Below are 56,364 nucleotides of genomic sequence, written 5' to 3'. Positions count from 1 at the left end.
CATAATAAGGCTGAAAATGTTCATTTTATAGTGGTTTACAATAACCACAGGGACTGAATTAGCTTTAAACTGAGCCTGAGGCCATTTGTGATTAAAGAAATTATGCTTTGGATGAAATCAGCTTCCAACAGGAATATACTCGCCTGTATAATTCTTTAAATGTTGCCTATATAAACAAATAAAGAGGTGGTTGCATCATGTTTTTACCAGTTATGTTTGCTTTTTATCACATATAAATAATTACATTAAACAAATTAGGAGAAATTCTTATCAGTGAACTGCTTTTGAACTGAATCACTCGAGTACAATTAAAAGTGGAATTTATACACAATCCTGTGGTTGAAAATAGCCTGTAATTAACCTTTGCAGCAGCATATACTTTGTCATTTATATCGGTCTCTTCTTTCCTGTGTCCCCTTAAAGGTCCAGTGTGTAGAATTTAGGGGGCTATATTGGCAGAAATGGAATATAATATGTATGTTTTCTTCAGTGTGTAATCACCTGAAAATAAGAATCGAATGAATGAGCTGTTTCTATTTACATGGGGAGCAAGTCATTGTCTGTGTTTTTACAGTAGCCCAGAATGGACAAACCAAAGACTGGCTCTAGTAGGGCAATTTGTGTTTGTTAGGCTTTAGCATTGGCCACCATAGTTGGCAGTGCACTGGATAAGTTAACAGCGCCCCTGCTAACAACGCTGGCCCTCAAATGTCCGTCAACCTCTTCCATGGGTAAGGCCCACCAAGACACTTAGAGCTTGGGATCACTGTTTGCAAGACTACAACTGGAATACTTCAAGATTACTTCCTGCTCCCGGTGGAAAACATAACGCCAAACAAGAAATATGACACATTAACAATTCCTAACGTGTCCACAAAACACATACATTTACAAACACAAAATAAAAGGCGTCATAGCTCAACAGTATTCTTGTCGATTTGGTATCAGTACGAAGATTAAAGATTATCTGTGTTTGCGTTAAAAAAAAACCCAATATATTTTGTGGCCTCAACTCGCTACCAGCCCCCATTGGTCAGCTGTGTTGTTTAAGTGGGAGGAGACTATGGGAAAGGAAGGCAAGAGGTCATGTTCACTCCATGACTCAACCAGTTTCTCCTCCTTTTCCACAGCCCAAAAGAACCAAGACTTGTTCACGTTCTTGTGCCTACCCGGAGTCCCCTCCATGTATACCAGTGGTGTCAAATATACGGTCCAAGGACCAAAACCAGCCCACCAAAGGGTCCAATTCAGCCCACTAGATGACTTTTCACATCTAATGTTGAGGCAGTTGTGAAAGCTAAGAGGTGCAGCTTTCAGGAGGCAGTTAAATGAGTATCCTGCTTCATGTAAAATGCTGCTTCAGAGGCTTTTCCACCTTGACCAGAATACAGTTCTCTGAAAAAACAATGAATACTTATTGAGGTCATATTTAAAGATATTGACCTTTGTGCAAAATATTGTAAGCCAGCAGCTTCAATACGAAAGAATATGTATCAGACTTCTATTTTAAACACATTTGGTGGAACCCTCCAGTTACCATATGGCCAAAACTTTAGATATGTAAATGGTTTGTGAGGTGTAGTTAACATATTGCAGCAAAGTTGTGGATATGTATGGAAAAATGTAATGGCAGCGAGTAGTAGACTAAATAGATAAATGTTTTTAAAATGTACTTGTACTTACTTACTCTAAAAGAAAATGACAAATGTTAAGGTTGTGATTATTTCTAGGTTATTCTACAATGGTTTTACTGGTCCGGCCCACCCCATCACACATGGCTGAATAAGTCCCATGGGCTAAAATGAGTTTGACACCCCTCCATGTGTCCCACTTGGTTAGCTTCTTCCTGATTGGTGCTAGAGAGAGTGCAGCTATTGGTTGATGACAATGTTGGTGCTATTGAACTTCAGTATTTCCATGAACCAAGAGTAAAAAAGTCAGATAATATTAAACATGTCTGATTTTGTCAGCTCGGACTGACTTTCATGACCACCTTACACCAAATAACGGAGATTATGGGAGCACGCACCAACTGAGGTCAAACTCTTGGGATTTTATTCTGCTGTCTGCAACACTGAAATCACTTGAAAAGTCGTTTGGTGTAAAGCCAGCATAAGAAATGGTTGGAGTCATTTGGAGAAGGTGAGAAGCCATTACTGTCCACTAAGGCAATGGCAGTCATCTTTAACAGCTGCCTCTTCTAAGGATTTCCTCCTTTAGATCAGTAAACAATAAAATAAAATAAGCGAGCTGAAACAACCTGTGAAGTTATTTTATTCCTGCAATTTCCATAAAGTTTAGGTTAATCTGTCTCAGCCTGCAGGTTTGTATATATTACACATCTCCAATATATTAATTTTTGCAATATAGCACATATCTAATAAACTGCCAGCTCTATTCCCCACACAGCTGTAGCTACGTGATTATATCAACATTCAGAGGATGCTCTTCACATACTATACAACCACATCCCTATGTCATGGGCAAATGTAAGTCCACAGACCCACAAACATGCCTGGATCTGCACATTACAGGCTGCAGGGTTCATAAGCTGCTGCACATTCATCTGCACACGTCACAGTCGGTCATGCACTCATGTCCTCTGCCCTCCATGACTGTTCCAGCGGCTCGTCTCCATATGCCAACCAAGGCTGCTCGATGAATGACTGCGCCGTCAAACATCTCTTCAATGTCTGCCTGTTTGTCAGTACGCAACTTGTTTTTCCTTGAAAAAAAAAAAAAACCTCTTTGGAAAACAAATTTAAATGAAACAGCTTTGAGATATGTTTTATGTTTCCTTCCATCAAACCAATTGACATGAGTGGGCTGCCTGTCTGCCTGAGTCAGAGCCTCGTGTCTCTTGATGTAAAGCTCCATAGGGGATGAGTTGGAAAAATAAAAAAGGTAATTGGGACAGTGCCCAGGATGCTCTGCAGTGAGTAAATGCATCTTACATGCAGTAATATCACATGAAACTCGCCTAGATGTTCTGTTCAAAAGGAGCACACGCTTGAGGCTAAAACTTTGTGCCGTTTCCATTTATTGTTTCACGCTCTCTTGACTGGACTTATGAGGTAATGTAATAAAAGTGTGTATATTTTTTGCCTTGAGCAGGTGCTTCCTCTGGATCTTTATGGATTATGAGTCATTAGATGAAAGGTACAAACCCTGCAAAGATAGTTCCTTAGGTAGGACCTGATTGTGAATTCTCTGCCGTTTATTCTTCATCTTCTTACATTTTGAAGTGTTTCGGTATTAATCACCCGAATCCTGACAGGATATTGCTGACATTCTTCTCCTACATTTTTTTTATTTTTTGGTGAAAATGTCAGCAATCCACTTTGGTGAGGTTTATTAATTATTTCTGCAGTGATGGGCCCGGCAAACAAATTAAGCAAAGACTGTTTGTCCTCGCCTCTTTTTAACAGAAATTCTCCTACAGCTCTAATCTGTGTTATTTGGATTGAGTTTCCTCTCCTATCTGTCATCACAACAGCCCCAGCATTTCTCTACACAATGTTGATATCAGGCTCCTTCCTTTTCATTTCCAACATAAAGACGCAGTGCTAGCATTTCCATTTCACACATTTATGAGCCAGTGACTCATGCAATACATCAGGGCAGCTCATCTCAATGAGTGACAATACTGTTGTGAGAAGCTTGAGTCCTTTTCTTTCCGATCTGTGTGCGTTGACCTTGCAGTCACATGGCTGAGATTCAGAGGAAAATAAAGAACCTTGGAGTTCTCAGATTGTTTCACGAATTCAGTTTCAGAGTTGCTGCAGCTGCCAGGAAACACATAGCCCACTGTTGGCTGTGTTGTTAAATGATGTTGCTCTGTATAAGAACATACTGTGCTGTCTGTTAGTATTTTGTCTTACACGAATATAAGGGTTTTCTTTATTATACTTGTGGGCTATTATGTGTATGTGACATCCATATATATGAACATATTACAATTACAGATGACCCAGATCACCCACTCCACCAGTACTCTATCCCCCTTCCTTCTGATCGCTGTTAGAGGCTACGTACAAGGGCTCTTTTCCACAAGAGCTTTGTTCCCACAGCCATCTGAGCTTTAAATAAGTAACCTCCTCTTGATTTGAAATTCAGTCTGTGGTGTGTCGAATGCCAATCCACACCTCTTTCCCTTTTGTATAAATTCTGTATGTCTTGGGTGGCTGTGATATGTGTGGCTGACTTGTTTGTGCTATCTATCTATCTATCTATCTATCTATCTACCTACCTATCTATCTATCTATCTATCTACCTATCTATCTATCTATCTACCTGCCTTTCTATCATCCATCCATCCATCCATCTACCTTTCTATTTATCCATCTACCTACCTACCAACCCATCCATCTATCCATCTATCTACCTATCGACCTATCAATCTACCCATCCATCCACCCATCTATCTACCTACCTACCTACACATCCATCCATCTACCTACCTTTCTATTTATCCATCTACCTGCCTACCTACCTACCTACCTACCTACCCATCCATCTATCATCTATTTATCCATCTATCTACCTACCTATCCATCCATCAATCTACCCGTCCATCTATCCATCCATCTACCTACCTACCTACCTATCTACCTACCTACCTACCTATCCATCTATCCATCTACCTACCTACCTACCTGTCTACTTACCTACCTACTTACATATCCACCTACCTATCCATCTACCTACCTACCCACATACCTATCTGTCTACTTACCTACCTACCTACATATCCACCTACCTATCCATCTACCTACCTACCTACCTTTCTGTAATACCAGTGCCAACTGAATGTCCTATTTGCGATCAATTATTAATTATTATTTTACTAAGTTGCTGCTAACGTGCTCCATGACCTATGCCTGTTACAGTTTCTACAAATCTCTTGACTTTTAAGCTTGTTTTTAGCATGTGTGATATGACCATTTTACTAATGCTGACCTTCAAAATATGTCTACTCATATTTTATTAAGATTAATTACTGATGGTGCTCCGTACGCCGCCTCAGAAAGCCAGAGAGCCGAAACAGTCAACATGAGAAAAAGGCTCTGAGCCAAACTGTGTAACAGATGTACGAGGTGTTAATTTTATGCCTTTTTACGCTGGCTATTAATAAATGTCACAGCAAAAAACAAAAAATGAAGATACTGCTCTCTATTTTGGGACAATCTTAAAGACATGGGGAAAATGCTGTATCTACAAAAAGATGTGACAAAATGTTCTCGTTTCTTCTTCAGTTTATTTGGCAGTTTGAAATGATGAGCTAGTTTGCTAAATTAATTTTAAATTACACTTAATTGGCGTGTTAATGTGTTGTGGCCTGGAGTCTTATCAAACTTGGGAAGTGTGAGGCACATTGAACAATAATAGTTTTAACAAATTTCTGTTTCACAGCCACAGCAGTAAAACTCACAATCTAGTCAATAAACAAGGGGCAATTGATGCTACTCAGCTAAGCTGGTTAGCATTTAGGAAGACCAGCCTATCCGGCACCAATGCTACTTTTTTCCTCCATTATGACTGAATTTAGCTACTGCTTTATTTATATTTAAATTGCCAGGGTGCATAAAAAGCATCATAATAGTGCTTTATTTATCAAAAAAGTGCCAGATGAGGGTCCCCCTGGATCACCAGCAGAGGTCCAGACTAAGCCCCGGATGTCCTCAAATCCCCCCCAAAAAACCTGCGTACACCTGCACTGTGCAGGGCTTCTGCAACTGGCTGCCTGTCATTTTGCAAAAGTGGCCCTAGGCAAAGCAAGTTGAGCATCCCTGCTGTAGGCAATGTTTCTAAACCTTTAAAAACATCTTGCCAAAGGGATGCAGTTGAAAAAAAGTCTGCTGGCTAACGCTGGCGCAATTACAGAAATGTTGATTAATGCATGTTAATAAATTAGAAATAAAGATAAAACAAAGACCTAATCACATTGTTTGTTTACAATAACTCACAGATAGAAAATCCTCACGTCACCTACATAAAATGAAACAGGGCAGAGCAAATGCTGCCACAGTTGGTTAGGTTTTAGCCAACTGTAAAAAGGGCCCACCTAAAAACTTTACACCAATTCAAGAGTACTTTATATTTAGAATATTTTCTCAGCTTTACCTTGCCATCAGATGGCCCTTTCCGACGGGGAACTGAAGCCATTACCAAAAAGCCACCAGACTCCATCGACAAAAACAGGTATTTCATCATCAGGAGTTGTTGGTCTACTGCTGCCTTGATCACTTAGTGTGTAAGGAAAATATTCCAAATATAGGTTACACTGACGTGGATACTGATTTTTTTTTTAGGTAAGTCTACATCAAATATGTATATGTAGGGACCTAAACCACCATATATAAAACAAATGACACAAGTATAATAAAATGAAATCTTTATGAAATTGGCCATAATCATGTACATGTACACAGAATCTATAAACTGTCTCGTAGTGACTCCCGTTGTATAAATGGTCAGAGAAACCACTCCTGTCTGTGTGTGTCATCTGTGTGCAACGAGGGCAGACTGGTTTCGCTGATGTCATTTGTTCTTGTCAGGGCCATTGTGGACTCTGTTTTGGTCAGCTGTTTTCACTGAAGCACCAGCAGCCATCCCCGACATAATTGGTGTGGAGAGAGCACGTAACGACTATGCATTTATAATGAGGAGATTTTCAGTCCTCATAAACAGGAGGCAGGAGAGTGGAGATATGAGGAGGAGGGAGGGAGGGTGGGAGGTGGAATGAAGCCCAAAAAGATGATGTAAGGTTTTATATTATATATACGTGTATACTGTATATACTGAAGTGTGTCTTTCACAGAGTTGGCAGAGTGGTGGCTCTGCAGTGTGTGTGTGTGTTTGACTGTGAAAGCGGGTGTGGCATTAGCTGTTTGCATGAAGGAGTGGGAGTCATCGTTCTCTTGAGGCTTATGCGTTACACTGCCGTGTTAATGCATTCATGCATGTCTGTGCTATGGCATCAGTTTAATGGGACCAGAACATACGTGTGTGTGTGTGTGTGTGTGTGTGTGACAGGAGAAGAGAGAGGGAACTGGAGAGGGGTTACGAGATAAGAAAGGAGAGACATGAAGAACACCACTGAACAAAGACATCAAGCATTTTTTTGAGGATAACACCAAAAAAGCAGCAGTGAGCCTATTCAACAGCCTGTGCTGTGTGTGACAGCTTCTTGGCTCCTCCTTTTGATCGAAGGAGAGTTTCAGAGAGTGTGGACTCGAAACTGAGAGAAATAAGGACAAGTCAGATAAAAAGTGACAGAGACACGTAGAGAACACCAATTTTGTCCCTTCAATAGACGCAAGGGGGAAATAGCATGTTTCCTCTTGTCTATCACTGACTCAAGAACCATTAGCCTAATTATATGGAGGAACTGAGACTGAAGAGACCTCGGGTTTGTGTATGTGTGTGTGTGTTTCAGAGAGAAGGACAGACAGATTAAGACACAGTGTATTAGTTTGGAATTAGCATGGACAGAAAGATGGAGAGATTTAATTAGATGTCTTTTTCCCCCCGTAAAATTAATACAAAGCCTGCCATTTAATAAGAGATGCTGTCTGTGTGTTGTACTTGTATCATTCACATTAGGAGGACTCAGGAGGTGATTAGCTTAGTTTAGCATACAGACTGGAAGCAGGATGAGACAGCAAGCCTGGCTCTGTCCAAAATGGACAATTGCCCAACTGCAAGAGTAATGGATAGTTGGTGGATTATACTCAGTGCCAGCATTTTCAATCTGTACAGGGCAACAACTGCATGAATATAAGGTTATGGGAACATCACTGTTATGGCAAATAAGGTATGGTTGAGGTACAGTTAACGTTAACTTAAACACTCCGTCACGGTTTGAGCAAGACTGTGGGCACAGTTAATAAAAAGGTAAACATTGATAGCAGGTCCAATCTCCTGCACAGAAATCTGACATGCTACAACCATGTATCTTTACTTTAGCCCCCTTACCACCAGTACGGTACAGTTCAGTTCGGTACGCTTTTTTTCCATTTCCACTGTGAAAAGTTGTGGATGGTACCAATGAAACCGTTCCATACTGTCCCCATATTTGGTCACCCCTCTGTTGGGGTACCTAGCACACAGCTCTGGTACTAAAAGGTGGAGCTGTGAACACTGCAGGCTGTTGATTGGTCAATAGAGGACGGTCACTCTGCTCAGGGCTGAGTTGTGGCTGGTTTTGAGGCTCATGTAACCACTGTTGGTAGACTTTAACTATAAAATGAAAGGAGGTTTTGTTGCCTCTTGCAGCAGCTGGAGTCTGAGAAAAAAGTAACTTAATTCACTGGGCTGACTGCCGGTGACTTTTAAGGTGGAATGTTTACTTGTAATGTTACTGCATTACTGTGCATGAGCTGACGACATGAATCCATCAGCACACCTTAAATTTCACTGTGACAACTTTGACCATAGTTTTTATATGACATACACTTTTAGTAATGAGTGGATCTTCAAGCGTTTATATACAATAATTTTGACCGAGTTATGTGAACGGCATATCTTCTAATCCTCACTAGGAGGGGAAAAAAAGCGTGGCAGAAAATTGTTCCTGTGGGCTACAGCAACACTAAACCTCTGAGCTTGCCTTACAAGGACTAACCGCACAAACTTGCTATTTTTAAATATCCCATCGAGAGACTCTCACTGCAGCCTGTTTTAGTTTGTTCAGTCTTGTTCTGTGGACAATAAACGAGATGCAGTCTTCCCTCACCGGTCGCTGATGAGGAAATACAGTGAGCGCAGGACAAGGCAGTCAGTGACAACAACCCCGCCCACATTTAAGGGTACTGTTTGCAGTGGAAATGCTAGGGTCTAGGTACCATGTCTGAAGGGTTACTTTTGGTTCCAAAGGCACCATACTGAAAGTGTTTGGTGGAAACACTTTTCTATCCAACCCTGTCTCCTAGAAATTATGTTTTTTATTACTAGATTGTATTCATAATTACGTTTTGGTGACAACATCATCGTTGCCTGGAATATACTACGGGACAACATTATTTTAAGTTAATCAAACACTACATGTACGGACCACGCTGGATTTTCAGAGAGGAGATTTGTACGTATACATGCATACACCTTTTCTCACACATAAAATGGTATTTATAAAGGAAGACTGTGTGGTGAAAATGTGCAGACCTCACATAGATTTCCAGATTGTCTCCCAGTGTCACTGATTGTGTTACTATTTTTGCAGCCAAACAAGTGTGGGACACTCTGGCTCCATATGCAGTTCTTTTATTTTGATGACGACATTTTGGCCTTTCAACAATCGACAATCAGTTGTTGATTGTTGATCTCAAAAAGGGCCCAAAGGCCGGAACATCGTCATCAAAATAAGAACTGTATATGGAGCCAGAGTCTGTAACACTTGTTTTCTATAATCAAGTCTACTGCCAGTCATCAGCACTTCATAATAATTCTTGGTGTTCATTAGTTTTATATTTAATTATTTAGCAGGCTCCACCGTTATCTGTAAAATGTTAATCAAAGGTGCTTTTATACTCTAAATTTTGAATTACTTATGAGTGATGATTTTTTTTTTAAATATATACATCCACATCCCTGTGTGTTATCATTTGTTATCCTGAATTGTGAAGCACTTTGTAAAGAAAGTTTAATGTGAGCACGATGAATGAATCAATAATCATTCAGACATTTAATGACAATAATGATCAAGATTTTACCAGCGATGACAGTCTGCATAAATGCGGTGAATTAGTGGTGCTGTCTTTACTGTACTTCTCACTGACAGGTCTAATGAATGGTGGAGGGGTACAAGTCCTGATAAGCAAATGGATGGAGCCAACGGTGGGTTTGGATATGAGGCTTGTGCCCGTGCACCCAGCACCTCAATGACTGAAATTTATAAAACAGAATCAGGCGTACGCACAGCTTTATAAATCTAATGAAAATACTGTGGATGCATATTTCTGCATTTGTGCGTAGACACAGTTTTAGTCGTGAATCTACATAGAAAAGGTTATGGAAAGATCTGATTTTGGTTAAATGTTAATAATAATGGTAACAATGTTAAAGTAATGCTGTGGTAGCTACAAGTGGATACTGCATTGCAAGACTGCCTATTTGGGTGGAAAACAAATGAATTACGTTGTCAGTGAACATTTTGCTGATGTGTTCAGCATCAACATTTATGTGGACTTATGAACGTTGTATTTAAATGTTATTTGAAGGAGACAGAGCTGCTCTGCATTGCTACCTATAGGGGGCACACTACTTCCTGCAGTGACACTGAACATTGCAACAAGCATGGAGCCCACAGGGTAACTGACTGCACAATATTATCGTATTTTGTGAAAAATGAAAGAGTGATTCCAGAGAGAAGCAGACAGAGGAGTCTACAGTCTGTGTTTGAAGGATATATCCAGGATGTCAAACTGACTCAGCAGCAACAACAGGTTAAAAAGACAAAGATAGTTAGAAGCTAAAGCCGAACTATAGGCTACAGATCACAGTGTCAAAGTGAACCACCACATCACTGCTGATCGCCACAGAAGACAATGAATATAAAGGGAAACTTTGCTGATATTGAACCAGCTGTGTGGCATCACAGTGTGTGCAGATGAACAGTGTTTGGCCTGGGTGCCGCTGCCAGTGCCCAGACCTCTGCTGCCGGACAGGCAGGGATCTCCAGGGGAAGTCAAACAACTTTCATCTGTGCACAATGTGATGACACAGAGCTGGTTGAATATGAGCAGAGTTTACCTGCTTCCCTTCACTGGTTCCTGTACAGCAGGGTCGGTCTTTTTTTCACTGTTATAATCATTAAAAAGAAAAAGCAGCATGTCTGGTTTGAGCCGGCCCGATGCTTTGTTAGGATTGGTCAGTGTGCGTCTGGGAGCGGGACTTAGCGAAGGGTTTGGGTTTGTCCAATATAGACCTAATTCCAGGGAATACTGGACTGAACTGGGACTATTTCTTCATGAACATCAGTTTATTCATCCACTCAGCACCTTTTTTTTTGCAGATTTTGGTGTCAACACAAAATGGCACCTAAACTGGCAGTTATTTGTGACACAAAGAGTTCAAGAAGCAGGGCACAGTCACTCCCCCTGGCTATTATTTTCCAGGTAATAAATCTAGCTCATAACTCCCCGTAAAATTGGGGGATATGGCTGATTTATGTTTTTTTAAAATATTTCTTTCAGCAAATACGGAGGTTTAACTCTTCATGTAACCCTGGCAGAATGGTAAGAGGAGGAAAACCTGACTTGGGAGTGTTAACACATTATTTAAGGATGGTTTCCTCCATTGTTAGCATTTTAGTTACACAATTTAATAACATGATTAGCTGCTGTTATTGTTACAAATATCTGTATGTAAGAAATTTAGAAAAACGTATATCATCAGCCTCATCCCTAAAGGTTAGTTTAAGTCGTCAAGGAAAGGATGCAACGGCTGTGATGTCCTCCCAAGTGACAAAAAACAAGTGTGTGTGTGTGTGTGTGTGTGTGTGTAATGGTGGGGGGATGCAGGAGGGAGTGAGGCAAAACAGTCACATGCACAACAGACTGTCAAGTAAGAACTCCCCGCTGCCTCTGTCTCTCCTTCTCTCTCTTCCTCTTGACTCCTTCCATCCTCCTCCTCCTCTTCCTCCTCCAGCATGCCTGTCCTCTCCCACCCCCCTCCTGCTCCTCGTTTTATATCAACTTGAACTATTCATGCATTTAATTTCTAATGATACATGTAGAGCTCACTCTCTCCCTCCCTCTCTGTCTTTGTCTCCCCCCCCCCCCCCCTCCTCCTCCTCCTCCTCCTCCTCCTCTTTCCTCTCTCCAGTTCCTGCTCCTCTCTTCGCCACCTGTTAGTTAGTCTCCCTCTCCTCTCCGCGCTGGAATCCCCTCTTTTTTTATGAGGAGTTTCACACTCGCGCTATCAGTGAGGTAAGTCCACATTTTTTATTCTTTTATTTTGAAATGCAGGCTGGTTGAATCTGCTGCAAAGTGATTGTGATTTTTTTTCCAATTTTTTTATTTTTCCGCATGAAATACACCTTTATGTTTTACGCTATGAAAAAATGTTTTCTGTCCTCCTCCCTCGCCCTCCATCACTATCATTCTATCCTCACTTTACTCGTCTGTTTGGTTCGTGTCTGTTTTTTCTTCTGCATCAGAGAATAAAAGCAGATGCAGTAGAGACTAGACAGAGATGGACACATTTATTCTGCATCTTCTTCACACGGCAGACAGGTGCAACACGTGGCAGACTGTTCTTGTACCTTTTTACTTGCTCCTTTACTTTTCTTTCACACCTTCTAACGCACACTGTCACATGACACACACACACCATCACTCACACACTCGGTGAAGTTTACTCATCCCTGGCTGCCTGAAAATAACCAGGGCTCTAATTGACAAGCACCCACTGTCACTGTGGTTAGCAAAAAACGATGTGCCGACTGTCGAGCTCTAATGAGTAGCTACAGTGTGCGGCACTGTACTATACCATCTGCCTGTCAGCCAGCAGCTTGTTATTTAAAGGTGAACGGAGCCCGCTGCAGGGGCCCCATTGTATGTAGGACACAAGAGAAGAAGAAACCAGCCAAGAGAGAGCAGGCGAGAGACAGAGAGGGAGAAGAGAGATCCTAACACACCTACAGGTGGAATAATGGTGTCTGAGAAAGTGAGATAATGGCAGAGATGGAGAGGGCAGAAGAAGAAAGGAGATGGAATTTAAAGGTGGAGATGAAAAGGTAGAGAATGGGGGGTTGAGAGAGGGAGCGCCCATGCCTGTGATATGACTCTAATTTAAAGTGAAGGAGCTAAAAGAGGAGGGGGGTGGTCGCATGCTGCACAAAGATATTCCTGACTCCCAGCTTCATTCCTCCCTCTCAAAACCTATTTAACATCAGGAATATATTTGCAGCGGGGCCACGCATGAAATACCGTATGTGGTTGCATAACTGGCAGCCACGGGGCTACTGTATGTACGGCTGGCAAGTTGTGCCACGATTAAATTATAGCTTATAGGAATTATGTAAAGTAGTTAAAGCGTGTGGTCCGAGGGTAAGAGTCGTGTGTGTAAACAAGCTTTAGTGCGTCAAGAAGAAAAAAATAAAAAAAAAATCTGTGAAGTGTGAGGTAAAATCTCTACCTTGTTATTTTGAGTGTGAGCAGCAACAAGATGATGATGAAAAGAGAAGATGAGAGAGAGGTTCCAGCTGGCAGCATGAGAGCGATCAATCATGAGCTCCCCATGAGCTTCTGCTTCCCCGCGAGGGGAGAGCCACCAGGCCTCCGGGCTGTACGACTGCTGGTGGTGGTGGTGGTGGTCGGGCAGCTTCAGCTTACAGCCACATCTGCCAGGACTAGGAGGCGACTGACTGCGCACATTATATCAACAGACAGTCGCTCACAAGCCTGCAACAGCTGCATAGTGTGTGTGTGTGTGTGTGTGTGTGTGTGTGTGTGCAGAGAGAGAGGAATTAATGATCTGACGGAAGTGTATCTGCATTTATGTTTGATGGCATTCCTTTGTGAATGCATTTGTGTGTGCTTTGAGGGATTATATGCAACTCAGAAGAGCCGCTGATCATTATTATCCACTCATCCAAGTTAATTAATCTCTTAATCAATCCTGGCTGTAATCACCCTCATCACTGGGAGTTTCATTACCTTGTTTTCACCTTCTCATTCTTCTTAATGTCGGGCAATCTTCCCTTTAATTTAAGATTATTTTGCTGTTGTTTTATTGTTGTGCCAGGCTGAAATGATTCACTGTAGCTGTGATGAGCACCGGTTTGTCTCCATATTTGTAAGAACTGTGGTTGTAATGAGAATCACAGAGTCTCGTCCCAAAGTGCAGGAGCCTGACGTTATCTCCGCGCCACTTAATTGAGCAGCGATGAACTCTGACCGCTTGTTCTGCACTTCAGAAGTCATCAATTTTCTCACTGTGGTCCTCAGTGGCACCAAAATGGCTGCTGCTGATTTAAAAAAAAAAAAAGGCAGGAGGTCCATCATGTTCCGCTCCGGAGCCAGTGGTGTGTCAAAATCCCCCTCAGTCAATCGAGTGGAGGAAGTTTTCAGGCTGGCACACGCTGCGGTGCGGGTTCAGAAGTTTGTTTCATCTCCAGCCAAGGAAAAGCCGGATCGCCTGCTGTTGTGCTCACAGCAGGGAGACTGGACCGTACATGACAAATGACCCTCGCTGCCAGTAAATCTGCTGAAGGTCAACAGTCAGAGGCAACAATTTCATTGACACTCTCCGCCAGGACGTCATTGGTCATATTAACTTTATGCTGCAGGAAGTGGCGACTGAAGGGTCTGAAATTAATCTGTTTACTGGTCTTGATCCCACAAACAGAAGGAAGGGGACAAAGAGGAATAAATACAGCTCTGATGACCATTTCGACAAGCAGATGAACTACACTGAACAAAAATATTAATGACATTTGTTTTTGCTCCCGTTTGTCACAAGTTTCTCTCAAATGTTGGTCACAAAAATCTGTTAGTGAGCACTTCTTTTCCAAGATAATCCATCCACCTGAGGCATATGAAGATGCTGATTAAACAGCACGATTGCGACACAGGTGTGCCTTGGGATGCTCACAATAAAAGGCCACTCTGCAGTTTTATCACATCACAAAGCCACAGATGTCGTACATTTCAAGGGATTGTGCCGTTGGCATGCTGACTGCATGAGTGTCCACCAGAGCTGTTGCCTTTAAACTGAGAGTTTGTGTCACTACCATCCGCCATCTCCAATGTATTTTCCGAGAATTTGGCAGTATGTTCAACCAGCTTGATAACCACATGTTACAACCGGCTCTCAAGCCGCAACAAAAAGAGGGAGATGCGCACGCACTGATCAAAGTTTAACAAAAGTATTTATTAAATAAAGGCTGAAGAAGGAATGGGGTGTGACTATCAGTATCAGTAGTGTGTGTAAGGGTGTGAGTGCTATGAACAATGTATGGTGTGTGTTGTATGTGCGACAACATAAGCTAACAAAGGCAAAAAGGGGAACAAAGGTCTGCTGTGATAGAAAGTCAGAGAGAGGGACTGGCACCCGGGTAGGTGGGTCCATTTATCCTGCAGGTGCACCAGCCAGGTGCACCTGGTTGGCAATCAGGCACCAATTAGTCCTGCAACAGAGAGCACAACCAGTACACAGGAAACAGGGCCACAAGGCCACAAGGCCGTAACACCACACACCTTCACATACAGCTTCCTCACCTGCAGGACCAGCCAAATGAACATCTGATGCCACAACTGGATTACACATCTGAAGAATTTCTGCACAAACCATCAGAAACCATCTCAGGGAAACTCATCTGCATGATCTGCATCTGCAGTTCATACACTGCCTGAATACTCATCAGACATGTCACGCACTGAGCATGTTTGGGATGCTCTGGATGGGTGTGCATGACAGCGTGCTCTAATGCCTGCCAATATCCTGCAGCTTCACACAGCCATTGATGGGGACCGGACCAACATCCCGCAGGCCACAATCAACAACCTGATCAGCTCGGTGTGAAGGAGATGTGTCGCACTGCATGAGACAGATGGCGTCACACCAAGATACTGTCTGGTATCTGTAGTGCAAGTCATATTAAATCCTAATAAATTAAATTTTTCAAGATGAAACCGCACATTTTAGTGTGGCCTTATTATTATGACCATCCCATGGCACGCCACCTCGGTGATCTTCAGAAGTCAAACATGTCAGGTGGATGGATTAGAACAGCAGTCCTCACAGACACACAGTTTAACAAGATTTTAACCAAAATTTGGGAGGGAGAAGCCTTTTTGAGCATAGACAAAGCTAAGATCTTTCATTTAAAATTGTATAAATTGGGAGGAAAAAAAACAAGTGTTCCATTTAAACTTTTGTTCCATGTAACTTTTTTGAGAGGATCGATACCTCTCTTATATCTCTGCTGTAAATATGAAGCTAGAGCCAGCAGCAGGCAGTGTTACATTACTCGTTACTTTTTTGAAAATATTATAATATTAGTATATACAATAGCAGGTAGAGAACACCTAACTGAATTGGTCATTTCTTTCTCCAGAGATATCAGACTTCGCATGTGTGTCTCTGTGTGAATTTCAGGGTAATCGCCGTGAAGCATAGCCAAATCTAGACAGCTTTCAAATTATTATTTTTGTTGCCTTTGACCGATTTTTTCTCAAGGATCTGTCTGATAGAAGGAGAGTCAATCATGGACAAAGGACACATTTCATCCACACATATCCAGCCACAAGCCTCTTGAGTTTGTTCTCACTTGTCGCCTGCAGCTGTCCACAATTCAAATCCACTTTTGGTTGTTTAGCCACTGCGGGGCTACAGCCATCCTCCGCAGCGCTGAGGGCTCACCTTTGGTGGGGTGTGTTTCCAAGAGTTTCACGTTGTTGTTGTGTTGTTGTAGGAGGTGTTTCAGGAGGTTTGAGGCTGTGTTTTCACAGTGGAAAGAGTCTTAGCACCACTACCTGGAACAACAATGCTCTTGTCATCATCAAAGTAACAGGAACATTTCCAAGTAAGCTTTTTGGTCTTTCAAGCCTGCTGCTTTGTGACGTGCATGCGCGACTGTAATGAAAATGAATCCGGAGACATGATTGATTGTTGGATTTCAAATCATTAGGTGCGGTGACAACAGAAGTAAGGTCCATTCATTCATTACATCCCGGACAGGTTGCCAGACTATCACAGGGCTGACACATAGAGACAGACAACAATTCACACTCACATTCACACCTATGAGAAATTCAGAGTCACCAATTAACCTGCATGTCTGTGGACTGTGGGAGGAAGCCAAGTACCCGGAGAAAACCCATGCTGACACAGAGAGAACATGCAAACTCCCTCACCCCATGTTTTTGAAGCAGGACATTCTTGCTGTGAGGCAACAATGCTAATCAATGCCAAAAAAAGGTTGTGATAAGTATGTTTTCTTGGAGTAACTGTTACATTATTACTGAAATTTTATTGGTAATTTATTACACTACTCCTTAGCAGGTAAAGTACTATTACTGTTATGCATTACTTGTGTCGAGTCACTTGTGATGTGTTACTGCCTGACACTGGGAGCAGGTTAGTTCAGCATAAAAAATGGAAAAAAGGAAAGGCTCTGGACAAGGGAAGCAAAATCCACCTACCAATACTTCTACATTTTGCTAATTAACATGTTATGCTTCGTTGGTATAATCTTTACAGAGTGTAAATATGACATGGGACTATTTCTCAGCACAGTAACTGTTAATTAGTGGTTATTAATTAGCTGTCTGTCCCTATAGATTTTTAATTGGTATCATCACTCTCTGCAGGAGAGCGACTAAGGGAATATTGAACTGCTCCTTTAATATGGAGGCAGGTTTGAGATCATCCTTCTGTTCCCTCCGTCTGTCGGTGAGGATTATTTTACGTCACTAGCATCAAGTCAATATGACCACTATTCCTAAATATTTCTTTAAACGTTGCTCTCTGAGCCCGGGTATTTTTATCATTTTGACATTTCTAAACACAGCAGTCAAATTACAGACAACACAGCGGCAGCGCAAATACTCACAGTGCAAATATTCACTTCTCAGTTTCAATCGATTAATGCAGAGAGAGCAGAAGGTAGTCCGGGGGGGGGTTTGTTCAGTATTGAGGACAGAACGCCCCCTCAAGGCATGCTGTCTTTAGAAAACAAAAGCTGTGAGAGATTTGTAATCCACCCCCCTCTTTTTTATTTCGGGAAGAGAACAGCAGACACATCAGCCTCGTGGTCAACTCCACTCCCAGCTACCACAACTTTATATAATAATAACCGGGACTCTTCCCTCCATCCGAGCACTCTGAAGAGTGTTCCAGCCAGTAAAGACCTCATCCCGTAATTACCTGCCTGTCTGTGGAGGATTGTTAAGCACTTCAGATAACATGTGCCTCTGCGGCTCACACACTCACACACACGCGTACTGCCATTTCTTAGAGGATGATTAGGATTCGGGGGAGACCCCTATTGTCCGTTATCCTTTATTCTCGCTGATAGGCTTGAGATTATTCAGATGCATTCAATTGAAATGCAAATTTGTGCACATCCTCTGCTGTATTTTGTCATCTTATGAGTAATGTCTTTCTTTTAAAGGAGTTCTAATTATGTTGAAAGAGGTTTCAGTGCGAGAGCTGTTTGAGATAAACGCTTCCTATCACAAGTTCTCCTTGACTGTATGGAAAATGAGAAACTCCTTTTAGGTGTGATGATATCTTAGTGATGGCCAGACACAAGATCCTATTTATCACCAGCCATCTCACTTAGCTCACCTTGTTTTGCTTGGAGGTGAAATTGAGAACAACAGCTCATATCTGTGGATCAATGTCTTCACTCCGTCTTCAGCTGAATGCATTCTGAAATTCCAATTACTGTATCGCCTGTCAAGTTATGTGATTTTTCTCTCCCTCCATCGATCTCTGTCTCTTCCCCTGCAGCCCTATGACTGTCCGTAAAGGAAAACGTTTAGCCATCTCCATCCAGGAGCACATGGCCATCGACGTATGCCCGGGCCCAATCCGCCCCATCCGCCAAATCTCTGCCTACTTCCCTCGCCTGTCACCCACTTCCTCCTTCTCCGAGCCGCTCTCGCCAAATCAGGTGGCAGCTCCCACCGCGCTCAGCCCTGGCAGTGCGGGCCAAGGTGGAGGGGCCACCGGGGGAGGAGGGAGCAGCAGTCTGCTGTCACCAGGAGTGGCGGGCGGAGGGGGCTCATTGTCAGCCATGAGCAGCATGGACACCTCCATCGAGATCGACAGCTGTGACAGCGATGATAACAGTGAGTCACCTGAAAGTAACGACCTGGTTTCACTGAAGCTGCTCGAGCCCAAGAATAGAAATGAACCCAACACAGATGTGGGTTTGGGACAAAAGGCCTGGAATGATTCAAAGAAATCAAAGTTGATGGATTAACCATCGAAATTCTTTGCAATCTTTGAAACATGGGTCTTTGACTTCACACAGACGCAAAACAAAGGCAGGCTTCTCATTTATATTCTACCAGCTGATAGCCAGCTAACGTAAGATAATGCTTGTGCTAAAATTTAAAGGGATAGTTTGGATCTTTCAAAGCGAGGCTGTATGAGGTACTTATCCATAGCCAGTGTATTACATACAGTAGATGTCAGTTAGCACTCTTCCAGTATGGAGAAGCAGACATGGAGGCTAAACAATGTACTGCTGTGGACGGGAACAGCAGCAAAACATATCCTAGCTACGTTCGGTGAAGGTTCTCAGTCATCCAGGTCATGGTAATCTTAAGTGCTATATCGTAGGCAACTGGACTTACTTGAGTTTCTTGAAGACGTTTCGCCTCTCATCTCTCATCCAAGAAGCCTCTTCTTCAGAACTACAGAAGCCTCTTGGATGAGAGCCAAAATGTCTTCAAGAAACTTGCAAGTCAAATTGCAAATGATATAGCACATTAAAACATCAATATCAGTTTACATGTATGCTTTATTTAGAAAATTTAACTGCTTTACCTTGAGGTCAGAAAGCAATTTCAGACAGGGAAATGAAGCTGTTATACTGCTCTCTTCAAAACCTGACTCAATTGAGAAAAGGCTTCAGAATCTTACAGGACGCAAACACCGCTCTCTCGGGTGAAAGTCGGTGTTTGTTGGACCCAACCAAAACCCCTTCCACCCGCCCCACTCGGCTTTTCGGCGCCTTAAGTTTGGTCCATGGCCCGCTGCATTTCCCCATGGCACTGCCGAGCGGCATTAAAGTATAACGGCAACTGGCTGCGTATCTTCCCAATGTTAAAGGACGCCTTTTTCTTTGGTTTCTGACGCCGCAAGTCACTGCGTAAGCGCCAGATTTCAACGACTTCACAGTGAGACTGTGCTGTTTGATGAAAGCATAGATTGGAAACTGAAACTGGTAATAATTTCTCTGTCTGACAGAAGGAAAAAGCAGTAAAAAATACTTTTGATATAGCATACACTTAAACTGTTATAAATTCTTTTAGGTGGGACTTTTTTTTTAGGTGGCTAAAATACATTTTGCTGCTGCCGCCTCCGTCCACAGCAGTACATTGCTTGTCTTCTATGTCAGCACTCCCACCACTTCCCCAAAGTGAGGGCGTGCTGACTGACATAGACAGTAGACCTAGGTAATACACTGACAATGGATAAGTACCTCATACAACCCCACCTCAAAAAAATCTGAACTCTCTCTTTAATGAGATGGTTTAAAGACAGCTGCTTTAAAGTGTTTTCCATTTCATTTGTTTTGACAGGAGAACCCTGAAAGTGTGGTCTTAAAAGAACATTTTGGGAATTACACTTATTTGCTTCCTTGCTGAGAGTAATATGAGTGGATTGATACCCCTCTCATATCTGAGTGTCATTACGCTTCTAATCTAACTCCCAGCACGAAAGTGAATGTCATTTTCACTATGTTAAAATGTCCTTCTGAGTGTCTACAATGTGTTAGAAAGTTTTCCCCGATTGTCCTTATTTTTTTTTCCTGCCATCGTTCTCATCAGCTGAAAAGCAATTACCAAAAGAACTGAAGCATTTTTATCTACTGCCTTCCAGCCTCCTTGGGGACGTTAGAGTTTGATCTACTGTACGAGAGAGCCACCAGTTCCTTACACTGCACCGTCCTGAGAGCAAAGGTAAATACTGTCCTCTAAAAACGCCACTGGAGCCAACACAGGTAGTTTGTCTAGTCGCAGTGGGGAGTAAATATTTCATTTACCTCTGTATTGGTCATATTTGTGTGTTCAACAGGTGACACAAAAAAGCATTTTTCTATCGCTATCCTGTAAATAAAAACATGCCCGAGGGTAGAGACAAAACGGTGTACTGAAGACCCAAATGTCTGAAAGGCAAAGGCAGATGTCATATTTTTCATTTAAAGATAACACACAATGACTGGGCAGCTCACTCAGGATTTTTAACTACATTCAGAGTGCCTCGAATGCATTTTTGGACTGCCTGTATGTGCTGGTCTTTTACACCAAGTGAGCTGCGAGTTGATGTTTTTTATCTCTATGTGACTATTTGCCCATTCTTTGAAGAGCACCTCATTTTTTTTAACAACCAACTACACAGAGCCTTAAACCTGTGCAGCACTCCCTATCTTTTCTCTCATATTTTTCATTATTGGCCCTTGAAAATGTAAAGTGCAAAATGGGTCGTTTTGTGAGCAACAGGCACTTCACCAAAGTTTACACAGATGAATATTTCAGTATGTCCTGCAACAAATACAATCTTTGATTGATGTGTCAGATTTAAAGGGTTCTTACATCATCAGATATGACACATATGACAAGCCAAGGTTGCAATTTGTTGCCATCTTTAGATGCCAAAATAGAGATGTGATCTCATTTCCAGAAGGCGTCTATACGTATGTAGGCATTTTGTGTGTAGAATTACATGTTGTCTTCATGATTAAATTGAACAAGATACGAAGCTCATTATGCCCAGTTGACTACCCATGCGTATATTGAGCTCAGGAAAAAAAAAAAAAAAAAAAAAAAAAAAACTGGGACCGCTCTAGTGCATTTGATTAATAGCGTCAGCTGTGATTGATTATGGTTGCTCTGCAGGAGCAGGGTTGGAGACGCCTGATTAAGATTATGTCATTGGATGTATAAGCGGCCTCGATCAGATGATATCCGTTGGGTGCCGATTGTACATGCTCTGTCTGCCATGCAAGCTACAGCTACCACAAGGAGGAGAAGACTAACAACCCGGATAGGAAAGCCACCAGAGAAACTGAAGTGGCTTTTAAGCACTTCCTTTCTGCAGTTAATTGTGAGTTTCCAGCTGGCAACGGACATCAATATGTCGTGAGACGTGGGACTCCCAATGTCAGAAAGACATAAAATTTTGTTTGGAATGAAAATCGGGTTGATGATATTTCAAATGTCTGACGTGGATGTTGTTGTGAGGATTTTTCTTCATACCTTATGCCTAAATGTCGTTATTCTACACGAAGATAACGCTGGCATGAGACGTTTTGCAGATGTTGGATTTTGGTTACCTAACAACACAACTTCAAACCAACAAAATATCAACATCATCTGTAGTTAGTATTCTACGTCAAATTGAAGTTGGCATTAGACATCCTGACATTGAATTTTGGTCAGCTTAAGGCACAATCTAAGGGTGCTTTCAGACCTAGAGTTGTCTTGCTTTGGTCTGAATCATGGACTCATTTTGTTACAAAGTTGCATAATTGCCTAGAGTTGATTTGTGTTCTAGCGGCAACATTTACAAGCGGACCAGATCAAATGCCTTGTGTGAGAAAGCTGCTCTTGATTGGTCAGAATTTCCATGCGGGAAAAATCCAGGAAGTACACAAAACGTTGACTTGTAAGATAAATGTGACACTTTCTAATGTCACAATGGAGGGACAACTACGCAGGTTGATTTTAGCGCTGGTCATCGTGGACTATATTGCTTGCATTGTTCATTTTAGTCAAACCATACAGTTTGAAAACGAGGCGTGGCTCCAACTAGAAAACAATGTTTTGATGCATTGGATGTGCTGAATGTGCATATTAAGGCAGTACAGGAGGAGGTGCACATTAATAATCCTCCAGGACTGTAACATGCTCATGTTTAACCCAAACATCGCACCAGAGTTCGTTTGTAACCAGACCGAGACCACCTCTTCAAGAAGGTTTGGGTGCGCACCAGAGTGTAATTGCTGTGTTCACACCTGCCCAAATGAACCGTACTTAGGGGGCAAACGAACTTGAGTTCAACTGAACCGAACCAAACAGGGCAGGTGTGAAAGCACTCTAAATACAACCAAACAAACATCTACAGACGCCGTTGGCCAGCTGTGTTGTTTAAATTTCTGTATTCGTTGCTCAATACAGATCGAATAATGGGTAGTTGTTGATATAGAGTAACCCTCAAATCTTGTTAAATTAAACATGAAGACAACAAGGAAGGAACTTGTGACTACACAAGATGCCAACTTATAGACACCTTTTCACACAAGTTTTCATGGTCCTAGCAATGAGTCCATATTGCTATTTTGGCATTGACTCTGGCTTGTCATACTTGCCATATATCAGATTCTACTTATGTTAGAGCACCTGAAGTTTGGTATAACATCAATCAAATACTGTATTTTTAGCCTTAAATATAGAAATGTCCATATGCATGTATTCTGAGGGCTGTCTGGGGCCTCAAAACCACACATTTTATACTGTTTTTCTATTTTCAAGGGCCAGTAATGTAAAATATGACATCTGCTTCTGCTTTTCAATCATTTACGTTGTGCACTGTTTTGTCCGTGCCCCTAAGAAATTTTATGGCGCTAGAAGTTCTATGTCTGAAGATACTGAACCTTAAAAATTACTTCTCCCAAAGGACTTTTTCAGGGGGAAAAAATGACATAATTCCCTGTGGCAGAACACAATGCGATCCTCAAAATTCAGCCAGAATATTTCACACAGCACACAGAAAGTTTCAACACAATCTTAAATGTGAACAAAAAACCTCTCTCTGATTTGACATGGACTAACCCTAAACTAAGACTATGAACATGGCACATGGAAACATTATACCTCCTACATCCAACTGCTCCAGCTTCAGAGTCCAGATTTCTCCTTAGTCATTAGCTCAAGGTCCACACAGTTAAATATCTTCAGTGTCATACTTGCGTTTGGCCATGTCGCCGAGCTAGTTTGCTGTCTCTTTCCAAGTAGCTGTCCGTTAGTCACTCACTCTACAGCAGTAAGGGCACTTGAAAATAAAAGCTCTGTGCCAGAAATTCATTCTACTTAAAAATGAAGTGTGTTTTATACAAACTTGAATTCAGAATGGACCTGTGACCCACTAGTTGGGAACCACTGTCTACATCAACATGTTAGCATCATCATTGTAAGCATGTTAGCATTTACCTCAAGCATTTACCTCAGAGAGCTTGTAGCGTGGCTGCAAACTCTTAATCTGGGTTCCTTTTTATTTCTAACTCTAACTTAAAAGTTTTGTAACTGGGTGTAATCACTGCAAATCATAATAAAAGCCTGTTTTTCTAGATATACAATGAAACACAGCTGAACAGCTTTTTGTTTCACTAATGTAAGAGAAACAAATTAAAAAAGTTACAGACTCCAACTTTTAGATTAGGTATTTAAATTGGTAGTATATCCTCTGCACTAAATGGTTATCTGAAAGTAAAACTCCTCCTCCTCCTCCCTCTACTGCTGTGCTTTAGATTTAATTTGCAAATGAACTCCTCACCTCTCTGTCTGGTAATCGTTTAACATTTCATTACTGGTGTTGGCAGTTTGCACAATGTTCTCAATCAATTATTTTATATCTCTCTCATCACACTCTTCTGTATTAGGGTCTGAAGCCCATGGATTTCAACGGTTTGGCCGATCCTTATGTCAAGCTGCACCTGTTGCCAGGAGCCTGCAAGGTCTGATTTTATTATCAGGACATGGCTTTTTCCCCGCGTTCTTCTACAATTTAAAAGGACTTTGAGTAACCTGTTTGAGTTCACACTTTGTTCAGCTATAATATTGAGCTCCATCACCAAAGTGCATGTGCGGCTCGGTAAATCTGCCCTAAAACAAAATCACCTTGTCGCCAGTAAGAAGTTGTTTTTCCTTTGAGGTTTTTTTTGCTGTTTGCAGCTCTGAGATTGTTTCCCGCTCCTCTCTGCTGTGATGCACAGGCCAATAAACTGAAAACCAAGACCGTTCGCAACACGCTGAACCCTGTGTGGAACGAGACGCTCACCTACTGTGGGATCACCGAGGAAGACATGTACCGCAAAACACTCAGGTAAATGTTTGCTTTATGTCTGGCTATTTATGTCTCCTTCACTTCCTGCCTCTCTGCTCTGTCGAGTCCATCAGTACGCTGACTATTGCTTACAAAGGATTTCTTATCGTCTATCTCAATCACAGGCCTTTATCCTTTCTCTTCTCTCTCCTATCCTTTCTCTTCTCTCTCCTATCGCTGATCCTTTGATCCCCCTCTGTCACCTCACCTTCGTTCCTCCCCATCCTCACGTCTCTCCTGTCCACTGGGATCAGAAAAGATCTCCCCTCACTCTTTCTAAACCTTCCCTTTTTTTTGTCTTTCTTTCTGTCTGTCTCCCTGCCTTCCTCTCTTTCCAAGTCGCAGTGACAGATTGAGGTCAGACTAAGCACCACGGGGTGTTTTAATTTCATTGACCCCCTCCAGAGGTGACAAAAGCTGCGAATTGTCTCTGCCTGTGACTAAAACTTTGCCACTGCGCACGTGGGCGTGGGATTTAAATAGGATCGACGGTTGATCTCTCGGGGGAAATCAGAGAAACTGGCCCTGCAACCGGCCTTCGACACTGTTAATTCAGCAGAGGAAGTTTAACCCAATGAAACATTTAAACATGTTGACTTCACACACTGCAATGCACTGACATTTGAAAATGTCAACAATGTGACAATTTCATCACTTTTTTACATCCACGTAAATCTGGATTGTGTAATAGATGTAATAAAACTGTTAGGGTAAATTATGAAGTATTATTCCAACCCTTTACAGCCCTGACACACAAAGCCGATGGTCGGGTGTTGGTCACTGTTTGTGCCCTAGTTTTTTCGGTGCATCCTGCACTGTTGGCACTACTTGGCCCTTGTCAGCTTTATTTTGGCTGATTCAGCATGTTGAATCTGCACAGCAAAGCCCATCTGTGAATGAAATCCCCCTGACTGGCAACACAGGTTAGCGCACGGGAAGAGAAAAGGAAGTGAGGCAAGTAAACAAACAGCTTAAGTCAAGAGGACGTGAGATCGAAACAAACTTGTTGTATAAGGTACGATATTTTTTTTTAGTCACTGAACTCTTTAACAGAGACTACTGGTAACTATGTTTTTGTCCACTAGCACACAGATTGTGCTGTACTGTGCTAACTGGCTAACTAGCGTCTTGAACCCATTCTGTTGGTCTTCTTGTTTCCCTTTTTTAATGACGAATGCACACAACCGCTGCCTGCTGGTGTGAAGAGTTATTTCTCTCTTGCAGGCACAGAATGTATGTGATGGTTGGCTGCTGGCTGTCGACTTTTTGGCCAAGACACAGGCGACATTAGGCAGCGCAAAAGTTGGCCTTCGTTGCCCCTAGCTCTTGGTGTCGATTTGTTGTGTCTGGGCCTTGACAGTTAACACCCTTCACACTTTTAATAAACAGCTGTTGCAGATATCCATACATTTTAGAGTCAGTAGTTGTCTTGTAGTATGCTTTTCTAAACACACAGAAATTAACTAAATTCGCACTAGAGCTGCCCCCGACTAAGACTTTTCCTAGTCGACCAGTAGTCATCATGTATGGCCATTAGTTGACTAGTCGCCCGCATGTTTAAGATTTTAATTTAATTATTAAATGATATATTTTGGGCGGGGCAACACAATGGTTTGAGTTGAAGGTGTGAGAAAGAATAGTATCAGTAACATTGTTAACACTGTGCTACATTACAGAGAAATACAAAACCGTACTAATGAACCTTCATTAATACAGGCCTATATTTTATCTACAAGTGCACGTCACACACTGAGTGACCCGCCTGTTAATGACGCTGTCGGCAAAGCAGTAATGATTGTGGCTAATGGGCATGTAGCTACTTACAAGTTTAAATTAAATTCCCACAGGGTCCAGTCATATAGGTTTTGATTTATTTTGACAAGGCGCAGCTCCTAATAGAGTTTCACATTACTTTTTTTTTTTTGCGTCTTAGCAACCAATGAAATTTTGCCAACTAATGACCTTTCTGATCGACTAACATTTGGTTGACCATTAGGGGGCAGCCCTAATTCGCACGTCAATAATTTACTAAAACTGATGTTTTTGTCATGAGTACTTTCTCACAAATTACGCAGCAAAAAGGAATATACCTTTATTATCAGAGCAAGGTTAATTTTTCAGAGCTTTCGCACCGTGAACAGAGGCATCCACCAATCACGTCATGCCTATACTTATGAGAACTATGAAAAAGCTTCATGGACACTCCGTAGTCTGAACCAAAATGGCAAACTTCACTGTCTTCTTGACAAAGGCAGCACAGCAGATCCACTTCTTCCATTCTTCGTCGTCGTCCTCCGCTTATCCGGGTCCGGGTCGCGGGGACAGCAGCCTCAGCAAAGAAGCCCAGACAGTCCTCTCCCCTGCCACTTCTGTCAGCTCTTCCGCGGAAACCCCGAGGCCTTCCCAGGCCAGCCGGGTGATGTAGTCCCTCCAGCATGTTCTGGGGCGGCCCCGAGGTCTCCTCCCGGTTGGACATGCCCGAAACACCTCCCAAGGGAGGCGTCCGGAAGGCATCCTTACCAGATGCCCGAACCACCTCAACTGGCTCCTCTCGATGTGGAGGAGCAGAGGCTCTACTCCATTCTTATCTTTCATAATAAAAGCCCTTAACATATATACTGCATGTCTGTTCACCCAAGGGAACTCAAATTTTGCTTAAGAGAAACTTAAGAGAAGCTCACAGCAGCTTCGGCTATACGGTAACCATACAGACTGACAGACACTGCTCTGGGTCAATAGGATCCTGGTAGTTGTTGCAAATTTTGCAAATCTATGCACATTTTATTGAACAGGTGCTGCAACTCTCGCAAATTTGCATCACTGATGACATGATTAGTTTTGATGCTAAATATTCACAGGTGCGTATTTTGCATTTTTGTGTCGTTTCTTCACACAACCCTGGTGCATAAAAAGTGATTTATAGTGCCTTAAAATTCAAAAGCCAGACTCCTTCTGGTGTATCTGCAAGCTTAAACAGCAGGGTTTCCTCTCAGACCTGCAATTTTTTTCAGAGTTTCAACACTTTCAATACAGGAAGAAATCCATCACCGTAAAGGGAGGTTTTCCAATTTCTCCACTGACAGCAGCTTCATTCGACCAGAACTCAATGTAACCACGAGATATGCCACTGTTTGAAAAAGGGCAAGGCTCTTTTTTTACACCACTTTTTCTAAACTATAAAAAAGCACAGCTCTGTTAATGTTTCTGCTTCAAACTTCAAACCAGCATCTGCACCAAACTGCAGTGTGTCCACTGACAAATGGCCTCATGATGACAGGAAGTCATGATTTACCATCCTTATCATGTCTTTTATTTAAAGCTATAGTGCGTAACTTCTGTCGCCTCCTAGCGGATAATGCGTTATTACAACTAATAAGCCGGCGGCACTTCCATGTACACAGAGTAACACTTGCCTTTGTGGTAGGATCCACTTCTGAACCGTGTCTCGGCCGCTTCTCCACCATGTTGCTTTCTCTTTCTACCTGCACTCTACCTCTTGCTATGATACTCTCCGCTCTTCCTCTCCCTCCCTTCTTGTTGTGAGGAAGCATTTCCTGTGTGCCAGCGCGGGAATGTCGCTGGTCGACACGCATACTAAAAATGATATATATTGAAAAATACGCGAGAAGTTAGAGGAGCCGATCGGCTTAATCAGCATTGTGTCATCTCCTCTAGCAGTGGCTTGGGTGAAACGGACATTTACGGACCTGTAGAAGTTACGCACTATAGCTTTAATTCACAGCTGTCTGTAGGCTATTGGTCTGTCAACTTTTTCACTATATGGAACTGATTTATGGAAGTTTGGTGGGCGCAGAGCCCGGTCCAAAACTGTAGTAAAGTGCAATGTACCATACTGCAGCTAGTAAAACTTAATGTGGTTTTTGGTCATTACATCATTAATAACATAGGTCCATTTAAGCTAATTGTAATTGTCACCACAACGTAATTATAAATGTAACTTAGTGATATACAAAAATAATTTCTGCAACACCAAGGGTCAGCATGCCCGTATCCCCGCCCCGACAGGCACCCGACCCCTGTGCCAGTCCCTGCAGGTGCTGGGCCCACAGGGTGGTGGCTCCATGTTAGTCATTTGGGGTGAGCCCGACCGAGTCCCATGACCCAAGGCCCAGCCACTAGACGTTCGTTGGCGAGCTCCCCGCAGGTCTGGCTCCGGAGGGGGGCCCCAGAATCCCCATACTGGGCAAGGTACTCTGGCCCTGAACATGCCGTTTCATCACCTCCTGGGCACGTCCCACTGGCAGGAGGCCCCGGGGCAGACACAGAACACACTGGAGGGATTACATATCTCATCTGGCCTGGGAACGCCTTGGGGTGCCCCAGGAGGAACTGGAAAGTGTTGCTGGGGAGAGGGACGTCTGGGGTGCTTTGCTAGGCCTGCTGCCCCTGCGACCTAATGTCTGAAAAGCAGTTGAAAATGGATGGATGGATGGATGGATAGACAAACATGATTTCTTGGAGTAGGGGGGACAAAACTATGAGATACTAAGTCAACTTTTTGATGCATGTCTCTTAATTTTGAGTTATTAGACTAAAGTTTTACTTTATTTTCATTGCTGTCATATCTAACTTTCCACTCATTTTTTTCCCGGCAGAAATTATCTTCTGTAAGAGCGACTATATCGTCAACTGAGACATTTCAAAAAGCCTTTAAATTACACTGTGTTAAACAGTACCAGTGAACATCTTCAGTAGTTACGTCTGACATGGACATTTAAAGTTGGTGACAGCTGGTGCTGATTAGATTAATCACCCTGCTTCAACGGCATTATAAAATCTTCTTGATGTAGTCGAAAATGCGAGCAGTCACAGCGACAGTATAATGTGTATGTTACCGCCTGCTGTGTAACTGTAGAAACCGTACATCCATGTCACAGTATGACTCTACGCTTCACACTTGACTTTCTGACCTATCGTACACGCTCACCACTCTCCATCCTCAAGCCCTTTTCATCGCAGCCGTCCTTTACTCATACATCTAACAGGCCGTCTTTCACCTCTCAGCTCTGACTGATTTCATCTCTCTTTATTCTTTCTCTGCCTCTCCCCACAGCCTTTTTCTTTCTTCCATTTTCATTCTTCCCATTTTTTGCTGCCATTGGATTCTGAAGGGCTCATAAGCTACTCGGCTCGGGGGACGCTGACACATATCTGGCGTCCCCAGGCAACTGGCCCCTTGCACCTTCTTCATTTCTGCATTACCATGTTTTATTACCGGAACCTGAAGGCAGCAGGTGACTGAGATATTTTACTCCTGTGGCCGTGAATTAAGTTAGAAGACGAATAAAACTTCTCTGACAGATTGCATTCTGGGGTTTTCTTCTCGTCATCGTGTGTCTTTCATTCACATTTACATAAAGCACAGAAAGAGGCAATCATACCGGATGTCTAACCTGTAGTAGCATACTGATTTTCCACTTCTGCCTACAGTATAGTCATGCACATTTGTGCGCATTAATAAGTCCTCACACACACACTCACAGATTTAAATAAATGCTTTCGTCTTATCTCTCCTTCTCACCCACATCACTCCATCCCTCGCTGCGGCTTTTGATTTTACATACACAACCAGCCTCCATCTCCCTCACTCCTCTCTGTTGCTCCCACCCAGTTATGCATTTCGGGTGACATCATGGCGTAATGGTGTAAACGTTTGCCAGCCCCATGAATATGGATTGACTTAACCTTGCATGATGCACTTTCACACTATTTAAATTCCCACAGCAGGGAAAATGGTAATTACTTGTACAGTGTGCGAACGCAGATGCTGGATCTATACGTAGGTTTTTCTTCTATTCAGGTCAGGTCCATGTCAACAGTTTCCCTCTCTCATTATAATGTTTCCACAGCATTAGGAATAATTATGAGTCATATGCGACGTTGTTTAACTAACTTTCTCACCCTGCTCACACATTCATACGTCTATATTTTACTCTGCCTCATTAATCAGCTTCACTTACTCTTCACGTTCCTTCTCTCCCCACCTTCCTCCTTTTTGTACCCCCCCCCCCTCTGTCTCTCGCTCCCAGGGTGTCAGTGTGCGACGAAGACAAGCTGACACATAATGAGTTCATCGGGGAATCGCGGGTGGCCCTGCGTCGCGTGAAGCCTGACCAGACCAAACACTTTAACATCTGTCTGGAGCATCCACCTCCTGTGAGAAGAAGAGACGGGGGGGGCGGGGGGGCAGAAGGAATAAAAAGGCAGGATAGGAAAGACAGACTAAAAGAAAGGAAAGAGGGAAATGAGAGTTTAAGACAGATGAATTACTTGAGGGTACAGTAAAATTCAATATATTAGGGTCCCTTGTGTGACTCACAACCTCATCTTTTAACGTAGGAAGCGGGGGAAAGGTGGAAATGAGAAAAAGAGGGGAGGCAGGAAATTGTTTACAGGCTAACAAGGAGACGTTAAAATATCGATATTTAGTACAGCGATGACGACCGCACACCTGGGTCTCATACATACAAAACAACAAATGTGTCTGTACAATCTCTGTAGCATCGTTAGAGCCAAACAGATGTGTCCCAGAAGCTGCTGGACAAAACACTGACTGATATTGATATTTGAGAGTAAACAGAAAATAATAGGCAGGTTTTCCTGCGACATAAACACAGAATCATAAATATTTACAGCAAGGATCCTTGAAATGTGTTTATGAGCGTTGTCAGAGAGAAATATACCGAGGCAGGCGTTTTACAGCCAAACATTATACTTTATACTTACAAATGGCAATAACACAAAAGACAAAAGTAGAAAAAAAGTAAAAAAAAAAGTAAATTCAGAACAGCAAACTGTAGAGTTGGCTGTACCCGACTGAATTATGTCAGTCGAGTCAGATGTTGCTGTTCAATACCAATATTAGACTATTCATCCCTTTGAGTGTCATAACAAATTACTTCGTCCTCCAGAGCTCCTAACGGTGCTAACGCCACACTGACTGATAACTGCCTTTTAACTCTGTATATGGATGCACCCCTTTCAGGCTAATATTACTAGGTAATGTTAATATATGCTAACTTTAGCGACTATTTTTACCTGAAATGCCATTAATATGAAGTCTGGGTCATGGCTAAAAACACGGAGAAGTTGTAATATCACATTATATTTGACCTTTCGCTAAGCCCCGCCCCTTTGTGATGACATCTTTTTTTCACTGTTAAAATCATTAAAAAGCAAAAGCAGCATGTGTATACATTCAATAGGCTATATCTTCAGTAGCTAGCTAGCTAACCCTACACTTTTCAGGGTTTGATTTTGGTTTTGGAGCAGGGAAGAAACGTATATCTTTTTCTGACCTCTCCAGGTAACGAGTATCATTAATACACTACGTGCCCCAGACACAACATTTATCTCCAAATCTACAAAACCAGCCTGAAAATGGGGGAAATCTGAAACGATTACATTAGAGTCAATGGAGCACAGCTGCCTGCCCTCCATCTCGACAGCGCTACCAAATGATGTTATATGCAAAGAAGCTATATAGTAAATAAGCCAAGTTAGCCCTCCAAGCTATTGCGTGTTAACAACGCTAACAATGTTAGCGTTTGTTTTGTCTGAGTCTGACTGGGTAAACATTCTCTTCCTCTGGGCAGCTGCCTCCATCTCACTCAGACTCACCCTGGGTCTGAGTCCGCAGCTGTCTGTACCAAAGAGCTGCATGAAAGCGAGGAGTGCTCACTCTGCAGCTACATCTAGGGGCAATAACATCCTCAGAGGTACACTAACGTACTGAAGTAACTGACAAACAACTAAAAATGACCGCTCAAATTAGAGAATTTTAGCAAAATGAGGGGTCTAAGAATGAAGATTAGCAACATCAACTTTCAGAGGGCAGCCCCTAACAGTCCATTAAAACAAATACAACAAAAAATGTGAAAGAAATAATTCAAGGGTTTTGGAAATACACTTATGAGTCTATGTGATTACATTACATGGCCGAAAATATGTAGACACTCGAATAAAATATGCAGACACTCCATTATCACTCCAGCATAACATCCAGCTGTGGTTGTTGAACATTCATTTCACAACCACAAAACCATGAGCATTAATGTACTGTCTGCTCCTGTAGGAAGACTTTCTGCCAGATAGTAAAATCTGGCTGCTGGGATTTGCTCACATTCAGCCACAAAAGAAAGCAACAGCGAGGTCAGCCACTATTGTGGAGCTTAAGGCCTGGCTCGCAGTCACTATTCAGACTCATCTGAAAGGAGTTGGATGATATCGAGGTCAGGACTCTGTCCAGTCAAGGTCTTTCGCACTAAACTGGAAGAATAAATACCTCTGTCAAGAAGAAGGTTATGTTTTCGGTTCGTTTTGTTTGTCAGCAGGATAACAGAAAAACTACTGGCCCAGTTTTTATGAAAGTTAGTGGAAGGGTGTTGCATGGACCAAGAGGAACCTATGAAATTTGGAGCAGATGCGAATCACGGGGTGGATAGGGTAATTACTTTCACTTTCATTAATGTTGTGAGTTAGGACATTTGGCCTTGGTGGATAAATGCCACACATTTTTAAATCCAGTAGATCGTATAGTACTAAAGTTTAATAGTGACAGAACAGCCAATTGTATAAATAAAACTGCCTGATATCAGACAGAATTGTAAACTCGTTACACTCCGTTTCCATCTTCACTCTGACACTGCATCTACTCTTACCGATTTCTGTGAGGGAGGGGGAATCAATTTTCTCTAGACAATCACTAGACACCAATGTATCTGCCTGAATCTAACGTCATTTTAAGTTAACCCTGATGTGTAGCCATGCCAACATACTTCTTTTGCCAGAATTTTGAGAGCGGAGCTTAGAGAAGTAAAAGAAACTACGATTTTAGGAGATATTGAGAAGTATGTCAATGTATCAATTTAGAGAAGCCTCAATGGTATTGTCTATCTTGTCTATAGCAGTTGCCATTGTTTTTATTGCTACTCATTGGTTCCTGTGGCTAATGTAAAGTCCTCCTGTGGCACTCATTGGTTGTATTTTTATCTTAACTGAGAAACCACCGTTTCATGTCACGATGCCAGATAAATCAGTCAACTCGAACTATATGAAGTGGGAGGATTCAAAGGTCAAAACCCAGGGAAGAAATACAAGAATCCATATCACAGTGCACATTAACAGGTACCAGTAATCACGTGGGGCTGCCTACACATGTAGCCAATTAAACTTCATACAGAGAGCAGTCCTTACGGAGCACTAGTTTGACATAATCCTAATCATTCTAGAAATATATCCAGACTGGTCGAGGTTACAGATTTGCATATCATAGAAAATTGGTTTATTAGCCTTGGTGGAGGTCTGCGCTTTCCAAGTGCCCTTCTGACTTTGTTCACAGGGACGTTACCATGTTGAAAAAGGAAAGGGCCTTCCCTGAACGGTCGAAAGCACACTGCTGACTAACTGTCATTGTGATTTGTAGCATAACGATTTCCCTTCACTGAAGGAATTAAAAGACCAAACCAAGAAAAATAGAACAAAATCTACTCAAAGGACAATGCTGTCCACATACTTTTGACCATATAGTATATTTTGCTTCAAAGACAAAATATGTAAGTTTTACGCATTAAAAAATCTAAAAACGACCACAGCATTGTTATGTATTTTGCGAGGTGGTGTACTCAACATTATCTCATTTCCAACAATGTTAAACCCAGAGAAATCTGTCTTTTAGATCACAGACACAGATTGTGCCATTTGGTCACTGTTGCTTGTCAGTGGCATCATATCTCCTTTGTGCATGTAGCACGGTTGTGGTTGTCTGCCTGAGGCTGTCATAAATTTACTTTTTATCCAGTTCTAGGCCACATTTTTATGTTACACTTTTTACATCCCAGTTTTTAGCTATATTTTTTAACCACAGGATTTGAGTCATCAGACATCTGGATCTTAAGTTCTCAGAGAAACAAACTGAGCAAACATTAACAGCAGCTCATAGGAGAGAAACAGCATTGGAGAAACACAGATTTTCACTGTGAAACTACTTTGTTCAGTGTTTTTACCAGTTTAAACCACTGTGTCCATTCGTTTTTTGAGACTAGGAGGACTTTGCAGATAATTCTGCTCCCGGTAAAAAACTCCAGAACGTCTGGATCTTAAGTTATCAGAGAAAAAAGCCGGGCAAACATTAGCAGGTGCTACGCTAGCAGCCTGTCTGCCATATGCCGAACAGTGTCAGAGAAACACTGCTTTATTCTGTGTTTTTACCAGTTTTAATCTCCTGGGGTCTCATTTATAGACATGGCGTACGCACAAAACAAGGCCTGAAAGAGGCGTACGCCACTTCTCACGCAGAAGTTGTGATGTATAAAGACAGACTTGATGGGAGAAACTTTGTCCCATGCTTATGAACGTTATGGAGACAGGAAATTGGGGACGCAGATGTAAGGCGGAAGCCTGATTGTAGAAATTGTCGAATATTTTTTGGCACATGCGAACATACGTACATTTTTAGTGAGGATCCTATGCATTGTTTTATAAATGAGACCCGTGGTCAGTTTGTTTTGGGGAAGAAGAGACCTTTGCAGATAATTTGGCCTGTAGAAAATCCCTCCTGAACACTGAAGGAATCCTAATTGGGAGAAACTGACTGCAATGACAGCATTGCTTGGTGTTTTAATCGAGACTCCTAGCAGTATTACATATTGTGCGTTTAAGCCAACATCAGCTGGGCTTACTGAGAATAACAAGTATTGGGTAAACAGAGCACAGAGTATGACATCTATTCTTATAGCTCACAAACAGCTTTTTGTGCAGGCTAAATGTCAGACGGGTCACGCGTGGGAAAAGGGTACATAGAGATTGGGAGAATAAAGGCAGAGGAGAAAGAGCGAGAGGATGGAGGTGGGGGGGGGGGGGTGCAGCGTCAATAGAGAGAGCAAGTGAGAGAGATGAGAAACAAATGGATTAAAAAATAAAAGTGGTGGCGAGCAGGGGGCATGTGCGTGAGAAGAGACGGGAGGGCGCTGCGTTTTTGTTCTTCATGAGTTGGAAAGGGCTGTTGGTATTAGATTGGCCCTCTGGGGCCGGTGGCCACTCTGCGATCAAACGCTAAAGCCCTTCTGTCATCCTGCAAACCAGGCCTGTAATTTTTCAAAGTGGCTTCGCCCTCAGCTCGATGCGCCTATTGCTTTATGTTCATCCTATGCTTCTATAACCTGCTCGTACGGCGTTTCTGTCAGTCATGTTCCTTTATTATTTATCTCTGTCTCTTCTTTTTGCCTCCAGCTGCCTTCTCCGACTGCGATGAGCACAGCCCTGAGAGGAATCTCCTGCTACCTGAGAGAGGTGAACACGACTCCTCTTGTTTCAGTCAGCATGACCCTCCATCTGTCTGTCTGTCCTTACAATCCATCTTTCATCCTGTCTTACAGGAATACACTGAGTTTTGTTCACCTGCTGTTCACCCAGTATGAGACCACAAGGGTCATATGACTGCAAACAGTATCTTTAAAGTATGAGAATAAACCCGTCAGCATATCACAGTTGCTTTTAGTTTTTATTTTATGGCCTCAGAGCACAAAGTTTTACAGGCATGTCCAAACTTTTTCGAACCGGGGCCAGAATAGATAATGTGAAAACACCCAGGGGCCAGCTGCTTCATCACTTATTGAAAAAAAAAAATCACGTACAAATGACACAAGAGCAACTGTTTTATCTATAAGTGAAGAAGTATTCAACTTTCCACGGCTCCTGAAAGCGGCGTCCGTCCCCCTTGATTTTACTCGCCTTTGCTGTGGACATTTCCACTACCTCACAGGAAATATTTAGCGTTAGGTGACTGCTCCTTTGTTTGTTTGCCATTTGTCTACGAAAACACATTAGTTCCACTGGCGTAGTTCCTACTTGGTGCATGTCTACAAACTGTGCGATTGTCCTGCTGTCGTGAGGTGAATGAAAAAATGCAAAGTGATCTTGCTTGATTAACCAATATCGTGTTAATCATATAGTATATTTTGGAAGACAAGTCAAGGGCCATTTAAAGTCTGTCTGCAGGCCAAACTTTTGGACAACTTTTGCCAGGACTAGTTTATATCTAACAAGTGCTAAAAGAAGTAGTCCAGTGGGATTGTCCCACCCGGCTCGTTTACAGTCAAGATAACAGCTAAGATAACAAAAACATGGACTAATTCATCTCGTAACGCAGCAAACTTTAGTGGATCACAACATATTGGATATGAAATTAATCCTTAGATGCTCCAGTTAAAAAAAAGACTGAACTTTTCTATGGATGTCAGTTTTTGAGCCACGATGAAGACAAAAATGTGGCCTGGAAAGACTAAAAAGTTTGCTGTTTGTAGTCGAAGCAATTTCTGGAAAACTTGTGGTCCCTACAAGCTGGTTAAGAAGAGTGAGGAGTCAGCAGTCAATGATGAAAAAACAGTCAATATAATAGTTTTTTTTTTTAAAGATTATAAATCACTGCAACCACAAGAGGTCACTGAGCATAAATGTGCACACAAAATATTAGGCTGATGGGTCCGGTAGTTTGGGAGATTAGCTGCAGACAGATGGTTACACACACTCACATACACACACACAAGACCAAACGCATCATACCCTCCAGGCTTATACCTGACAGAGATAATAATAAGTAAAGATTATAAATAACAGTTTTAATAACTGATAATCAGTAAAATGGGACCGAAATACCAAACATTCACTGGTTCTAGCTTGAAGTTTTGCTGCTTAGCTCTGTTACAAACTAAACAGCAAATCACATAATCCAAACAAATACTTCGCAGGTTAACTGAAGATGAAAGTAATCACATTCACTCACCAAGACTGGCAGGTAAACATAACTGACATTAAAGTTAAGTATACACCACAAATTGTTCTACTTGACATCACAGCTACCATTTGTATGTTTCTGCTCTTCCAGACACCTATTTGTTCACATTAATCTCTGTTAAGGCATGAAAATCAATTAGCAGCCTCACTTGAGTCATGTAATCCATTAAGCCAGCATTGTTCATTGTTGTGAACTAATTAGGTGCCGTACATTTCAAATCAATATGTCGTTAGACTGAATAATTGAGTTGGATTTTTGTTTCACATGGAAAAGGATGAAAACAGTTGCTTGTTACGAAAATGGGAACACATGCAAATATCTAAAACTACAGTTTACGTTAAAGTGAGAGTACTGTGACTTCTGCTGACAAGAAGTAATAATGAAACAGTAACACAAGTAGAGATGAGTCATAAAGTTGTGAACTGACTCAGTATGTCAGCAGCATTGTCTCGTAGACAGCAGTATCCATCTAAAGTAGGGCTGGGCAAGATATTGATATTATATCAATTTTGTGATATGTGCCTAGGTATCGTCTTAGATTTTGGATATCGTAATATCTGGTTTTCAAGGCTGAATTACAGTGAAGCAGTAATTTTCTGTCCTATTATTTGCCTTTATCCACTTAGTCATTATATCTACATTACTGATGATTGTTTATCAGATATCTCATTGTGTAAATACTTCATTAAAGCACCAATAGTCAACCCTACAATGTCGTCGTAATATTGATATCAAGGTATTTGGTCAAAAACATTGTGATACTTGATTTTCTCGCCCAGCACTAACCTACAATGTGCTGGCAGTAGGCAATTTGAGAGGGGACACCATCCCCCTTGTTACAAAAATAACCAAAATGCATCCCCCTTGTTACCCTACCATCCTTCTGCATCCCCTGGGTCCAGACCCAGACACCGTCCTATGCGGCCACGGTCCTATAACCGATAAATCAGTGACAATTATTGAATTTTGATGGGCTGTTTGTGCTCTAACCAGCACAGCACTGTATCACTGGTGTAGCAACAAGGACACTCACAGACCAATACCTACATTAAATCACCTCAAGTTATGCTATTCAGTCAATCACATCTGTGCATTACGATAAGCATTGTGACTCAGGTGGATGGGGTACACACACAGGAGAGACGAGGCACGAGACATAAATGTCTTAGACATAAATGAGTCACAGGGAAGTATTTTCACATGGCGTGTTCTACAAAGAGACAAGCAGACGGCAAACACAGCTCTTAATCAGGAATGAACAGACTTGTATGTTCATGCTCATTCTTCCAGTGAGCAGTTCAAAACCAGGATGTCTCATCATATGTTCCTAGACCGTGGCGATTATTTAAAGCAGCATTGTGAGGCGTCGTTACAAGACAGAGCACAAAGCGTCTTTTCAGCAAACATACCCACTCAAATCCAAACCGAGGGTACAGAAAATAGAATATATTATACGGAAATGAATCACTGAATCATAGTGCAAGTCGGACATTAGATGGAGGGTGGGAGTCTGTCCCTTTTGTTAAAAATAACAAATCACCTGCTGAGTGAAAGAATGCATTTTGGCTGGAGGGTGACGAGGGCAATTGACCGGCTGTCAAATATATTGAATTTCCTTAACATTAGCCACTGTAGGCTACTGGTCATACCAGGGGGAATACGACTGTGGCAGCAAAACCCAGAGTACCCTGAACTGAGTGAAGGCTGGCTTTTATTGCCTGTTAATTCAACCTTTAATTTGTAAAAAGGAGGAATGCTGTATTTTTCTTTCACGTTACAAAAATGATTCCTATTAAAGGAAGGGAAACTTGCAGACACACTCGTCTGGCCCTTTAACAAGCCAATCTAGGAACTGTTAGAAGTTCTTAATGTCTCAGTTGCTTTCAAACACAGATGATTTCAGAGCCTCTCATCACATGTTGGGTAAATTAAAGAAGGGGTCAAACCAAAGGGCCGGGACAGTCCTTTACTTCATTAGGATTACTGGAGAAAAAACAGCTGCCTCTGTTTCTCACCACATTCAAGGTTGTTGAATGTGATCATCCTGCCAGTTCTCTCGCCTTGCAAACCCACCCACAAATTCATCTCTTTCCCATTCGTCTGTCACCGTGCGTGTTTGTAGCTGTGTGTGGCTGGCTCCACACTGATGCCTGTTTATTTTCACCTCCCTAATGAGTTGCTCTCTATCGATCTGTGAAGGTCTGAGCTGTTCTATTACCAGATACCTGGTGCAAATTATCCCCACTAATTGCGAGTCTCCTGCTCAGTCACGGCAGATGGCGAACTGGCTGTTGGCAGTAATGATGAATCCTGGGGAAAAATAGAGACATGGCGACCAGAGGAAAAAAAAAAATAGGAAAGAGAGATCTAGGTTAAAAAGGAAGGGGGCAAGCTGTTGAGACAATTAGAGAAAGGGAGGGAGGAGCATGGGGAAGTGTGGGGCGTGTGGCATATTGATCGTCCTGGCTGTGTCCACCTCTCGCCTGAAGATAAGACTTAATGAGAGATGGAGAGAGATAAAAGAGAGGAGAGGCATTTAGAGATGGAACCCATTTTACATGAAAATTACATTACAGGCAATAAAACAGAGCCTTTTTTCCACTTTCTGTGGTGAAACATAAGAGATGACTTGAAAAAGATGCACCTGGAGTGATGACAAATAGCTCATCTTTCCTATAAATAACATACATGTATTGGTGCTGTTGGCCGTGAGGGTGAGTCACGGTGCTGTGAAAACATCGTCTTCACCCTCTGTTATTGCTTCCTCACTTTCTTTCATCTGTCACTTTACATCTACTCTGTTGTTACGCTTGTTGTCAAACAGTTTGATGTTGTCCGTGGAAAATACTCCAGCCAGGAGCGACAAAGTGGACTAGTATGTCTTTAAGGCCGGTGCTTCAGTCCGTCCGAGACAGGTCTTTGCCATCGGAGCGACTGCACTCCTGTTTATTACTTGTTCTCAGTGATAGTGATGGTTGAGTTTGTCTCTCAGCTGGGAGAGATAAACTCAAATGTTAGATCAAAGTCACTGAGCTCTTTAGGTGTGTTTGCTTCTGAGAAAAAGAAGAGCAATGAACTACATCAAAGCAATGGACACAGTACATTTTAAAGCTGTGCAACTTTTGACAAAAGAAACAACGCATTTCTCGTCTCACAAATAAAAAGTTGAAGTCATACATGATAAAACTCGCCCTGCGCTCTTAGAAACAAGGATTGCAAAAGGGTTCTTCCTGAAAGGCTGAGTTTCTACCCAGAACCATTTGCTTCTGAGGCCAGGCCTATAGACCCTTTCAGGGCCAACGTCACAATGACATCATTTTATTAGCAGGAGGCAAAACACCACCCGCCATTACAGGGCTGTAGGCTACATGAGTCTTAAAATGTCGTCTTGTTGTGTTATTGGGAGCCAGAATAGAAGGAGTCATGGATCAAAACTTTATTGCATACCAGCTGCCACTGCCCGTCAACAAAAGCAAGTCAACTAGGTTTAAATGAGACGAAAAGGACTGGATGGAGGTGATCATCAAAAATGCAGCGCACACCATATCAGGTTAGGGAAAATGATTTACTGTTGTAGGGATGAAAAATGTTATGTGTATGAAGGGTTATCATGTCCACCTAATCAGAAATACGGGAGGTATTAAAAGGAATATTGCTTTTTAGCGCATTAGCTAATGTTGGTTTCAATAGCAAGACGAACTGAAGTATCGTCCTCCTTTGTAAGCTTGGCATAGTAATCAACCACAAAGCTTCCTGTGACATCATCCATCCACTGAGTGAGAGCATATGGGTCGGCCAGTCTGGTCACGTTGGTCAGAGTTTACTTTTTCAAGTAACACTCGCGGTCCTGGAGAGTGAGTGACCTGACATGGTGCGTTCGTAAATTCAGTCTGACACTAAAATGAGAGACCTGTTGGTCGAAGAAACAGAGTGTTATACTTCTATATGAATTAATGAACGGTTAAGTTAATCACAAAGTCACTCCACTTGACGCTCTGCTGCGCCGTCTCCCCAGACAGAGTGCCCAGAGTGTGCTCTGCTACTCAAAGAGTGCAGTGCTCTGGATAATCGAACGGTACATTCAGACAGTGTTACGAATTTACGAATGGTCCAGTTTGTGCCAGAGTTTGCTCAAACACTCAAAATGAGTGTAGAATATTTCTGAATGCACCACTCGCATCATCTTCCTTCATTGTCTAAGACAATCCAATACAACTTGCTAGCTAGCCCTGGCTGAAGTGTTTTGCCTCCAGCTAAGCCCCGCCCACCAAAAAACATCATACTGTTTACCAACAGTAAAGGGTCTATAAACGCAAAAGTCTGCCCGTGAGTGACTGAGTGATGAAGTTACACCACTGGTCAGAGTGACTGATGATATGAGTGTTGGCCATTGCTCTTTTGAAATAGGCGCTGACAGGTTGACAGTCTTGTATTACTGTATTCCTCCAACCTAAAGATGCCATTAGACACAAATTCCCGCCAGGTGTTGCGATGGATGTGACACGAATGACATGAAATACGCGAATTAAGCGGTGTGAATTAAGCAAGTAGCGCGACTTCACATCAGAGTTGAAAAATCTGAACTTCAGTGACCAATTCACGCTGCGAAAGCCAATCAGCCTTGAGAACCTCCGGGGATGTTTGACACAGAAGACGTACCAGCGGAAATTCATTCATCAATTCAACTATTTCACACGCATATGACGCAAGTTCTTTGCGCATATGAAGCAGATCAATACAAAACATTCCAGCATTCAAATTGGCATCACGTTTGGTGTGAGCACATCATAAGAAAAAGTCAAGGTGAACAAAAGTCTGTGACTGGGCAATCTGGAAATCCATCGGTAAGAAAAAAAAAAAAAAAAAAAAAAAAAAAAAAAGTTTTTCTTCCTTTACCTCTGGAGGCATAGCCCGGAGTTTTTCGACTAACGGAAGTGCAGGGGCCTCACGCCCTTCACTTCCGGCGGTGCCCCCAGGGAATCGCCGTGTTGTTTACAAATACTTCGGGTAGAAAACCAGCAGAGTTTAGCTATATATCTCATTTTTCACGTCACTATATCACCGTGTAGACTAATCTGATGTTTGTTAAGTCTATAAACACAATGATTGAACAAACGTTACTATTTCTGTGTGCACGTTTTGTAATAAAGATGGTTATCGTAGATTAGCTGGGCTAACCGTTAGCTGTTAATGTTAGCGGTGTCTGTAATAACCGTAGACTGTGTAAAAAGAAGGTAATAACTCATTAAACGGTCCGTGAATAAAATATTCTTTTCCAGCAGATATATTAGTTACAACATGGTTGAGCTAGCAAAGCAGTTTTGTGTTGCTATGTGTGGTATTTATTCAGTTATGGGAAATCACTATGTCTTAGCAAAGCTAACATCAGGACGTCATCTGTTAAAAGCCTCCCGTTGTCGGATACATGAAACTACTCCAGTTAGCTCAATCATGTTGTAACTCAGACATCCGCTGGAAAAAATATTTTTTTTCACGTTGACAAGACGGTGTTTTGGGTGGAGCGGTCGCTATGGACGCGGAGCTTGCTGTTTCTGTAGGTACACATTTCCTGAGGACACCTGCACGTCTCGGCCACGCCCCCTCCATTGTGATTGGCTAAAGCGCAGCATTCAGACTCAAAGCCCTGCCCCCCCCCCCCAGTCATCTTTCACACAGGGCTGCCGACAGATTCTTCTTCTTCAGATTCTTTTTGCAGAATCTGTCTTGAGAGATTAATGACTGGGTGACTGCCGGCCACTTCTGTTACAAATTAAAAGCCCTCTAGCGTTTCATACTGCCATATACTAGTCTTGTTAAAGGAACGGTTCTTCAAGGGTTCACCTGTAAGACTAAGAGGTTCCATTAAAAACCCTTTTCACCCAAAGAACCCTTTTCAGAAGAAAGATATCTTCAATGATTATTGAACTCATGGGTGCTGAAAGATCCTCATCCTTAATTATATATTGTTTACCTATGTTTCAAATGATATTTTTAAATGTAGATGTATCTGGAGTCCCCTTAATCAATTCATTTTACTTGGTCTGCCATGGTTGGTATCTGCATTTTATATTTTCTTCTAATTTGGAACTGGGTTTCAGTTCCCAACCACTGCACCACCAACAGAGTAAAGGAACCCTGTATGGTTCTAGATAGCACCTTAAGATTCTAAGAGCATGCTCAGTTCAGTGCACTCAGGGGTTTTGCAGCTACAGCCTTAACAAACAAACAAAATATAACCTTGAGTCTGTAATTTGCTTTGGGTATAGAATTTGGCAGTAACAGATGGATTCAGTCTGACTGAGCGTGGTAGAAACGGTGGGTAACAGCAGGAATCATGTTCCAGGCCCCCACAGACCTCCACTACTGTTACACTGTGGTCTAGCATTTATCCTGTCACCTGTAGCAATAGTGGCCGCTGTTCAGCGAAGGTTACATAAGCTTGCTTTGATTTCTGCCATGCTGATGCAGGAAGATCTGCACTGTACAGCGGTGGTTTGTTGTCACTGCAGCTTTCAACCTGCATCATTTGATTTGTTGGCCTTGGTAAACACACGGCTGACATGTTGTCACCTTATTAAGTTGATATTTCGAGCATGTGTTCAAACAGCTGTGGTTTATTTACACATATAACAAACACAGAGCATTTGCATTCATTTGAAGTTGTGTTTGACTTGGCCTCCTTTAGCTGGGTTTCGCTCTTGACCAACTCCCGAGGGAAATATCTGACTCTTTAGTAGGGAGAACCCTGTGGGTCAAGGGATTTCTGTGGGATTCCCGCCAATGGGAGCCAGTTTGACTATTCCTCACATAACTAGGACGGGACAGGGAAAAATTTAACGGGAGTGGGCTGGATGGTAATCATAATAACAATAGGTCATTTTTTTGTATATAAACATGCAGCTCCAATATGAACGAATGTGGGAACAGGGGACATTCTTCTGAGATTGGGAAGAGACAGGAGTTTTTTTTGTAGTGGGACAGCGACAAGCTGCAAGACGACTCTGATGGGAACAGTGAAACTGAACCACATCTGTAAAGGTGTGGGCTGTAAGTCACTATAAAACTCTGACGAGCTGAGGGAAACTGCAAAGTCAGGTGATAATTCTCTGACAGCTCATTACCCCAAGCGACCCCTTTTACATTACAGTCATTTCACCCAGTGGTGATATAAGAATATCGATTACAGCTCTAAAGAACAACTTGAATACAGCGGGTCATGGCACAGGACTCATTATGTTCAATATATGAGGCCTCCTTTTAACTCTGAACCTCAAGTCATTAATCTAGCAGCTACAAATGCAGCTCACACACTGTTTTTTGTCTGATTAGGGATGAGATAGTTACCAGTCTCACGATAAACCAGTAAAATCCTGGCAGTTAATAATGTGTTACTGTCTCAAATATGAACTGTGAGAGTACACTCAGAGTGCAGATCTCCGCCAGGTGGCCGTGTTCTGGCTGCTACATGGCCGCCCAAGCAGACAATTCATGTAACTCCAGCAGACCCACCACAGCATGTTTCGAAAGAGTTCAGGAGCTGGTAAAAATACATGCCTCATCTATTTATGACAGAGCTGCAGCACGCTGCAGAGCAGAGCGAGCTGTCCTGCTAACAGGCCCTGCATGTGAAATTACAAATTACAGCTACAAATCCTTAATCCATGTCATTCATAACTAGACTTATAACAGTATTACCTTTGTTTGCAGGATACAGGACAACAAGGTCAACATTAATAACAATAAACAATTAAAACTGCCAAAAAAAGAAACAAGTGAGCTGCATATCCTGCTAACTTACTTTTAATAGAAGCACAACAGTCAAGGAAAAATGACCAATTTAACAAAATCCCCAAGTCTACAAAATCAGGCAGGCGAACACTCCACCTCTGAAACACTGCGGGTGTTGTTTGATGCTCTAGGGCAGATGGGGTTGCAGTCACTGCAGCCGCAACATGGACCAGCTGCATCTGGAGGAACTGTCCTTCCTAGCTCCTTTTCAGCTAAGATGGCAGCGAAGATAACAAAGCTAGGGATTATTTAATCTCTTATCGTGCCTAGGGTTGCAGCCGTAAAGGCATACTGGGATATGAAAACTGACAGTTATCATACCGTGTTCGTTTGCTTATTGTACGATATTAAAATATGCAACTGGATGGAGAATCTCATGTTCATTTTAGACATATTCAAAAGGAAGAATGTGCTGGTTAAGACAAGTCAGCAGTCAGTGATGGTACAAAACAATCAATAAAACAGGTTTTCAACAACTGTGAATCACTGCAGCCACAACAGGTCCCTGGGCATACAGTCACACATGTGCACACAGAATATGAAGCTGATAGGCCCAGTAGTTTGTGAGATTAGCTGCAGACTGACAGATACACACATGCACACCACCAAACACTTATCCCCTACAGGCTTACATCTGGCCCAGATAATTACCATTAAAACGTGTCGGATTACCACGCTTTGAATAACTGTCTAGCATCAATCAAAGTCAACAATAGTCTCCCAGGCGCAGGTGAAAAGGTGCAGCATGCAACGCAGTTTTATTTTACTATTCCCTTGTTTACAGAGTGGGCGTGTAGCAGGAAAACCTAGTGATGCTACTGGTCCATTGTCCTTATCTACAGTAAAAGACATTCAATCAAGCATTTCAAAGACAGGCTATTCATTTTCATTCATTCAATCATTTTCTGTAACCGCTTATCCTGTTGGGGGGCTCAAGCCTATCCCAGCTGACATTGGGCTAGAAGCGGGGTACACCCTGGACAGGTCGCCAGACTATCACAGGGCTGACACATAGAGACAGACAATCATTCACACACATTCACACCTATGGATAATTTAGAGTCACCAATTAACCTGCATGTCTTTGCACTGTGGGAGGAAGCCTGAGTACACAGGTTCAAACCAAGAACCCTCTTGCTGTGAGGCCACAATGCTAACCACTGCACTGCTGTGCTGCCTCTAAAGACAGATACTGAATATCTTTACTGTTAATGCAAACAAAAAATGCACAGTGCTGCTAATCTTATTTTTGGTTTTCAGCATAAAACTTGAGATGATTTCAGCATGTGTATCAGTACATTTTTAAAATACTGTGATAATAATAATAACTGTCAAAATATGGGTCACCATAACTGTGATATGAAATGTTTAAACCCTTTTATCTCTATTTCTGATATATATATATATATATATCAGAAATAGAGATAAAAGGGTTTAAACATTTCATATCACAGTATATCACATATCACATATCACATATATATATATATATATATATATATATATATATATTTCTCCCTCTTTCTGTCTTCAGTGGGAGACTGAGCAGCAGAGAAGTCTCGAGGAGAGAGGCCGTTTGCTGCTCTGCTTGCAGTACCTCCCTCCAGCCATGGATGGCGATGTGAAGGGTGAGGCCAAGGAGAGGGCTCGTGGCGGGCTGTGCGTGGGCGTCAAACGCTGCGCCCACCTGGCAGCCATGGATGTCAACGGCTTCTCAGACCCCTACGTTAAAACGTAAGGATGGCACCAAAGGTGTAACCGAATGCCACTGTGTATTTGCTAAATCAAACGGAGTAAGCTGAGTGATTAAATAATGAACACTTAGACTGACGGATTGACATTTGAGAACAATTTCCACATGACCTATCCAGCGCTGAGCTGCCTCTGCACCTTATTACCCTTGTTTGGTCTTAACTGGCCGTTGGCTCACACTGACCTCATGAATCAACTTTTGTCGCCACTCATGAGTGATAGATGGCTCCAGTTAACCCCGCACAGGGTAATGGTGACAAATGAGGGCAGCTTTCACACAAGTGGAAGCCACTGTGTAATATATCACTCACTCACCAAGATAATAGTAACAGTGTGTGTGCGTGTATGTGTGTGTCTGTGTGTGCGAATTGACAGCCTTCAAAACTGAAAGGCAGTGACATGATCAAGTGTTATGGGCATACTGTATCACAGAGGAGAGAGTTCTATTGTTGGTGTCATGAAGGTCTTTTGGAGTTTCATTACTCACTGATGAAAGAAAAGCAATACTGTGTGTGTCACTGTGTGTTTATGTGTGTGTGTGTGACAGAGAGGGCAGGGAGGTCCCTGGGTTGAATGATGCTCCCTGACACAAACTGGACAAATGAGGTGTAAAATCCCCCCTCTTCTTCACTGGGTGTTCTCCTGAGTGTTGGCTCTGGCTTTCAGGTTATTTCTGGAATGAGTAAAACACTAAACAACCTCCCATCTCACATATACACACACACACACATAAATCCAAGCATGCCACCACCCTCGCTTCACTTCACCACACACCAATCTCCTTTCTCTTTCCCCGTCATGCCTTAAACTCTCCCTCCTTCCATAAATCCACCGAACCTACGCATACATCCCTCACACGTCCACAGTAATACATCATGCACCTTGTTTCACTTTGGATGCGTGCTCGCATCTTTGCCCTTTGGCGGGAGCGTTTTTCCCAGATGCTTTGTTGTGTCTGAGAGCGTGTGGGAACATACGCTCTCCGAGCTGTGGGTGGTGGGTGGAAAGCAAATGTGAATAGAGATTTCACCATGCTCCTTCCAGCTGGCTTAAAAATATCCTCAGAATTTAATGACACCTCGTGAAGGAATGCTGAGCTTATTCAATCTGTGCTGTTCTGGCGTTCAGCGCTCTCGCTCACATATGGTTGTTTTTCACAAATAATACATTAAACCTACATGGGAATAGTTTGTCATTTTGGGAAATACACTTGTGTGCTTTCCTGCTGAGATATAGATGAGAAGATGGTTACAACTGTCATATCTGCACAGTAAATCAATCAATCAATCAATCAATCACTTTATTTATAGAGCACTTTTCATACATAAAATGTATCACAAAGTGCTGTACATTACAGAACACAAGCAGGAAAGGATCAGGGGGTACAAAATAAAATACATAATAAAATACACCCCCCCCCCCCCCCCCCCCCCCCCACCCACCCTCCCAGCCCACATTTAACCTCATTTTCACCACAGTTAGAAAAAAAAATAAAAATAAAAAAAATAAAATTGTGTATTTTTTTAAAAATCTTTTTTAACCAGATTTACAGCAATATTTGTGAACTTTGTCATATTTATTTACTTTGTATTAAAGTATATGTATTAAATGCAATGTCAGTGTTTAATCTAAATATTATTCAAATCTTAATGTAAATCCAAATATTCAATGTAAATATGAATCTTAAATATTAAATCTAGACGTTAAATCTAGCTTCAAACTAAATATTTGGCTAGTGTGCAAACATTGCTACATTTAAATGTAAAATTCAACATTTAGACTAAGATTTCAGATTTTGATTTAATATGTAGATATAAAATTATTACTTAAACTTAGATTGAATATTGGCATTTTATTATTTATTTTTTTAATAAGAAAAGTAAATAGTACAAAGTTCACATGTATTGCTGTTCCTGGTTAAAAGTTGGCATCACCAAAGCAGCCAACACAGACATCAAACTCCACAGCAGCTACAGCCACAAACACACACAGGATATTAACTCACAACGGGCTGCACCGTTTCTGCACAAAGTGAAATACAATCACCTGTTGTTCAATCACCTGTACAGTGAGTGTGGACTTGTTTACTCACCTGCCTGAACATGAGTCTGTGAGTCTCGCGCATCCCAAAAGTCCCCAGTCTGCTCCAGGTTCAACTTCTCTGGTCCTGTCAGTCCACTCAGCCTTTGTATCCCAGTATAACCAGTCCACTCAGCCTCTCTGTCCCAGTATAACCAGTCCACTCAGTCTCTCTGTCCCAGTAGACACACTTGTCAGAACAGCACTCACCTCACTGAACGTAAAACTTCAGTTAACGGTGAAGTAACCGCTGAAATTTCCAGCACGTGAGCTTGTTAGCATTTAGCATGTTAGCCACACCCAGCATGCACCTGTTAGGGTGTGTCTGATTTGGGTCACCTAGGTTACCCGCCGGATAGCACATCAAACCAGTGATTGATTCAGGATAATACAAGTTTATTGTTTTTTGTGTCATTTAATTAATTTATTTTTTATTTATTTTAATGTATTTATTTTATTACATTTTTTTTATTCCTTTCTTGCTTAACAAGTGCAATAACAAGAAAAGAGTCAGCCGTTCAGACAGCTAAAATGTACTTATCCCAAAAGTACGTAAGGCTTTCGAAATTTTAGAGTGCTAAGTAGTTTGTGCATAGTTGCATTTAATTTATAAAAATTTAAATAAAGTTTTTTTTTCTTTTATAGAATTTGTGAAAATGACATTTTGTGAAAATCGTTTTTAAAATGTAATATTTTAGTTCATATTCTGAACTGCAGACATCCTAAAAATCAAACTGCACATCTTTGTATAGTAATGAAATATTAATAGAAATAGATATATTTATATATCAAGTTGCACCGTTACATTGCTCACAAATTGCGAAGCCTGGCCCAGCTACGACTGCAAAAATATTCAAAATAAAAATTAAATAAAATCAGTGATTTTTACTGACTCAAAAAGTACAAGCACTTTCTTTATTCTATTTTGTCGAGTACAAAAAAAAGAAATGAAAAGAGTTAGCTATTAGTTAGTTAGCTATTTCCACCCTGCCTTTAAGTAAATACTTTTTTCTGGATCATCCATCAGTGAAGAAATCACTAAGTGAAACTGACATGTCAGGGAAGTTCTATTGACTCTCTCTATAACTGACACTTATCCCTGAGTGAACATAAAGATTTCTGGTGTATGCGTGAACTGAGTCTGACCTCAGTTATCACAGGTATTTGCCCGCCACCATTAGTGCTTTACTCTTCCTTTCAGCAGTACTATGAGCTGTGAATAATAATGATTAAACTCATATATGACGGTATCACATCCCTCTGTCTCAGGTACCTCAAGCCAGACGTTCAAAAGAAGTCCAAGCACAAAACAGCAGTCATAAAAAAGACTCTCAACCCGGAGTTTAATGAGGTAGATGTTCATGTTTGTGTATGTGCATAACTGCAATGGTTGAATGTAAAGAGATAGCTCATTTAGAAACAGCCCTCAGAGGCGCTGCACAGCATGCAAAGTTCCTGCAACCTTTTTGTAAAACAGCCAATTACAGTTTGCACATTATTAACTGATGCCTCATTAGTGAGTATTGTAGAGGTTTATAAAGGAAGAGAAACTTGTGTTAGATGTGATCTTCTGACCTTTGCTCTCATCCGCTCACCTCTACTGCTCTTTGTTTTTACCCTGCAGGAGTTCTTCTATGAAATCACCTTCTCAGAGTTAGCCACCAAGACACTGGAGGTCACGGTGTGGGACTACGACCTGGGGAAGTCCAACGACTTCATAGGTGAATTCATAGACAACTATTAATTTCCTGCCTGCTGGTGTTTTTTCGGATCACTGATGAGCTGCCTGCCTGGCTACTTTATTAGCAGTCCAATAATGTTGTACCCATGGCAGATGTTACCAAAGATATTTTGGGCTGTTCTCTTCTATCGGCTGCTGAGTGCAGCACTGTGTGTAATTTGCAGGGTTGAGCTGCCAAAAGGGTGTCAGTGACATTTCGCCTGAAAATGAGCTTCATGCTATACTTGCTCTACAAGAGGGAATAAGTAATTACATCTACACCTGTTTGTCTCTTTGAATATTTTATTCTTTCACTTTTTCTGGGATCTTTTAAAGTGATTTTTGTTTCTTACAGTAGGTAAAGGTCAAAGTCTGGTGGGCTTTTTTCTTCATTTTTTTTTTATTTCCAGCAAATCCTGTGCAAAGACCAACAACCAGTGTCTGTCTCTCAGTAATTTCGGACTTCATTTTATTTCTAAACAAAATAAGTGTCCTTTGTCTGCCTCTTTGAAACTATAAAGATGCAGTAATTATCTTTTTAAGGTGACTCAGTCACTCTAATTTGAAAGAAACTACTTATTCCTGCTGTCACTCAAGATGAATTTTAATGCAGATCAGACACTGACACGTTCCATTAAACCTGTTAGGTTCTGTTTGATGGTGCTATTATATCATTAGGCACAGTTACTATCAAAGAAAACCAAGTGAATCTTTTTTTGTATTTAATTTGGTACATTTATCTTGTGTGCACACGATACTTACCTTAATTATCTTGTGCGCACAAGGTAAATAACTTGTTCCCACAAGACAATTAGCATGTTCCCACAACATAATTAGTGTGTTTCCACAAAATTAATAATGTGTTACCAGAAGATAACTCACTTGCTCCAACAAGACAATTAACTAGTTTCCACAACAAATTTACCTTCTTCCTACAAGATTAATAACATGTTCCCACACGAAAATTAACTAGTTTCCACAAGATACATAATGTCCTCCCACAGGACAATTAACTTGTTCCCACAACATACTTAGTGTGTTCCCACAAGATTGATAATGTGTTCCCACAAGATAACTCACTTGTTCCAACAAGACAATTAACTAGTTTCCACAACAAATTTACCTTCGTCCTACAAGATTGATAACATGTTCCCACACGAAAATTAACTAGTTTCCACAGATACATAATGTCTTCCCACACAACAATTAACTTGTTCCCACAACATACTTAGTGTGTTCCCACAAGATTAATAATGTGTTCCCACAAGATAACTCACTTGTTCCAACAAGACAATTAACTTGTTCCCACAAGATTAATAACTTGTTCCCACAAGACAATAAACTAGTTGCCACAAGATACATAACATCTCCCAAGGTCATTAATTTTGCTCCCACAAGATTAATAATGTGTTCCCACAACATAATTAGTGTGTTCCCACAAGATTAATAATGTGTTCCCACAAGATAACTCACTTGTTCCAACAAGACAATTAACTAGTTTCCACAACAAATTTACCTTCGTCCTACAAGATTGATAACATGTTCCACATGAAAATTAACTAGTTTCCACAAGATATATAATGTCTTCCCACAAGACAATTAACTTGTTCCCACAACATCAATAACTTGTTCCCACAAGACAATAAACTAGTTGCCACAAGATACATAACATGTCCCAAGGTAATTAATCTTGTTCCCACAAGATTAATAATGTGTTCCCACAACATAACTAACTTGTTCTCACAAGACAATTAACTAGTTCCCACAATATAAATTACTTGTTCCCACAACATCATTAACTTGTTCCCATATAATAATCAACTTGTGCACACAATATAAAAAATAATCACCTTTCAGGACTTTTGGGCCCCGTAGTACCCTGTAGTTAAAATCATGAACACTTTTATGGTATAGGCTACTATTAGTATTATGGATATAATACTAATTTAATCATATTTTAAAGCAGGTTTTTCCTGTTGCTATAAACGGAAAATACCATAAAACTTAAATAAAACGCGCAGTCCCTTTTACTAGCCTGGTGTAGCTACATATTTTGACAAATAAATGCCTGTTTCAACACCTTTGGATTTATGAAACCAGGTTGTTGGCTACTTGCTGGGGCTAACATTAGTTTAACTGATTGGGTCACTCAGACAAATATAAATGTTTAAACTTTTGTCAGTATGGAGATGCTATACATTATTAGCTTGGTTAGATTCTTTACAATTCAATAGTTGGTTCATTTTACTGAAACCATGAGCACCAGAGAAGACCGTAATTCATTCAAATTTACCAGCATGACTCACTTCCTCTGTAGTTGTCATAAAGTCAGAATATGTGTCCGTTCCTAAATTACCCCAGTAAGTTATTCATATTCCTTTGGTCCCTAAGGCTCCACCAAAAAAAAAGAATCAAAAGAGTTTTTCATTTAAAAATAGCTATGGATATTGTTTTAACAGGATAAAATGGTGTTGTATCATGATGCCCGATGCCATAATCCTCGGGTGCCATAACAAGTGTCATAACACTCTCTCTGATGTGCTGTCTGTCGGAGCTAGATCCAGTGAATGATTTGTAACTGGTATGTAATTTGAAGCCTAATTTCTATACAAGTAATATTACACTGGTTATACTGGTTCAAATAAACAATTTGATAGTATTTCCCATCTTTGCTAAGCAACAGTTTCATGAAAAGGAATTAAATGCCTCTCCCCAAATAGACACCTGTTAAGTTTAATAGCCTGGGCTACTAATGAAGTTTTACAATAATATAAATAATGTAAAATAACGTTTTTGGCTCCTTGGTCTGGGTTTCTTTTGAAATTGAATTGTATTTTTGTCTGTAAGTAATTACATAAACAAAACAAACTATACAATAACTGCTAATAAAACAGTGCAGTAGAAAACAAAATAACCCAATAACACAGTGGAGAAGATTTTTCATACACTGAAAAGGTGTAGGCTGAAGCTACAACTAATTACGCCTTCTTACAATAAATCAAACATTGTACCAGACAAAATGCCAAACTTGCAGAGTGTGTGACACATTTTCAGTTCCTCATTACTACTGTTGCATACATTTTTGACTTTAATTCAATAAGTTTAATCGTGAGTCACAATGACTTTCTTATTTGTCTCTGTGCTGGTTAGGCGGTGTGTCCTTAGGGTGCCACTCACAGGGAGAAACGCTGCAGCACTGGATAGACTGTCTGAAGAACAAGGGCAAGAAGGTAGAGCGCTGGCACACACTGACCAACGAGCTGCCGGGATCCACACTGCAGGAATGAACTGGTCCTCTTCCTCTGTACTGACACTGGAGAGGCTGTCTGACGAGAGACGTTTCATCGCATGCCCTGAGGATTGTCTGCATGACTATGAAGGATTCATATCCTACTTACTTTGTGTCATGAATGAGATCATAATTCACACCCAAGGGGGGTCACACTCAGATATCAATACTCTCATCTTGGATCTAAATAGACCTGATGCAAATATGAAGACCCTTCCTAACGCAAAACTGTACAGCCTGAGAATTTTCATAATCATATTCATAGGGATCCATGTCCCTTTTGTGGATTTAATGTCAGACTAATTGCTCCTCTGCAATGCTTCAAACTGGTCAGATCTCAATCAACAAGCAAAATTGAAATCGTGCAGGAAAATATAACGAGGGAGAGGCTGAATTATTCTGCTGTTCGACTCTCATGTCAGGTTTACTCGCTCTCATTACAGTCTGCATGTTATTTTCATTGACCACTGACATTAAAACTCCACCGTTATGACCATCCATCTCACAGCGCACATACCTCTCCCTTGCAATAATGTTTTTTCTAATGCTTCCAGAGACCTTCACGCGGTCTTGATACTGTCAGACACTTTGTATCTATTGATCCGATTGCCATTGGATTGCCTGCAGACAGCACACCCTGATAAGACAGTTGGTTCTTCCATGTTGATGGCTCGTGTCAGTGATTTGCATGTTTGGTGTCGATGGAGCAAACTAAAAAGACAAATATGTGCCAGGCTCTGCTGCAGGATGTTCATCATTGTGTTGCTCCCAATTCTCCTGAGGTGTGTTGCTCTGATTAACTGAGAGATTGTTTTATTTAATTCAAGGGTAACAGTTTTTTTTAAATATCGTTGAGTTGTTTAATGTGTCGGCTCTGATATCACAGTGTCAGTGTCTTGTTGGTGACACGTTGATGTTGACCTAAATTTGCTCCACAATCCCTGATTTGTACAGAGGAGGAGAGTGATGTAATTAACAGGAAGGTCTCAGAGCAGATTGGTTTATGGGGAGCTGTGCATGGTCACACTGTAACACCCAGTGAATAAAATCATCAGCCTTTGTTTAGTATCTAAATTATAAACATGAATGGTGTATAGAGCACAGTGCTGCTGCGTTACTGTGGATCCTGTTAACCACGCTGCAGATTTGATCTCATGTGGTTAAAGAGGCATGCTGATAATGCCAGTGGTGTTCATATGTAAATATATATTGTGTTTGACTTGCTTTGGGTGTTTGTCTTTTGGAACTTAAAGTGTGCATGATTGTTTTTCATAAAATATTCATATTGATTTATTGCCTGCATCCTTGAATTTCTATCTTATTTTTCTCTGAGTGGCCTCTTTGGATCTGAAATGTTTACGTGCAGCTCATAAAGTCAACACTGCCACCTAGTCTTCAGGCTCTGCAGCTGCAGCCTCTGCTCTGACAGTAGTGTGAGCAACAGTGATGCAGCAGATGTGTCCGAGGAGCACAGAGGCAAACACCACAGGTAAAAGATATTTAACTAAAGCCTCATGCAGCAACGTTCTCTTAAATTTTTCTTAATTTTCTGTTAAGAGAAAAAATAAAAGACATCTTAACTATCCAACTCTGCTCTTAACCTTGGTGTGCTTAATGATGAATCCCATTTCATCATGTCACCTATTGGCATGGGTAATGCCCCCTAAACAGTATATAAGGGTAGGTGTTGTGCCATGTGCAAAAACTCTGGCGCATTCTCTAGTCTGTCAACTAATCATATCAGCTGCACTTATATATTTGATATGGTTTGTGTGCAAAAATCTTCATTTGTAAAGTAACTAATGACTAAAGTTATCAAGTAAATGTAGGGTAGTAAAAAATACAATATTCATTTCTGAAGTGCAGTGGAGTAGAAGTAGAAAGCAACATGAGATTAAACTAAAAGTACCTGAAATTTGTACTGAAGTACAGTACTTGAGTAAATGTACTTAGTTGCTGGTCAGCAGGGGGATACACACACATTAAAATGGTGAACTGGGATCCATGAACCAAGTGTAGTTGTATTTCTTTAGCTCAAAAACGTAATAAACCAATCATTGCAATCACTCGAAAACATATAATAATCTACATTTGATTATATGGAATTCATGTGTTTTTAAATATTCCTCAACTTCAAAA

General features: G+C 41.5%; 1 protein-coding gene across 1 annotated transcript; it reads left to right on the top strand.

Annotated features, from left to right (window-relative positions):
- The first annotated feature begins 11,784 nt into the window (after positions 1–11,784).
- LOC117247519 (double C2-like domain-containing protein alpha) lies at positions 11,785–55,514 on the top strand. Its single transcript, XM_078163366.1, has 11 exons — positions 11,785–11,927; positions 18,460–18,800; positions 20,563–20,642; positions 24,341–24,415; positions 24,674–24,783; positions 30,834–30,960; positions 36,034–36,093; positions 46,920–47,119; positions 50,486–50,567; positions 50,841–50,937; positions 54,087–55,514. Exons 1-11 carry the CDS (start codon positions 11,896–11,898, stop codon positions 54,221–54,223), a joined length of 1,341 nt encoding a protein of 446 aa, XP_078019492.1. The 5' UTR covers positions 11,785–11,895; the 3' UTR covers positions 54,224–55,514.
- The last annotated feature ends 850 nt before the right edge of the window (positions 55,515–56,364 follow it).

The sequence above is a fragment of the Epinephelus lanceolatus genome, chromosome 21 (genome assembly GCF_041903045.1).
Source record: "Epinephelus lanceolatus isolate andai-2023 chromosome 21, ASM4190304v1, whole genome shotgun sequence".
Taxonomy (NCBI): domain Eukaryota; kingdom Metazoa; phylum Chordata; class Actinopteri; order Perciformes; family Serranidae; genus Epinephelus; species Epinephelus lanceolatus.
Note: the sequence above shows the minus strand (reverse complement) of the source record. Positions and strands in the feature narration are given on the sequence as shown.

Excerpts from the sequence above, each read along its gene's own strand:
- LOC117247519 (XM_078163366.1), top strand. The coding sequence starts at position 11,896 with ATGAGGAGTTTCACACTCGCGCTATCAGTGAG. Across the intron at positions 24,416-24,673 it reads TGTTGCCAGGAGCCTGCAAG|GCCAATAAACTGAAAACCAA; the intron begins GTCTGATTTTAT and ends TGTGATGCACAG. Across the intron at positions 50,568-50,840 it reads TCAACCCGGAGTTTAATGAG|GAGTTCTTCTATGAAATCAC; the intron begins GTAGATGTTCAT and ends TTTACCCTGCAG.